A 72,089-nucleotide genomic window follows, 5' to 3' on the forward strand; every position below is an offset into this window, starting at 1 on the left:
AGGAGAGGAGCCCCAGTCTGGTCCAGGAGGAACCAGAGCCTCCACACATTAAAGAGGAGCAGGAGGAGCTACTTCAAAGACCAGAAGAGGTTAATAGGCCAATGCTGACATTACTAGCAGTGAAAAGTGAAGGTGATGATAGTGAAAACAGAGACACAGAGCCTGTAGCCAGCACCTCAACTGAACACATGAAAACACAAGCTGATGTAGAGGACTGTGGAACATCACATCCAATTAGTGATGGCCAGCTCCTCTCTTCACACTGTTCTGAATCTGACATCACTGAAGACAGTGATGAGTGGGAGCCCAGTGTAGATCAGTCACCTTTAAACACACTGAAGTCACACAAGACACAACATTTGGACGGATTGTCTTTGAGCAACAAGATGTCCCAGGACCTGAAATCATCGAAAGAAACTCACTCCATGCAGAGTCACACAGGGAAGAAAAGTTTTAGTTGTACAGTGTGTAGCAAAATGTTTAATCTTAAGGGAACTCTAAAGACCCACATGAGGACTCATACGGGGGAAATGCCCTTTACTTGTGCAGTTTGTAGCAAATACTTTAGACACTTGAGTAGTCTAAAAATACACATGAAGACCCATACAGGGGAAAAGCCATTTACTTGTATAGTTTGTGGCCATGGCTGTATTCATAAGGGTCATCTAAAAATACACATGAGGACTCATACAGGAGAAAAGCCCTTTACTTGTAATGTTTGTAGCAAAGGATTTATACAATTGAGTCATCTAAAAAGCCACATGATGATCCATACAGGGGAAAAGCCATTCACTTGTACAGTTTGTAACGAAGGCTTTCGTAAAAACTGTAATCTAAAAATACACATGAGGATTCATACAGGGGAAAGGCCATTCACTTGTACAGTTTGTAACAAAGGCTTTCGTAAAAACGGTAATCTAAAATTACACATGACTACTCATACAGGAGAAAAGCTGTTTACTTGTAATGTTTGTAGCAAAGGATTTATACAATTGAGTCCACTAAAAAGCCACATGATGATCCATACAGGGGAAAAGCCATTTACTTGTACAGTTTGTAGCAAAGGCTTTCGTCAAACCAGTGATCTAAAAACACATATGAGGACTCATACAGGGGAAAAGCCATTTACTTGTACACATTGTAACAAAAGCTTTTGCCACAACGGTAATCTAAAAGTACACATGAGGACTCATACAGGGAGGAAAACTCTTTAGTTGCAGTTTGTGACAAACACTTTGGTCCAAATGCACATAGATTCATACGCAGAGAAGCTAGCCTGGTTCCAGACAAATCTGCCTTTGCAAAATCGCATCGCACTTTAGCCGTCGGCAGATTAGGTCTGGCCCCCCTCCATAGAGATTCCATTTCTCTCCCTCCGCAGTAGTGCGGAACCAACCAGGGCCCAGTATCCAAATGTGGGCGGGCTTATCACCTTATTTGGAGCAATGACGTACAAGGAAGCACTGCTCTGATTGGTTCGTGAACAAGGAAGCACTGCTCTGATTGGTTTAGGTCTAACCAATAGAGTCCGTTTGGATCTTTTTGTAACCGCCCCTTGGAAAAAAATCTATCGTTGATAGGGACCAGACTAATATCCACGCAGTGTGTCGTGTGATATTGTCTGGCCACGCGAGGCTACAGAGAAGCTGTTAGCTAAACGAAATGTTTTTTTTCAAAGGATCAATCTGAGTTTATAAATGACATCAGACAAACGTATGATCTAGTGCTGGGCCATATGACTTCAAATCAATATAACCATTAATTATAGCTTTTTGCCTCGATTATTTACGTTTAATGAACAGTGTTTATGCATTGTATAATCATTATAATGTATTACAACTATGAGAATTATTATGAAACAAGATCCTGGCCAAAATAAAAAAGTCTGTGAGTGACCTGTAATTATGAAGCTGTGTGATACTTGACCTTATAACTTATAAATGGCTTTATAATGTATTGTGATTATTGTTATTAAGCATTATTATTTATGGGTTCTTATAATTATACAGTGTTATAAGCAGATTATAATGTATTATGAGTATATTTATAAAGCATTATAGACAAAGAATCATAACATTTCAGCTGAGCACAGCCGCTGACATTCACTGGTCTGGCACTGTTATTATGAAGCACCAACATCTCTGTTGTAATTCACATGTTCAGTTTTGATAATTAAATAACATTCTGCATTTATAACACATTCTCTAAGCACTTCAGCTTTTCAGAAACACCACCACGTTGCTACCTACATGTAGGCTATACAACATACTGTGATCACTACCTACATATAGGCTATACAACATACTGTGATCACTACCTACATATAGGCTATACAACATACTATGATCACTACCTACATGTAGGCTATACAACATACTATGATCACTACCTACATGTATGCTATACACCATACTATGATCACTACCTACATGTAGGCTATACAACATACTATGATCACTACCTACATGTAGGCTATACAACATACTATGATCACTACCTACATGTAGGCTATACAACATACTATGATCACTACCTACAAGTAGGCTATACAACATACTATGATTACTTACACTCAAAGGTGATGATGGACCAATACAAGGTTTGTTGTTTTTAACCACTAAAACACCTGTAGTCTTAGAGAACTGGATAGAGTTAGCGTCTACTCCAAATCTCTTTGTCACAAATAGCAGATCTACAATATCACAATGTGTCACAAACGTGAGGCATTGTTAACTTGTAGATCTGCTGTTTTGGCAAATCCCTCCCCCCCCCCCCCAGAATATGGACGCTAGGGTTCAAGTGGTTAAATATAGGGGCGGTCATAGCTGAGTGGTTAGTGAGCCCGCCTAGGGAGCCAGAGGCCCTGGTTGCCCCAGGTACGATTCCAGGCCACGCCAGCATATGTGTCGATGAAATTAAATTTGTCCCTGAGCAAGACTCTTAACCCCTCAAAGACGAGGGATTGCTCACAGGCCCTCATTGGAAACAAGCCCGCAAGGACTTTCATGAACGTCCTGTTAAAAGGAATTATCCTTAAATCAGTAAGTGTTAACAGGCTGTGTTAAAGGTGCTATTTGTTGTGGCAGCTCAGGGGGAATGGAGGCAGGCCTGACAATAAAGTAAGGCCTTTGTTGATTTTTTTCTCAAATCTGATCTTTAGGACTGACTGTTCACACTGTTATTTGCAAGTGAATCAGATCAGATTTGTGTATTCAAAAATAGCCGATCTACAAGTTCACAACACGTTGCATTGTGAACTTGTATATCGTCTTTTTTCGGCAAGGGACACCGTTGTACAACAAAGTATAAATTCTGCTTCAGTGTCAGAATGTCCAGACTGAGACACATCTTTAGAAATCACATTTGAATCACATTTCAAACTAGAATCAGTTTCCATGTGGTTTTATGCTGTTCAGACCTGATCAAATACATCTAGTTCCAATCTGGATAGGAAAACAATGTAATTTGGGCTGCCAGTCTGAACAGGGCCTTTTAGTGAGCAGAGAGACCAAGGATGGAGAAAACAGAACAGCTTCATTACGTTGAAGGAAGTGATGTTGTAGAAAGCTCACCTTCCAGATGGTTCCATGGTTCCTTGCCTCTACAACACATACAGGTTGTTGCCTCTGTTGTCCTTCTGAACAAAAATAACTGCCAATGGGGAGTTGGGAGCTTTTAAGGGTTCCTTAATTGATTTGCTGCCACAGGTGAGTCCTGGTTCAAAGTACCAATTGGCTGCAGCAATAAGTCTGGATGCGCCGTTGGTCTGGATGTCCTTAAGATAAATCACTGGACATAATTATTATGTAATAATACTAGTTTAATCTTAGACTGGAATAGACCTTTTCAATTATACAAATTAAGGCTGTGTGTCATTAAAGTCAAAGTAAACAGAGTGGGTGCTGCTATTGTGCATGTTTATTTAATTAGTATCATTGGTGACACCTGTACAGGGTGTAACATTACACAACTATTTATGTCAATATTCAGGCAGAAGAGAAATGCTGAGGACACATCTTTTAGTCAGACAGAGGAATGTCAGTCCTCAGAAATATGAAGACAGCTCTCCTACCGGATAATACCGTCAGGAGAAGGCGTGCTCTACTCAAGGGGAGTCTTGAGGAGTAGTCTCTTGGGATTAACAGGGTGCAAGGAACATCGCACTCTCTTCAGTTATATTCTTGGTTTATTCTTTAGAGGTGAACAGCCCCAGCAGACATGTCTATCTAGAGAAACGGACGCGTTTCGGCACGTCGGCCTTCCTCAGCGTTTCAAACTAGAATACATCAAACAGGAAATTACATAATAGCTATGCGATAGTGTACAGCTGATTCTCATTGGTGAATATAATTCACTTACAATTCATTGTACTATTAATGTTTACATTAAGCATTACACATAGTATTTGTTTAGTAAAAATATTCTTAAAGTTTCCACAAACTCCACAACCAGAACAAACAATTCATAGAAAACATTTCATAGAAAACAATTCAATAATAATTCTTCATTCAATCCCTTAGGGAACTCTGTATTTAATGTATGGATCCAGTAAGCCTCCCTTTGTAATGGTTACGTGGCACTGTTCCGACAGCCCACCAGTCCGACAGTCCCTGGTGGTACAAACGGCGAGGCGTGCCCCGGGAACTATTGGGGACTTAGCGCGTCGGACCCGGCTCACCGGACCCGGCTCACCGGACCCGGCTCACCGTCCGTGAACCCACACTTTAGCGCCCCTCCGCGGGCGATAAGTTGGGGGGGTCCCGCGGCCTACGGACCGCAGGTACCTGGTGGTACAAGCGCTGCCGCAAAAGTTATCACGCCCATTAGCAGGGTCTTGTTTCCTCGCTGAACATTGTCTTCTTCCCTCTATGGTTCGAGCCGATTTCATTTCTCTTGGCTATGGTTTCGCTAGGTAGCTGGTAGGGACAGTGGGAATCTCGTTTGATTAACTCGGGCGCAGCCACTGCTGAGTTGTGGGACAGCCGGGGCGCAGGGCACGACCCACATAGATACGTAGCTGCTCGCAGGTTCATGTCAAGTTCCCCCGCCCCCAACCCATCAAGGTAACTTGCCTTACAATCGGGAACTTTGGTTTACTCAACTCCTGCGTGCGCCACCTATGTTGTCTACACCCATATAAGTTACTGTCCCGGCGTGGTCACTTGGCAGTGCCTGCACGCCCAACTCAGACCAGTCCGCAGCGCCCTTTAAGACAAGCATATGCTACTGGCAGGATCAACCAGGTAGGCCTCCTGTTCCGCCGCGGACTGCGCGCCCAGCTGAGGCACGCGCCGTGGGGTTACCGGACCGCGGAGTCGCCAAGGCCCCCCGTGAGAGGGGCGGCAGAGCTCCCGGCGGCGTGCACTGCGACGGTCACCACATCCTCCTTTACCCTGTACCCAGGTCGACGGGATGTTACGGGGGATCGGCGCCCGTGGCCCGTTTCGCAGCTGTTTGGTCGGTCGCCGGAATATGCGACACAGGCAGGGTTTGAGAAACGAATCTCCGGAGTGCGCCCCCGCGGTAAACGGATCTCATCGCAGAGCCCCGTGAGGGGCTCGCGGCGAGGCCGACAGCGGGGGCCCTCGGGCGGTCCGTGGCAGGGCAACTAGGGCAGACGGGGCGTCTCGGTCTCGCTAGGCCGGGGTCGGCCGCGGAGGAGTGCGGAGAAGGCCGGGGCCTCTCCGCACGTGGTCGCTCCGTGCCTGGTCGCCCGTACGTCCGTGCCGTACGTCCCCAGCGTCCGCACGTTGGGTCAACATATCCGGGCTGGGAAAAATTGGCGATTGGCTCGGGAGAGAATTTCAAAGGAGGGGTCCATGGCGGACCCCAGATCCTCCTGGGCTCGCGAGGACCTCCAGGGTGCCCGGCCGCCCGGCCGTGCCCGACCGGAGGCCTCTCTCTTCCCATCAGCCCGATGGCCACCGTGGCCTCCGATTTCATGGTTCTTTCCCCCCTCGCTGGTGTACTTGTGCCCCCTCTTGTCAGACAGTCATTAACATGCCTAGTAACACACAACATAACAGTGCTGATGCGACCTCTTCTGTCTTCCTTCTGTCAGTGTGTAAAGAGGTTTCATCTGATCATGAGGAGGAGAGGAGCCCCAGTCTGGTCCAGGAGGAACCACAACCTCCACAGATTAAACAGGAACAGGAAGAGGAGGCTGATGTGTCAACATGGACATTACTACACAGGAAGAACAGGTGCAACACTCTCTCAGGTAAAAGAATGAATGAAAGATAATAATATCATTATAAATATTAATCTAACAATCGTTAAAAAAAGAACAACCTTACACTCAGCCCATAGAACTCTTCCGAACAGTGTATCAGGTAAATAAACTACTTGTTGACACTTGAGTTGTGCTCCTCAGACTGGTCCACTGGCGCCGATCCTGTGAGCACCTCTGAGAAATTCCGGTCTGAGCATCCGTTAGAAATGGACCCTTCGCTAAGCCCCACCAACTGCACTCTGTCAGACCAAGGTCTGGCAAGCTCTGCTTGTCACCCATTGACTTGCATGTTGAATGACGGCTTTTCCCCATAAATAATCGATCATTTCAGGAGCAAGAGCTTCAAACATAGAACAGTGCAAAGTATATGCAAACATAGAACAGTATATAAAGTAAATTAAATAGCACCAATATAGGCTTGCTATTTTAATATAGCAAAATATAAATATAAAAAGCTATATAAATAGTATATTTTTATAGTTTTATATACATACTATTTTCTGTTGCCCTGCAGCAGGCTTCAGTATCTTTTTGGTGGCATGTTACACCACTAACAACATTAATCAGAGTTTATTTTTAATTCACATTTGTTAAATGTGTTACCCATAGAATCAGGTCTGCTCACATCACGGCACAGAGATGTCACGTTTCAACTCCGCGGACGGCCCTTGTTGTGTTATACGCAAAAGTGTTACCCAAAATAATTCGGTCTGAGCATGCGCAAAATGGCGGCCTCCGTGGAGTATTATTATTTCTATCGTCTTTCTAAGACGATTTCTACGTGGATTTTATTGTTTATAAAGTAGGATGCGGCCATGCAAAATGGTGGATTTGTAAAATATTTGCGGTAAAAAAAATATTTTACCAAGAATAATTTTTATAATTTTTTCTGTTGTTGGTGAAAAAACTGTAGTGCGTCCCATGGATGCCACGACGGTGTCATGAATGCGTCCTTTCTCAATAATGTGCGTCAGCGACGCAGGACGCAGGCCTATGAGCATCTCTGACTCTATGAGAAAATGGCCACCGATCGGATTAAAATGCTTTTTATTGAACAATGCGGAATATACAGGTACTTCTGAGAGGCCTGTACATAATTGTAATATCCGTGGCCATGGAGTTGAAGTTTATCCATGACTGTAACAGGAGTTTTCATGTACCGAACTGTAAGACTACAGTAGCAGTTAATAAATAGACAAACAAATGAATTAATATACTTCAACGTGCGGAATCCGAAACAGGCAGCGCTGTGATTCTGAATTTTGTTACAATTATGGTGATTAGTATAATTTACACCACCTGGGCGGATGGGTGAGTCGTGTAACTTTCCCGACGTTAAGCTGTGTATGTGTATGTGTTCAACATTTCAAAAAGAATATTTCATGATTACTTTCACTTGATCTTTAACCCAAACGTCCTGCAACTCCCTGTGTGTAAAGAGGAGCTTTCCACTGAAAAGGAGAGGAGCCCCAGTCTGGTCCAGGAGGAACCAGAGCCTCCACACATTAAAGAGGAGCAGGAAGAGCTACTTCAAAGACCAGAAGAGGTTGATAGGCCAATGCTGACGTTACTAGCAGTGAAAAGTGAAGATGATGATGGTGAAAACAGAGAGACAGAGCCTGTAGCCAGCACCTCAACTGAACACATGAAAACACAAGTTGATGTAGAGGACTGTGGAACATCACATCCAACTAGTGATGACCAGCTCCTCTCTTCACACTGTTCTGAATCAGACATCACTGAAGATAGTGATGAGTGGGAGCCCAGTGTAGATCAGTCACCTTTAAACACACTGAAGTCACACAAGACACAACATGTGGAAGGACAGAGATTGTCTTTGAGCAACAAGATGTCCCAGGACCTGAAATCATCGAAAGAAACTCACTCAATGCAGAGTCACAGAGGGAAGAAAAGTTTTAATTGTACAGTGTGTTGCAAAATGTTTAATCATAAGGGAAATCTGAAGAGACACATGATAACTCATACAGAGGAAATGCCCTTTACTTGTGAAGTTTGTAAAAAAGGCTTTAATCTAATGGGTAATCTAAAAAGACACATGAAGACCCATACAGGGGAAAAGTCCTCTACTTGTACAGTTAGTGGCTACGGCTGTATTCAAAAGGGTAATCTAAAAAGTCACATGAGGACTCACACAGGAGAAAGGCCATTTACTTGTACAGTTTGTGGCCACGGCTGTATTCAAAAGGGTGATCTAAAAAGACACATGAGGACTCACACAGGAGAAAGGCCATTTACTTGTACAGTTTGTGGCCACGGCTGTATTCAAAAGTGTGATCTAAAAAGACACATGACGACTCATACAGGGGAAAAGTCCTTTACTTGTAAAGTGTGCAGCAAAGGCTTTAGTCAATTGGATCATCTAAAAACACACACGAAGACTCATACAGGGGAAAAGTCCTTTACTTGTAAAGTGTGCAGCAAAGGCTTTAGTCAATTGGGTCATCTAAAAACACACATGACGACTCATACAGGGGAAAAGTCCTTTACTTGTAAAGTGTGCAGCAAAGGCTTTAGTCAATTGGGTCATCTAAAAACACACACGAAGACCCATACAGGGGAAAAGCCGTTTACTTGCACAGTTTGTAGCAAAAGCTTTAGTGACAACAGTAATCTAAAACAACACATGAGGACTCATACAGGGGGGGAAACCCTTTAGCTGCAGTTTGTAACTTAACGCTTTGTTCCAAATGCACATAGATTCATATGCAGAGAAGCTATTAGTTGAATGGAAACAGATGCTTTTTTCAAAGGAGCCATCACTCACTCTTTGTCTCAGAGGAGGGCTGTGGACAATTGAGAAACCTGCATAACAGTGACATCGGTAGAAATGTTTGGTCACTTCTAACAAGATCTCAACCTTTATTTTATTTTGTAATAACGCAAGAAACTGCTTTTTCCTGATGTACGTTTTGTAATACTGTTGTCCCAAAGACGAATAAACAAATACATAATACAAATGGTAACTGGTAAAAGATCATCTGGAATCACATCTGTTGTCTCTTTCAAATGTGAAATGAAATGGATAAAAGTTTGGGAACTGGAGCAGTTGAATGTAATCAGTTCCTTCAGGCTCATTAGGGCATAGCAGTGGCGGCCATTTTGTGGTGCCACAAATCGAAAGCCCATTAATTTTTTTCACAGAGATTAATGAAAATCTTTATATTAATTAGTTTAAGCCTGGAACCAAGCCATCCAGGCTCCTGGTGAATCATGACTATGAAACATTTGATTCCGTAAAATTAAATACCTGTATTTAAATATATAATGTACTATATTCAATAAATACCTTTTGTTTCATAGAACATCTGTTGTGGTTCTTTTTACATGGAAATATTTTTGGGATATTTACATTACAGTAAGTGATAGTAAGTTACTGAGTAATACACTAGCTGTAAATACACTGTGTGTGTGTGTGTGTGTGTGTGTGTGTGTGTGTGTGTGTGTGTGTGTGTGTGTGTGTGTGTGTGTGTGTGTGTGTGAAGCAGAGAGCTGCCATAAGCCAGCAGATTAAATAAAACATTCAAACCGAAATGTCAAACTTTGTAACACAGACAGACAGAATATTCTCCTGTCTGTCTGTCCGTCTGTCCATCTTGTCTTCTTTCATAGCTGGATCATTATTCCTAGCATCATGAGTAATACTGAGTTATTAAGTTGCAATGAACGTGATTGTTTTTTGACCCAGATAGACATAAGTACAAGTGAGAACACTTGCTGGGCATTGCTGCCTGACGCACCTCCGACGGTTTCATGGTGCTGGCTGCAGGATCATCAGCCGGGAGCCACCCTTCACAGATGTTTCGCTCCTTTCATCCCGTAACATCTCTGGGTGGTGGAGCAGCGACAGGGACGCCTCCCTGCAGCCAGCTGAAGGATCCTTATTCTACCCCCACTCTGTCCCCTGTGTTATTGCTTTTGTGTCCCTGGAGTGAGTCCCAAGGGACTATGCATGGCAGGGACGTCCATCTCCCTGAGTCAAGCGTGGGCCTGACCGCATACCAGAGCATCTTAGGGTGATGGAGTAACAGCAGGAAAGGTTCCCTACTGACCCCTGTCTAAGCTCCTTGCTTTCCCCACGCCTTGTCGTTTCTCCTGAGCCACAGCCAGAAGCTCCCTTGCTCTGCCTCCTCTGCCAGGACTTTGAGGGCCTTCTTCAGCTTGGAGCTTTTGATCCCAACGGACTTTAGGAGCCGCTGGGTGGATATCCCAGTGTAGCCTCTACACCCGACTTCCACTGGGTAAGGGAAGGCCCTCCTCCACCTCGCTTGTGAGCACTCGCACCCTTTGAGAGGAAGAGGGAAACATACTCAGAGCTGGCATGCGCGTCTTATGCCAGCTCTGAGTATGTTTCCCTCTTCCTCTCAAGGGCAGGCTGTATATTAAGCCTATAATTTATACTCCATCGTAGGACGTTTTCACATGCGAGAAAAACAAACCAAAAAAAAAACGTGGGATGTTAGATCTGTAGATAGTGCAGTGAGGGCAGGTTTCATTATATAAATGTGCTTTATAAATAATAAAACATAAATAAGAGAAAACGATGAGTAAATAAATATATACACACTGTACACTTACTGTATGTGTGTTTCAATCAATCAATCAATCAATCATTGTTTCTCCCGTTCCATTGTCTCTGTTGCTGCTCTGACTCCTTCACCTCAGAGTATCAATAAAGGGTTCAGGTTTATCTTTATTACCTGAAGCTCCTTGGTGGTTGATGTCAAGTCAACGTCATGTAGGCTACATGTGCAAATTCATGGTGCGGCAATTTTGAGAGACGAAGACTGGCCATGGTGTTTGGGGAGGAACTTCTGGGGTGTGTGAACTCCCACATGCAGGCCTACTGTCATCTCTCTCTCTGTCTTCGTAGGACATTGTGGAAATGTAGGTTTTGGACCAGTGCTACATGCAACAAGGCTCTGGTCGTGTTACTGAAATAACACGACCAGATTTGCTATTATTTACTACCTTTGTTTATCACACAGTTGTCCAACCTTTTGTATAAACCGGACACAAAAATCAGTCATGACTCTTTTTTTAACCGTTTACTTTTCCACCTTTACATGTCTCCATTTCTAATAATCACTAAATGTTTGACATTTTTCCCTCGACCTCTTTCTCTCTACTCCCCCCCCCCCCCCCCCCTTTCTCTCTCTCTGTAGCAGTAGTAGATCAGCCGGCAGCTGGCCACTGATTTATTACTTACGGACACAGACACACACACGCATGCGGACACACACGCATGCGCGCGCGCGCACACACACACACACACACACACACACACACACACACACACACACACACACACACACACACACACACACACACACACACACACACACACACACACACACACACACACACACATTTGAAATATTTATTTATGCCCACTTAAACAGAAGTACAAGAAATGCCTTGTACAAAGGACATAAACACTGCCAGTGCAGTCAGATAATGGGAAAACAGCCAGTTACAAAGTGCATATAAGGCAGAACATTGTTACATACAATAATGTTGGCATACTTGTCAAACACAGCAGACAACAATCATGGGTAAAGGAAACAACGCCTCCTCCAAATTTAGCGGCTTCCTATAATAGCTGATATTGAGCAGTACCTTGCTAATTGTTTAGCCCTCCTTTTGGAGAGGCCGGCCATTTGAAGGCCCCTCACAACCAACTTGTGCACGTGCCCTATAGGCTACCAAAGATAAAAAACAGTTTACATCTGTAGCCTAGCTGAGAGATGGTCTGCTCTAGCTGATGATATTTTAGCATTTTGGTTAGGAAGGCTTCCTCTAAACTGTAATCTTAAAGTACAGCCGACCTCGAGAATGAACACCTCCCTATGGTTTTCATTAACAACAATGACATCAGGGGTGTTAGCTGAAATGTTAGAGAACACATAATCATCATTACACAGGCTAAACATGCTTGGCTTCACAGTAGAATGCTTATACAGCGTGATGGAGGACCTGAAAATAGAAGAGATATCTTTTGATATCAAATCCACTATTCTGTCATGCTTACTTATGTAAAGTCCCCTGTATACATGGCACCCATTTAAGATGTGGGACATGGTTTCAGCTATTTGTTCATGACCATGAACACACACACACACACACACACACACACACACACACACACACACACACACACACACACACACACACACTGTCTGTCTCGGGGAAGAGTACTACAGACTACAGAATTAGGCAAAGCAAACAAAAAGAAGGAAAAACTCTGTTCATTGATTGATTGATTGAATACTTAATATTGCAAAATAGACAGAATTACAATTATACAATAATGCTAAAAAAGGATGACACAAAAAGTCCTAAGGGCTTGTTTCCATTGTGGTCCTATGTAATTCTATAGACGCCTTAACAGACAACGTCACACTGATAAGAACCAGTATGCGCCCGCAGGACGGCACCAAATGAACCCCACCACTCATAGGATGCAATGTTAAAGTGGTCACAGCCTCACGTGTAAAAATGCATCCCATCAAACTTTCAGATGCTGTTTTTCTCCCAGTGTGGAGGAAGAATGCTTAGGATGTTTACTGTGATCTCTCGCTCTTGAAATATATAATCCTTGGTTTCTGTTGAGTGTAAACAACAATAACAATTCAAAGCAGTTGTCCCCCAAACCCCTCCTCCAGTGGCTGTCATAAGAACGTAGGGAGTGCTCTATGATCATGGCACCAGAACCTGCTCTTGCTCGCGCAGCTGCAGAGAACGGCCGAGAATAGCAGACCTCCAAGCTCACAATGGTCTCATCCGCGACGCGGTTATGAGCGTGTTTGTCAGCTGTTCTCGGCGCGCAATACCGTTGCGGGGTGAAGTATATGTCTCGCTAGGGCGCACCAGACTACTAGCGAACACACAAGAGGGGGTTGAATGAACTGAAACCAGTACACCCTAAAACAACAGGTTTGGGGATCATAAATACATGATACATAAATGAGTCTATAAACAATCATGGTATCTTTAAGGATCCTGTCAACTCGAGTCCAGGAATGCTTCGACTCTAGTCAGCCCAGGAAGGAAACTGTTTGGAAACACATTCCACACAAAGTCCAACTACAGATGCACTGAAGCTTAAGAAACTAAGAGACGGAATGATGTCAAAATGATTATGAAAGGTATTATTTAATATATCATCACTGATTACCTTGTATGTCCCTATCTATCTATCTATCTATCTATCTATCTATCTATTTATTTATCCATCTATCCATCTCCACCCATCCTTTATTCAGTTACACACCTCCTCCACCAGGCGGCGAAAGGCAACGGTGCCTGGATCCTTTGCTGCTCATACTTGTGACACATTGAGCCGGAAGTAAACGCCTGTCGTTTATTTTCAGCGTATAATGCAAATGGTGAAATTGGTATTCTCAAAGTAACACCAGAGAGCTTTACACATTATATAAGTATATTACAGTAGGAACAGAGAGCTTTACATTATATAAGTGTATTACATCAGATCCTCCTCTCCACCCTTGAGGGGATGGGTGTCTCAGGCTCTGCACTCTCCCTGTTTGCATCCTACCTGACGGGTCGCTCCTACCAGGTGATACTGAGAGGGTCTGTGTCAGAACCACACAGGCTCACTACTGGGACTCCCCAAGGCTCGGTTCTGGGTCCTCTTCTTTTCTCTCTCTACACTACATCTCTTGGTGCTGTCATCCACTCCTTTTCCTACCACTGCTATGCCGATGACACCCAGCTGATCCTCTCATTCCCCCCCTCTGACACACAAGTGGAGGCACGCATTGCTGCTTGTTTGGCTGATATCTCGGAGTGGATGTCGACGCACCACCTGAAGCTGAACCTGGACAAGACCGAGCTGATGTTCCTCCCGGGGAAGGGCTGTCCTCACCGAGACATGGCCATCACCATTGTTAATGCTGTGGTAGTCTGGGAGACTTCGGCTCACAGCCTGGACAGCAGGGGCGCAGCCACTGCGTTTTGATTCAAATCAATAGCCAATGAAGAAAAGGGGGCGGGATCCACATGCAGTGGGTGTTGCATTTAAATAGGAGCGACGGGAAGCAATTTCTCCTTGAGAAATTGCGGCCGCCATTGTTGTGTACTGCTGTTTGCCTCTCGTCGGACTGTTTAGACGAGTTGCACAGCTCTCAGACCGGTAAGAGGCATGTCCGCTCAGATTCTGAGCGTAAGTTACATCCCTGCCCACAAATACAGGGGTTTTGGCCCAGAAGTTCCTCGCCCCTCCCGTTTGTATGCGAGAGCTGGCGAAAACTTCTGGGAACTCAGATTAATGCTGTGGTGACGTCAACTCAGACTGCGAAGAATCTGGGTGTGACCCTGGACGATCAACTGTCGTTCTCGGCAAACATCGCATCAGTGACACGGTCCTGCAGATTCCTCCTCTACAACATCAGGAGGATTCGCCCCTTCCTCACGGAGAAGGCAGCCCAGGTGCTCATCCAGGCTCTTGTCATCTCCCGCCTGGACTACTGCAACTCCCTCCTTGCTGGTGCTCCGGCATCTGCCATCAGACCTCTGGAGCTTGTTCAGAAAGCTGCGGCTCGTCTGTTGTTCAACCGCCCCAAGTTCTCCCACACAACTATCCTTCTCCGTTCTCTACACTGGCTCCCCGTAGCGGCTCCCATCCAGTAAAACCCTGGTGCTAGCCTATAAGGCAGTGAAAGGAACAGCTCCTTCTTACCTCCGGGCTATGGTCGATGCTTACACCCCTGCCCGACCACTTCGGTCGGCCACCTCGGGGCGACTGATTGCCTCGTCGCTCAAGGGTCCTTCTGGCCGATCTACACGGTCACAACTTTTTTCTGTTCTGGCCCCACAGTGGTGGAATAAACTCCCCACTGATGTCAGGACAGCAGAGTCACTGCCCATCTTTCGCCGCAGGCTGAAAACCCACCTCTTCAGGAAACACTACCCTTCCTATTCGCCTTGCAGCTCCGTTCCGTGAGCAGAAATTGGACTTCCGGTTTTCGAGCTAGCAGAAATAAGGTTTCCGGTTGCCTTCAAAATAAGATCTACATTTTTTAATATTTTTTAAAAGACACAAATCTATTTTAAAAATACATTTATGATGTATGCCTTTTAAAATAATCATACTAAAACACTTCCAAGTGGCAAGTTTAAAAAAAGGACACAATCGTATATAAAAAATACATTTATGATGTACAGTATGTCTTTTTAAATGGCTTAGATCACTTCTAATTGCCAGGTTGTTCCAGATTGAGGCTATTGACCCCCATCAAATGTGCACTTCACACCTAAATATGGGCCATTTGTAACAGGAATTTATTCAAAGGTTTGAAAACCACTGCATTTAGGTTAGAAACACTTTGAATGGTTAAAGGTAGGGTAAGTGATTTGCTTTGGTTAAAATTAGTGTTAAATAGCTCTATATTCTGATAGTACTCATTGATATAGAGTGTTTGTTCAGTATTAGGAGTCTCCTTGTCTCTCCACCTCTTTATTAAACAGGAAATGCATTTTCGTTTCAGTTTCAGTTTCATTTCCAATTTTATCCAACCAGGACAGAGAACTCAATCAGGATACAGATTAAACAAGTGAAATTGGAAGTGATGACACTAAGAAATGAGCAGATAAAATTTGAACTGGAACACTATACAAATTAAGCTTAAAAATTGGTACTTTCTCCTGATTGGCTGAGACTTTGACACCTACCGAAAAATGTATTTTCTGTTTATTAAAGAGCTGGAGAGACAGGGAGACATCTGTTACTGAAAAAACACTATATAGCAATGATTACTATCAGAATATAGTATTTTAACCTTTTAACAAAATACTTTTTGTTTTAACCAAAAAATATCACTTACCCTACCTTTAAGCATGCATTCTCTAATTAATGTTTGTCCTGCAAGTGTAAAGTGTAACCTGAAAACCTTATATTATTGCTTTCGTTTTTCCCTGCTAAATGTCTCTCCTTTCATTCTGCTGTAGTTAGGTAATAATTATGTTATCAGTCCAACCCTGATTTTAAAGCAGACGCCTAGAATTACATAATTACAAGACGGTGCTTAGTGCCGGACCTTCTGAGGTACGCACGCGTTCGGGGAGACCCTCTCTACACCGCCACACTCTCCGCTAAGCGGCACTAAGGTGTAGACAAAAGTGGCGGGCCGTCCAGTGAGGTCAGGGGTCAGAAAAGGGCTGTTTTCAGTGCATAGCCTATACAAATTGGACACTGGACAGGAGACGGAGCTTAGTGCCGGAACTTCTGAGGTACGCACGCGTTCGGGGAGACCCCCTCTACACCGCCACACTCTCCGCTAAGCGGCACTAAGGTGTAGACAAAAGTGGCGGGCCGTCCAGTGATGTCAGGGGTCAGAAAAGGGCCGTTTTCAGTGCATAGCCTATACAAATTGGACACTGGACAGGAGACGGAGCTTAGTGCCGGAACTTCTGAGGTACGCACGCATTCGGGGAGACCCCCTCTACACCGCCACACTCTCCGCTAAGCGGCACTAAGGTGTAGACAAAAGTGGCGGGCCGTCCAGTGAGGTCAGGGGTCAGAAAAGGGCCGTTTTCAGTGCATAGCCTATACAAATTGGACACTGGACAGGAGACGGAGCTTAGTGCCGGAACTTCTGAGGTACGCACGCGTTCGGGGAGACCCCCTCTACACCGCCACACTCTCCGCTAAGCGGCACTAAGGTGGAGACAAAAGTGGCGGGCCGTCCAGTGAGGTCAGGGGTCAGAAAAGGGCCTTTTTCAGTGCATAGCCTATACAAATTGCACACTGGACAGGAGACGGTGCTTAGTGCCGGAACTTCCGAGGTACGCACGCGTTCGGGGAGACCCCCTCTACACCGCCACACTCTCTGCTAAGCGGCACTAAGGTGTAGACAAAAGTGGCGGGCCGTCCAGTGAGGTCAGGGGTCAGAAACGCAAACACATTTGATGCTAAAACAATCCATGGTGTCACTCAAGAATTAGTCAAGAGCATCCCAGCGTTGTCCTTGTCAATGCACAATGACCCACTAGATTTGATACACAAATTATTAATCTGGTTGCATGATTGTAGTGTCCAAACAACTGCTATGGCAAAACATACAGACATCTGTAAAAAATGTGCATCGAAAGTTGAAAGCATTTCATGCGCGCCTACTGTTTTTGCATTACCGCTGACACAGAAATGTGAGTCCCTCAATTCTCTTTTCGAACACACAATCATGGAAGGTGAAGGTCAACAGAGATGTACAGCATGTGGTTCAGCAATGAAGAGACAAATATGTTGGATTGATGCTCCTGATGTCATTACTCTTTCTGTGTCCCGTGTTGATAATGGTGGGACGGTGCTCCACACGCCTGTAGTCCCATCTGATATAATCGAAATTCCCATTCGTGACAGCAGTAAAATTAAGTATAAGTTGGGCTCAATCATTTGTCATGTAGGCTCAGTGGCCAAAGCCGGACACTTCTGGGCACATTTGCTTTATGACAATGTTGTAATTAGAGCAGATGATACAAATATAAACATCCTTCAACCAGCAAATGCATTGCAATTGGCAAAACCACATGGGTACATTTATTTCTATGTGAAATGTAATGATGCATCACTTGCCGCTTAGTGGAGCGTGTGGCGGTGTAGAGGGGGTCTCCCCGAACGCGTGCGTACCTTGCAAGTTCCGGCACTAAGCTCCGTCTCCTGTCCAGTGTCCAATTTGTATAGGCTATGCACTGAAAAAGGCCCTTTTCTGACCCCTGACCTCACTGGACGGCCCGCCACTTTTCAAAATGCACCTGTGCCGCTTAGCGGAGCGTGTGGCGGTGTAGAGGGGGTCCCCCCGAACACGTGCGTACCTTGCAAGTTCCGGCACCAAGCTCCGTCTCCTGTCCAGTGTCCAATTTGTATAGGCTATGCACTGAAAAAGGCCCTTTTCTGACCCCTGACCTCACTGGACGGCCCGCCACTTTTCAAAATACACCTGTGCCGCTTAGCGGAGCGTGTGGCGGTGTAGAGGGGGTCTCCCCGAATGCGTGCGTACCTCAGAAGTTCCGGCACTAAGCTCCGTCTCCTGTCCAGTGTCCAATTTCTATAGGCTATGCACTGAAAAAGGCCCTTTTCTGACCCTTGACCTCACTGGACGGCCCGCCACTTTTTTCTACACCTTAGTGCCGCTTAGCGGAGAGTGTGGCGGTGTAGAGGGGGTCTCCCCGAACGCGTGCGTACCTTGCAAGTTCCGGCACTAAGCTCCGTCTCCTGTCCAGTGTCCAATTTGTATAGGCTATGCACTGAAAAAGGCCCTTTTCTGACCCCTGACCTCACTGGACGGCCCGCCACTTTTCAAAATACACCTGTGCCGCTTAGCGGAGCGTGTGGCGGTGTAGAGGGGGTCTCCCCGAATGCGTGCGTACCTCAGAAGTTCCGGCACTAAGCTCCGTCTCCTGTCCAGTGTCCAATTTGTATAGGCTATGCACTGAAAAAGGCCCTTTTCTGACCCTTGACCTCACTGGACGGCCCGCCACTTTTTTCTACACCTTAGTGCCGCTTAGCGGAGAGTGTGGCGGTGTAGAGGGGGTCTCCCCGAACGCGTGCGTACCTTGCAAGTTCCGGCACTAAGCTCCGTCTCCTGTCCAGTGTCCAATTTGTATAGGCTATGCACTCCTTTGAACAGCATTTATCCATTTAGATAAATTATTAATGTTTTAAATCCGTTTTTGTTACACAGTAACATAATATGTGTTATATAGCTTCGTTTAAATGCTTAATTTATAGTTTTAATGTGCAAATGAACCGTTTTTCAATGGTTTTCAATGGTTTCTTTTTACTCTAGAGGGTACTCTTATTCTGAAGAGATCGTCAACCGGAAGTCTTATTTCTGCTCCGTTATTTCTGCTCACGGAACACAGATTCGCCTTGCCTACTTGTTGTTAACTAGTTGTACGAACTCTTGTTTTATTGTTTTATTGGATCTTGTTTATTCGATACACTTATTTGTTTTAGCTCTTGCTCATTTGATTTTCCTATTTTGTCTCATATGTTTATGAAAGTAGGTAGCTGATATATTGCACTTTTACTTTAGCGCTAGGTATACTCTTGGTTGCTTTTTTGCCAGACCCAAGGGGTCGGGCTTACATGAGGCTTTGTATCTGTTTTCTCCATACATGGGCATGGTCACTTTGTCCCCCGGCCCCAGCCAAAAAAGTCTGTCCCCCTTTCGTCCCCTTTCGTCACGAACTATTCATGACATCATGAACTTCAGTTATAAAGTGGTTTGTAGGTGTGTTACATACTAGGACTTCATTCTGGGTCTGGCAGAACCAGGTCTCCTGGTCTTGTTTTAGAAGAGAATGCACGTAATGCTTCTGGTGATTAGTAGTTTCGTTCCCTACCTATGTTAAATGCACTTATTGTAAGTCGCTTTGGATAAAAGCGTCTGCTAAATGACTGTAATGTAATGTAATGTATTACAGCAGGAACAGAGAGCTTGGTGAAAATGTCTCATAAAGGAGGTAAAATGTGTCAAATGGAGTCTGCACGGCTGAAGATAAATGAACACATGACGTCGGTGGGAGAGGAGATATTGTGTGTTTTGGAAAAACAGCGTGGTGTTGATGTTTGTAGTGTGAAGCTTAATGTCAGAGTGTTTGTGTTGGAGCGCCTCAGTGCGGCTGCAGAGTTCATGTGCAACCTCTTCCAGAGAGAGATAGAGACACTAGAAACTCTGCTGGAGACACAAAACAAACTGCTGGACGTGATGCTACAGCCACACATCAAACTACACAGAGCAGGTTGGTGGGGGGCTTTGACTGTTTACAGGGGCCAGTTTCGAATTGCAGCCACCTGTAAATGCTCTCTTAGAGTGGTTTTGAAGGAGAGCAGGGATTTAAACTCCTTTATGACTGTTGGTAGGGCGTTCCACATTTTTGTGGCATAGCAGGAGAACACATTTATTCCCTTGTTTGCGCCAAATCTGGGTTGAATGTGATTAGTGGACCTCCCTCTGGTGTTGTGATTGTGGACGTCATTGACCTTTGTGAAGTAGTTTGACAGGTACATGGGTGTCTTTGTGGTGTAGTGTATCTTGTAGACCAGGCCCTTTGCAAGTTGCTGTACTCTGTCCTCTACCCTGAGCCATCCCACCCTAGCAAAATGAGCAGGGGTTAAATGAGTTGTAGATGTGAGGCCAAGAAGTAGCCTTACCAGTTTGTTTTAGGATGTCTGGAGCCTTGTTTTTAAGGCCTTTGTTACCATGAGGTGCATGCATAGTCGAAGAGACTTTGAATGAGTGCTCCTGTCAAGAGTCCTCAATGTATTCTTACTGACCAGTTGTTAGTTGCCATTTTATCACTGGAAAGATTTGCCTCTAAAATGGATGCTGTGGTGCTGATTCTACCTCTTCTGTCTTCCTTCTGTCTGTGTGTAAAGAGGTTTCATCTGAACATGAGGAGAAGAGGAGCCCCAGTCTGGTCCAGGAGGAACCACAACCACCACATATTAAACAGGAACAGGAAGAGGCTGATGTGTCAACATGGACATTACTACATAGGAAGACCAGGTGCAACACTCTCTCAGGTATATACAAAAACAAGCTTTATAAGTGCTAATCTAATAAGGCGAAGAGCCCTACAATCAGCCCATAGAGGCTGCTAGATCAGATGAAGTTTCAAGATGTTTTTTGGACGCATACATACTGTATGCTAGTGCCTACTTAAATAACAGGTACCTAATTTAAGGAGATTTTAATGAATGTCTGTATGAACTCCGAACTCCTCTGAACCGTGCATTTAAAGGAGCATTTCACCCCTGGAAGAAACTGCAATCACTCAATGGTAATAGTATTTGTAGTAGATAATAGTAGCACAATTTAAAATGTGCACCCTATGGCCAGAAAAATAATGAAATCTGTGTGTTTGACTAGGGTTTGACTGGACTGCTGCATTACTACAATGACCATAATGCTTTGGTGCATGTGGGTGTGATCTCCAACAACAACAACATACAAACAGCATGTTAGTGTTGCCATGTCTGCTTATTATAAGCGGCTTCTTTCTAAAATGTAGTTGATATTTGGGCTTGTTTCCAAATGTTTTGATTGTTGTTTAAACCAGTGGTTCTCAAACATGTTCATGTATTTTTCCACAGACCCCCATCTGAAATTATAATTTGTGCCTGGGAGCCCCTAACAAATATGTGTCAAAAATATTCCACATTTTGCACTTTTTCCCCCTCACGATTTTTTTGTAAATAGCAGATCTACAAGCTCACAATGGGTCGCGAAGCGCTGTGAGCTTGTAGTTCGGCAATTTTCAAATATATAATATCCCATGTCTAGGTAAAGTGCTCTTGGCCTAGTTATCTTCTTTTGGGCTTGTTTTCATAGACCTGGTTGCTTATTTCTCTCACAATATCTGGCAACACTGGAAGTTAGAAGAGCTGAAGAACGTGTACCTCGCACACGTTCATCTAGTTACATATATGTCCAAGGATTCGTTAGTGATGTCACATCACTGACAAATCCTTGGTATCTTTATGCAGTTCTACTTCCGTGTCGCATAGTAGTGACATCACTGTTGAATCCTTGGTATTGTGATCCTAGCCTTTCGCGACGGTGTTCGTTTACCAGCGCCGCCACTCCACGCTGTATTTTTTTTTGTTCAGCTTGCGCTTATGAAACACTAAACAGGATTATTATTTCATGTCAACATTCAAGTACAACTATCAGAAGATAACTCAGGTAAAGTAATGCCTCACTCTGCAAGGGGGGTTGCCCGCTGGCCGCAGCTAATGGGAGTGGCCGAGTGGGGAATGAAGGTTGAACAAAGTGTTACGGACACCCCTTGGGGCTGTCTTTGGACCTGGTCTGACTGAGACGCGATGTAGTGCGGAAAGGAATGAGACCAATATCTCGTGACGTAAATAACGTCACGAAATCTTCGAAGATTACTAGATATCTAAAAACACAGATTGTGAGTCCTAAACTTCATTAAAAGAAGATCTAGTTGCAAAATCGGCGAAATGTCCCTTGCATTTAATGAAACCTACTTGTTGACACTTGAGTTGTGCTCATATTTTCTTATGTTGCCGAGCCAAGTTCAGCCACCTGGTGGCGCTCTGTTCATTCAGTCAGACAGACAGGTGGTGGCTGGTCTCACATATGATCAGAGATCTCTGCCTACTAGGACTGGACAATTAATCAAAAATACATTAAAACCAACATTTATGCTCTGTTCACACTGGCAGATACAAAGCTACAGTCCACCATTCATTTCAATAGAATCCAGCGACATGAAGTTACAAAGTAATCCAGCGACATGAAGTTACAAAGTAACACCTGATGTTTGTTGCTGCTACAAAATCTACGAAGCTACAATCCAAGCTGAGCTGAGCTTCAACTGAATACAAAACGACAAAAGCTACATAAATGTTGTGTAACCATTTCCACTCACCTTCGCTCACAAGTTGTACAATGGTGGTGTGCAAAAATTGTGAAAATAGCTGATCTACAAGCTCAGCTTATAGATCTGCTAATTTTCACTATAAATGTTTCTGGGGAATTATTGAAAGTAATTGAGCGAAACGTTTTAAATATTCTTGATATTGATTAGAAGTCATATGCCCCAGCCCTTTAGCTGAAATGTGGTGGGAATCACTTAACACACAAACAGACAAAACAAGGAAAACATTAATAAATGGTGATTTTTGCAAAGATAGATATGTCGATAGGTGGCCGTCAATCCGCCCGGCCCTACTGATCATCTATTATGATAGACAGCTGTATTGTACACATAGATTCAAACATTTCATTACAGTACATATCTGTTCAATTTCTGCAAAGAATGGTTGCAGCCGATATACAAATATCTTAGATACATGAGGATAGATATATGGTTTAGGAGCATTTATTTACAGCGGAAGTTACTCCAACTATCACACCTATGAAACAGAGGTAACACTTAATTAAAAAAGAAAAGAACAAAATGTGTTCATTGTATCTTTTCCCCAGACGTCCTGCACCTCCCTGTGTGTAAAGAGGAGGTTTCCCCTGATGAGGAGAGGAGCCCCAGTCTGGTCCAGGAGGAACCAGAGCCTCCACACGTTAAAGAGGAGCAGGAGGAGCTACTTCAAAGACCAGAAGAGGTTAATAGGCCAATGCTGACATTACTAGCAGTGAAAAGTGATGGTGATGATGGTGAAGACAGAGACACAGAGCCTGTAGCCAACACCTCAACTGAACACATGAAAACACAAGCTGATGTAGAGGACTGTGGAACATCACATCCAACTAGTGATGACCAGCTCCTCTCTTCACACTGTTCTGAATCTGACATCACTGAAGACAGTGATGAGTGGGAGCCCAGTGTAGATCAGTCACCTTTAAACACACTGAAGTCACACAAGACACACAAGACACAACATGTGGAAGGACAGAGATTGTCTTTGAGCAACAAGATGTCCCAGGACCTGAAATCATCCAAAGAAACTCACTCCTTGCAGAGTCACACAGGGAAGAAAGGTTTTAGTTGTACAGTGTGTTGCAAAATGTTTAATCGTAAGGGACAACTAAAAATACACATGATCACTCATACAGGGGAAAGGCCATTTACTTGTACCGTTTGTGGCCATGGCTGTATACATAAGAGTAATCTAAAAATACACATGAGGACTCATACAGGAGAAAAGCCCTTTAATTGTACAGTTTGTGGCCAAGGCTGTATTCAAAAGGGTTATCTAAAAAGACACATGAGGACCCATACAGGAGAAAAGCCCTTTACTTGTAATGTTTGTAGCAAAGGATTTATTCAATCGAGTCATCTAAAACAACACATGATGATCCATACAGGGGAAAAGCCATTCACTTGTACAGTTTGTAACAAAGGCTTTCGTCACAACTGTGATTTAAAAAGACATATGAGGACTAATACAGGGGAAAAGCCATTCACTTGTACAGTTTGTAACAAAGGCTTTTGTGCCAACATTGATCTAAAAAGACATATGAGGACTCATACAGGAGAAAAGCCATTCACTTGTACAGTTTGTAACAAAGGCTTTTGTGCCAACATTGATCTAAAAAGACATATGAGGACTCATACAGGGGAAAAGCCATTTACTTGTACAGTTTGTAACAAAGGCTTTTGTCTCAACTGTAATCTAAAAACACCAGTGTTGGGACTAACGCGTTACTAACGTAACGCGTTACGTAACGCAACTACTTTTTGCGGTAACTAATAACGTAACGTGTTACCTTTTCCAATTCAGTAACAGCGTTATAGTTACTGTGATTTAAAAAGGTGCGTTACTGCGTTACATTATGTGATCCAACTGAACTGTCTCCCGCGCGGAGCAGCTTGCCTGTCATCTAAACAGGACAGGCAGGCTTGGATGGATACAGGCTAATTCAAGCGCTCCCTCTCACTCTAACTTGAGAAAGTGAAAGTGGCCATAGAGAGAGGAGTGATGATTGGTTAACAGGGGGTAAAATGTCAGCCTAAGCCAATCAGAGACAGAGTTGGGCGGGTTTGCCATACACAGACCCTCCCTTGCTAACACACACACACACACACACACACACACACACACACACACACACACACACACACACACACACACACACACACACACACACACACACACACGGCAACACACCCACCACCACAACCGCACACACACAGTCTCAGCTGAGTGACAGCGCAGCGTTAGTTTGCAGCTTGGAAATATAACCATTATTTAGAATTTGTGGGGATAAAGGGCGCTAAAGACATTGCAGTGACAGAAAACATTGTCCACATCGAGTAACAGCAATGCTAATCTCCTGAAGCACCTAACTAAAGTACATGGGGTTATAAAACTAGTCGCCAAAGAAGACTCCACCGGCAGTGATCTAGATGGAGCTACAGCTACTCCATCCATCTAAACAGCCAAAAAACTATTTTTTTTTAAATCGCCACAGCATGTCACCCAGACTCAACTAAACAGATTGATTGCCAGGTATGTTGTAGAGGAGGACATGCTTCCCATCGCAACGGTTGAGTTTGTTGCCTTCAGAGAACTAGTCAGCAAAATAGCAGTGAAAGCAGCAGGGCCACTACAGTGCAGAAAGACGTTTAATTGTTCCACTACATTTCATAATGACTGCAATGGTCTTTTCTCTCACTGTGCCACAGAGCAACACTAAAACTGTGTGTGTGTGTGTGTGTGTGTATAGTACACTGGCATAAGCGTGAGAGGTTTTTTATTTTAAAATAAAAAAAAGGTTTTGTCAGTTAAATTAAGGCCACTCACATCTATATGCAAATGACATCAAATTCATTCAAACTGATAACTGACTTGGGAGGGAGTGTGGGAGATAGGTGGGTTATTGTATTGCTCTGAGTATAATGATCATTACATCCTGATGTGAAAGAAAATATTTCTAAAGAAGAAGAAACAAATAAACGTTTTTATGTATAGCCTATCAAAATCATTTGGAAATAATATATATATTTTTTATTTTATTTTATACATTTTTTTACTAGTTACTTTCATAATTTAGTAACTAGTAAAGTAACTAATTACGTTTTTGGAGCAGTAACTAATAACTATAACTAGTTACTTTTTAAAAGTAACTTGCCAACACTGAAAAACACACATGAGGACTCATACAGGGGAAAAGCCATTCACTTGTACTGTTTGTAACAAAGGCTTTTGTGCCAACATTGATCTAAATAGACATAGGAGGACTCATACAGGGGGGAAAAACCTTTAGCTGCAGTTTGTGACAAACGCTTTGGTCCAAATGCACATAGATTCATACACAGAGAAGCTGTTCATTAAACAGAAACAAATGTTTTTTTTCAAAGGATCAATCTGAGTTGATAAATGACATCAGACAAACGTATGATCTGGGGCTAGGCCTTATGACTTCAAATCAATATCATCATTATTTATAGATTTTGTTTCGGATTATTTACGTTTAATGAACAGTGATAATGCATTGTATAATTATTATAATGTATTACAACTATGAAAATTATTATGAAACAAGATCCTGGCCAAAATAACATTCTGTGAGTGACCTGTAATTATGATTGTCATTAAGCATAGCTATTTATGGGTTATTTTAATCATACACTGTTATAAGCAGATTATAATGTATTATAAGTATATTTATAAAACATTATAGACTGAGCACAGCTGCTGTCAGCTCAGCCATTCACTGGTCTGGCACCATTATTATGAAGCACCAACATCTCTGTTGTATTTCACATGTTCAGTTATGATAATTAAATAACATTCTGCATTCATAAAAAATTCTCTAAGCACTTCAGCTTTTCAGAAACAACACCACGTTGCTACCTACATGTGGGCTATACAACATACTATGATCAATTACACTCAAAGCTGATGATGGGCCTATACAAGGTTTGTTGTTTTTAACCACTTAAACACCTGTAGTGAACTGGATTGAGTTAGCGTCTACTCCAAATCTCTTCGCCACAAAGAGCAGATCTACAAGTTCACAATGTGTCTTGAGGCATTGTTAACTTGTAGATCTGCTATTTTGGCTAATGTTTCCCCCTAGAATATGGAGAAGAAGAGCAGCCACAGTCGGTCCAGGAGGAACCACAACCTCCACATATTAGGGCCTAAATGCCCTACAATCAGCCCATAGAGGCTGCTAGGTCAGATGGGTGTAGATTCAGAAACAAAGTAAAGTTGACATTTCAAGATGGTTATTGAATGCATACATATGCCCGTGCCTACTTAAATATCAGGTACCTAATTTAAGGACATTTATTTGAATGTCGGGAATCGTGTGCTTCCATTTTGCTAAGCGATACGTTGTATGGTTTAATTCAGGGGTCTTCAACCTTTTCAGGCCAGGGACCCCCAAACTGATGGGGAGATGGAGCAGGGACCCCTGCTACCACATATACTGTATATTTATGTATACGATTGTGTTTTATATTGCCTGCTACTATACGCACCTGCCCCAGTAGGTGTGCAAAATAAAAATTCTCTACAAAATATGTATAAACATACCATGTTATTGTGCATTGTGCCTCCATTTATCTGTTTGCTATGGATTCATGTTATGTTTAAAGACAATTTGACATTTTTGGGGAAAAAAATAATATTTTTTTTCAAACAAAAATATTGTTTACCCCCTAGGGGTCGCGGACCCCCTGTTGAAGACCTCTGTTTAATTTATTTAGTGAATTAATTCTCCCCATTGTCTTGAATCGGAAAATGCGAAAACTCCCACTGCCAAAAACGTTTAAAAACGTCTTTGGGAATTCAGCTATTGCCTGCCAAAGAAGTTTAAAAACGTCCTTTTAATTTTTTCGTTATTCACAACGAATTAGGAGATAACAATTTTCAAAGATTTGCTGCTCCATTCACTTCAATGTTAAAATTCAAACGGACAAACAATTCACTTTGTTTTTTGGTTTAAAACTACTGGTTTTGAGCTATTTTCAAACATCAAACAACACATGTCAACAAGGTCACAATGACCTCGTTGACATTTGTGAAACCACACCTGAATCTCATCTGTGATTAGAAACCATCTGGGGATCAATCATACTGGAGGAAAATATTCTGCGGTACCAAAATCGTTCAAAACCCTGGCAGAGGCTACAGACTGTTCTTCCAAAAACCCAGCCTGCCGAGGACGTAATTGATGTAATTTTTGTGTTTTTAGAAAAGATCGCGCCGAGTGATCACTTTCACTTTCTACTCACATGGATCCGGAAATAACGTCATCCCAATACTTTTTTTGTACTTTTTTGTACTTTTGTACAATACTTTATTTCGCGAGACATGCTATTTTCAACATACTGTTACAAGCCAAGGGGCGGTCGCGGTTGGAATGTTTCTTCTCTGGGCGACGCACACTGATACCGTGTATGCTTACAAATGGCCGGACGAGCGATCATAATGGATATAACATTTCTGTGACCAGTTGAAAAGGTAAAAAAAATAAATAATCAAAAATGGCAGTGGGCAAACACAGACAGAAATAAGTCAGTGAATGAGTTACAGTTTGCAAAAAGTGCAGAGGTACAGTTATGCAATAATGCTAAAAAGATAGCACAAAAAGCCCTGAGGGCTTGTTGTCATTGTGGTCCTTTGAATTCAATTAATCAAGACATATAAAGACAATATTATACAATAAATCATCAATACAGAAAAACTGTGGGGGGTGATTTCTTATGACAAGCTAGAAGACTTTTTGGTGTTATCCTTTTAGACCAAGTGTTTGACTATACTCGTGCTGTTTGCATTTCTTCTAATAAAGTATTCAATCAATATTGTCTAGGCCAGTTGCAAATTGCAGACAGGTGCTCTTTTATGGCGGTTTTGGGAGGGTAGGGAGTGGCACCTGTCGATGGCAGGGCATTCCACATTTTGGTGGCATAATAGTAGAATTAGTGCATCCCCATGCTTGTGCCGGGGAATGAGATCAGTGGAGCTCCCTCTGGTGTTGTGCCCGTGGGCGTTTCACACTCTTTTGAAGTACTGTAGTTTGACAGGAACATGGGCACTGGTCCCTTGAAAACCAGGCCCATTGCAAATTGCTGCACTCTGTCCTCTACCCTGAGCCGTCCCACCCAAGCATAATGAGCAGGGGTTAGGTCCTAGAGTCCTAGGTGTGAGGCCTAGTAGAAGTCTGACTAGTTTGTTTTGAGAGGTCTGTAGTTCAGATTTTAGTGTCTTAGAGGTGCTGGAGTACCATGAGGTGCATGCATAGTCAAAATGACATTGGATGAGTGCTTCAGCAAGTGTCCTCAGTGCATTTCTACTGACCAACGAGGAGATCCTGCCCAAAAATCGTATTCCTTTGGTTGACTTTCTTGATTACTTTTGTTTCCATTTTATCGCCGGAAAGGTTATCTAAAATACAACCCAAATATGTAACGTCTTCTGTCCTTGTGATAACATTGCCACGGACTGACATCATAGACTGTCCTAGACTCCATATTTGTCCCTGTCTGACTCAGAACTCCATATATGGGCATACAAAAGACATAGAGATACAGAAATCTCTATATGGAGTACCCTAATGTCATGGATATGACGTCATAGTGCTGACATCATAGGCTGGCCTAGACTCCATATTTGGGCATGCCTCAATGGGCAAAGGCCACTAGACTAGGAACCTCCCCTCCAAGTGTGAGAGAGAAAACACTTTAATAATAAAGTATTCAATCAATCAATCAGTCAATCAGTCAATCAATACTATGATGTCATATTGATGACATCAGGGTACTCCATATGGACATCTGCGGTTGTATAGATATTTCTGTACCCATCTGTCTGTCAGTCTGTGTCCCTTTTATGCCCATATAGGGAGATCTCTGTATGTATCTGTCTGTCTGCCTGTTTCCCTTTTCTGCTCATATATGGAGTTCCCTGACACTTCCGCACGCACACACCCTCTAGGCAATTTTAATATAGGATTATTGCAAAACATACATTACCCATTTAAGACCTACTTTATCCTACAGCTGTTCAAACGTAGCAGATGTACAAGCTACTTGTATTGAATATTAAAACGGTAGCACGGCAAGATGGCGGCACTCATGGACACGAGATTACTCCTCAGGAAAATCTAAGATTTACGTTGTTTAGCTCCTAGACCAAACCGTGTAAAAGCCAAATGGGCTGGAACTCGACCCAGGTATCCTGCCAGCAATCTGGCCCTGCAGAACCTGCTGGGAAAACAACAGTGGCCCTCAGTCCGGGTCAGCTTGCTCTCCGAGCGCAAGTACGGAACCTTGTTCAAGAGCTTCTCTGCCGACGAGGCTGTCGTTGCTGAGCTACAGGCCCAGGGCTGCAGGGACTTCATCATAAACACAGATCAGGATGGTGGAGCAAAGTCAGAGGGCAGGACGGAGGAGGAGTACACTGCGTTGGTCAAGAACTGCCACAGCTCAGCCCCAATATCAAGTGTTTAGTGTTTCCAAGAGCAGATATCACAAGATTCAAGCCTGCTAGACCAGGGGCCAGTTGCATCACCTCACACTAAGTTCAAACTTAGCCTAGTTATAGCTTAAACACATTCAATCCGGGAAAGTGTCTGTGTCATTTTAGATTTCTTTGGCTATTCAAAAATAGCAGATATACAAGCTCATAGCGCGGCACCGAGTGCCGCGCTATGAGCTTGTAGATCTGCAATTTTTTTTTAAATCGTGAAAATTAATGCAAATCTTTGAATATATATTTTACAAAAATATATATATTTAAAGATTTGCAAAAAAAATCACATAAAAAAACAAAAAATAGCAGATCTACAAGCTCATAGCGTGGCACTCGGTGCCGCGCTATGAGCTTGTATATCTGCTATTTTTGAATAGCCAAAGAAATCTAAAAATGACACATACTTTCCCGGCTAAATGGGTTAAATGGCTTTTTTAAAAGCCATTTAAGCAATAACTAGGCTAAGTTTAAACTTAGTGTGAGGTGGTGCAACTGACCCCAGATGTGTATGGCTTATGGTCATACTACCTGATGGATGCCGCCTCCATCTTGCCTTGCCTGGCGCTGAATGTCCAGGAGGGTCACAGCGTGTTGGACCTGTGTGCTGCCCCAGGTGGAAAGACCCTGGCTCTGCTTCAGACACAGGCCATACGGTTTCTATGTGTGAATGATACATCGGTGTCTCGAACCTCACATCTCAGAAAGGTCATCGACAGCCACATTCCGAAGGAGCTTGACTATGTATCACCTCCCACGATGGCACAAAATGGGGTGAAATGGAGAAGGACGTCTTTGACAGGGTCCTCGTTGATGTCCCCTCCACCACGGATAGACATTCAATCATGGAGGACGACAACTGTGAAGTCAACTTGGAAAATCCTCACTGGATATCAAAGGGTTAAAAAGTCCGGCTGATTGACAGAGTGGCAGCTGTCTGAAATCATTCCCCAATCACTAATCAGCGTCACTACACTATAAAGCACTGCACCTGAAAGAAGCTGTAAATCAAATCACAGAGGAGGAGAAGGGAGAAGGAGGAGAATCCTCCACAATCCTCCATTATTGCAAACAAACAAGCGTGCGTCCAGCAGCAGCAACGTCGCGCAGAACACATCAAAGCAGCACTGGTGCAGCCATAAAAAGATGGAGAGGCAGCCGGTGACAGACGAACTGTTTGTTTGTTTAACCCTTGCATTGTGGATAGAAAACTGCATCCACTTGTGGTGTTAGCGGGTCAAATTTGAGTCAAATTATTTGACCCGTGATTTAAATCAGCCCAAAATACTCAAAAAAATTGTATTTTCATTATATTTTTTCTCCCACCTCATAGTTGACTTGTAATGCATTCATATCCATGTAAACACTTTTTAAAATATTATGTTGGGTTAGGGCTACGGTTTCATCTTTCAATATATCTTGCTTTCTATTATTAAAATGTTAAAATTCACTCATTACATTTCCTATAATGAAGGCAATGGATAATTATGTTATCTAGCTATAATAGAATAATTAAGAAGAAGAATTAGAACACACTTCCAATTTTTTTTTAAAATAAAATACTTTTTTTCGTTTTTTAACTTTAAAAAATGTTAAAATTATTAAAAATAGTGACACTAGTGGTGTTAGCGTCCGAAATGACCCGTATAGGGCATAACAGTGGTGGCCATTTTCTGGTTCCACTTCAAAATACTCAATGCATTTTTCCCATTGACATTTCCAAAAATATTTATATCAATTCATTTAAGCCTAGAATCAAGCCATCCAGGGTCCTGGTGAATCATGACCAAAAAACTTTTTTTTCTGTGATTTTTATTTATTTTATGTTTAATTATATGATATACTATATTTAATAAATACCCTTTGTTTTGCCGTTTTCAAAAAAGTTTTTCCACATAATCAAACGTTTTATGGTCATGATTCACCAGGACCCTGGATGGCTTGATTCTAGGCTTAAATTAATTGATATAAATATTTTTGGAAATGTCAATGGGAAAAATGCATTGAGTATTTTGAAGTGGAACCAGAAAATGGCCGCCACTTCTATGCCCTATACCATAGAAGGTAAAAAGTCATTTATTTTTCATAAACTCAAACTTTATTTTACTCCTGATAGCAAATGCTAATTGAGGACAAGTCTCTCTCACTCTCAAACATGTAAACATTGAATATTGACTATTTGGGGGGGAATTGAGCCACACTTCTTTGCCGGGTCATTTCGGACCCTAACACCACAAGTGTCATTTTTTTTTAGACCATCAGAATGAATGAAAATGATGATAAATAATTTAGTTGCGTTAAAATGGCTATTTCTGAGGATATCATGAAGCCTCGTTCCAATAAAGAAATGTAAAGGGTACTTTTTACCTATTCAAACTTGAAAACGGGTCAAAAAAGACCCAAACACAATGGAAGGGTTAAGAGTCATAAAACTTACCGTTTGTGGCGCACGTTAGAACGTGCGTTGTAGTTCAATGTCATTTGTTTGTTTGATGTCCTCAAGTTAAAGCAACATGATTGTTGATTTAAAAACGATTGTTTATTGAGATATAGATTGATAAAAACGGTTGGAACGCTGCTAAAATTCAGTATTATATTTGCATTTCATATGAGACTGCATTTGTTGTTGTTTAAAAAACCCAATTCATAAAAAAACAATATCAAACAATATAAGTGTTAAAAAATATATGTAAAGCATGAATATTTGCATTATTTCATGTGCATTGTATTTACAGTAATTATGTTTTATTTTTCATTTAAGGTTTTTCACCTTACAACTTACAACAACCATACACTACCTACATAAGCTGTACTGCAACAACAAAAACTAAAGCAAAGAACTAAAAGGAAAACCAAAGTTGTGGTCATTGTATGAGTGAACCCAGTTAAAACCTCCTATGGACTGTACCATGTACTATGGACTCAGACTGTACCATCCCTTTCAAGCGGGGAAACTGCAAATATACTACATAGCTTGACAACAACTATATATTCAACAGGAGCAGAACCAAGGAGAGACCGCATGCTGCCCCAGCTGCAGATGGAGTGGTTGCTGGCTGGTATCGAGGCAGCGCGTCCTGGAGGAGAGATCGTCTACTCCACTTGCACCCTCTCCCAGCTTCAGAACCAGTATGTGGTGGAGCAGGCCATCCACCTGGCCAGAGAGAACCTCGGCATCCACCTTCAGGTACTCGACCTCCGACCCCTCACAGCAACACTGGGAGAGATGGTCCTTCCACACCTAGCAGCCAACTTTGGACCCATCTGCATGTGCAAGCTGAAGAAGCTGATTTAGACGACTGTAGACTGGATCTCATTTACAGAAAAAATGACAAAAAGTTTCATCTGATTACTATACCACCTAGAGGGTGCTAATAATGCGTCCCTTTAGGTACCGTGGTTGAGGTAAATAGAACTCAGCTGTTTCGTGGTGCTTCTGTGTACCCTATCACATACGATTTTTTATTTATTTTTGTTTACATTTTGACATACGGATACAGTGATGTCAATACATTAACATGACAAAGACAGTTCTACAGTATTAGTCCATCGGCCCAGGGCAGAATTTTCACTAATCAGGGACACTCAAGGTGGCAAATTCTAGTTTGGTATTTTGAAAAGATCTGTATCCCTAGATAATATTCCAACATGATAGCCCTTCCCAAGTAGTAGCTTAGTCCCAGTTATCAGCCTTCAATGACAAGATTGACATTGATCCAAAGAATGAAAAAAATGTCTAACCTTTTTTGAATAGAACATGCCATACAGAGGGAAAATAACATTATTCAATCTCTTTCATTCACTTATTTAACCACATGAACCCTAGCATGCCTATTCTGGGGCAAACATTCAGCAAATGGCATGTCTACAAGCTCACAACACCTCACGTTGTGATACGATGTGAACAGCATTTTCACTAATCGGGGTCACTCAAGTGCAGTCAATCAATCTGTGTAAACACGACGGATTTAGCTAGAAGCTCATTTCCATCCGTAATCCCCAAACTATTTGGCTTTTGTGGACTCTGAACTGCACCCATTTTAAATGTGCTTCACAAATAGAGGAGGCTTGACTTCAATAAATGATTCGTGAATTTGTGATCCGTGTTCTGTAGAGCTTGAGCAGACACAGGAGCAGACAGTGGCTGAAGGTATCTGTAGAGCTTCAGACACAGAGCAGACAGTGGCTGAAGGTATCTGTAGAGCTTCAGACACAGAGCAGACAGTGGCTGAAGGTATCTGTGAAGCTTCAGACACAGGAGCAGACAGCAGGATGAAGATGGTACTGTGGCTGAGTGTGACCACTCTGCTCCTTTCTTCTCTAACCATGGAGCTGCATTGTAAGTAGATCTAATCCACCACCTGCTGATACCATGTGAGCAGATTATCATTATTATTATTATTAAGTATACCACAATGCAGAAATACTCAGTTTACAAGTAAAAGTCATGTTTTAAAGGCATAGTTTGTAACTTTGCCCTGTATTTAAATAACAAAACAATACCTACATGTTTTTTTTCAATCATGTCCCTCCATATCAGCATGTTTTCAGCCACAGGAGTAGTGTGGTGGTGTTTACCTGCAGAAACACACTGTCCTCTCGCTGTATTTTGGTGTTTTCAATGTTTGTCTTGGTAGATGGGGACGTTTATGTCACGTATGCCTTTAAGAACAAAAGCGTTGGCATCAAAATACACTTGGCATGCTAGCATTTTCGGTGGTCACCCTGTCACCTAAAAGGTGGATTTGACATCCATTGTTACATCTGTTACACCTAAAAGGTGTTAGGGTGACCTCCTCATTTGGTAGCATGCAGGGGCCTTTACAGTACCAACACTAAAAGTATTGAAATGTGTTTAAATTTGTCAAACATTGCAGATGAAAATAGTAGATGAAAAAAGTTCATAATGTGTCACATTGTGTTTGTGAGCTTGTAGATCTGCTATTTTCAAATAGTCAAAGTAAAACAAATGGGATTAATGGGTTAATGATTTGCAATAGTAATCTAGATCTACAAATCACTGTAGCAGAGTAAAAAAAAGTACTAATTTGCCTCTTTGAGATGTAGTGTAGTGAAGTAGAAGTATGAAGTATTGAAACATGGAAATACAAGTACAGTAAAGAGTAAAGTAATAGTATCTAAAATTATACTTAAGTACAGTACTTGAGTAAATGTATGTGTCACATACTGTAGTGCAGTGGTTCTCAAAGTGGGGTCCGGGGACCCCCAGGAGTCCTTGAGGGGTTTCCAGGGGGTCCTCAGCAAAATTGGTTAATATAGCATCAATATCAGTTTAACCACTCTAAACTACAGTAGATATGAGCTCATGCGATTCAGGCTTGTAGATCTGCTATTTTCAGAGAAATCTTGTGGAACAAGATAATGTGCAACATTTTATATATTTTTGAAACATTTTAACAAAACAAATCTTGTATAGGGGTCCCTGACACAAAATATTTTCAGATGGAGGGGTCCGTGGCCAAATCTCTCTCTAGGTCGTCTTCAGATTAACCCAATACATGTTAATTTGGGGGGGGCCTTGACTTGAAAAAGTTTGAGAACGACTGACGTCCGTGAACTGTTCACCAGGGGTGATGTGTTGTTGCCTCGTATTTGTTCAGTTCTGTTTGTTATTTGCTGAGTTTACTGTCAACATTGTGTCAGAAGCAAAGCACAAAGTCAGCAGTGATGATGACATGTTATTGATCTGGTTCAGGTCCTGGATTCATCATTGAGTCACTTAAGCAAGAGAGAAGTCCCGGTCATATTTAGTGTTAACTCATTCTGTGCCACATGACGTCAAAGACGTCACGAGGCCTGACGCCCCGTGTGCCACATGACGTCAAAGACGTCATGAAAAAAAAAAAAAGTTCCTTTTCTTTTTTTTTCTTTTTTTTGGGAAAAACATGTTCAGAACCCAAGATATGATGATTTGAAGATTTGCTGCTCCATTCACTTCTTGTTTCACTTTTTACTGAAAAAGGCTGTATCTCGGCTCCTAAGCACTTTTCTTTTTACAATTAATTTTGGTTGTGGCACTCGGAACCAAAATTCCATAAATAAGCACTGAAAGAGTTGGAGTGTTTGGGTCAAAGGTCAAATTGATTGATTGATTGATTGAATACTTTATTAGCATTTTGCAAACAAAGCACAGGAAAGTACAGTTCAATACAAGGTCAGCTAAGAGGATTTTAAACCCAAGAAAGCTTTGTACTCAATTCATAGAGATACAGTATGACCTTGAGTCATGAGTTGACCTTTTACTTGTCCTGATGCACCCCCTCTCCCTCTCTCTCTTTCTTTCTTTCTTTCTTTCTCTCTCTCTCTCTCTCTCTCTCTCTCTCTCTCTCTCTCTCTCTCTCTCTCTCTCTCTCTCTCTCTCTCTCTCTCTCTCTCTCTATCTCTCTCTCTCCCCCCAATATCTCTCTTCCTGCTACAGAGGATCCATGTATTCTGTCACACTCATATACAGTATATATATTTATCATTTTTCTCCTCAGCTCTCCAGGTTCAGCCAACACCAAAACCAACACCAGGTAAACAAATATGAACTAACAACTAAGCATTATACATTGTAGCCTAAAATGTTTTCTTCTTATCAAAGTCATATGCCCTTTTCTTCCTTTTCCTTCTTCTTTCTACTATTTATTTTCTTGTATTCTTATGTTGTATTTTGTTGTTATTTATCTCTGTACAGATTGTACAGGTTGGTGGGAGGAACCAGTCACTGTGCTGGTATACTGCACACAATGGAGAAACACAATGGAGGGTGGGTTACAGTTAAGGATCGTGAATTTAAGCTGAAAGCAGCACATGAAGTGTGTCGACAGCTGGACTGTGGTACTGCTGCTTCAGCCAAAACCATTAGTAAACCATGGGTGGATGTGATCACGGAGGTGATCTGCTCAGGTAACAAACAATGACTTCAACAAATGCTTTTCTTAATCTGTATCTGTAACTATGTAAATCCTGCTGTGCTGCCTCTTGGCGACTGATTTTCCCCTATAGGATGATCTATCTACCGTATCTATCAAGAAAAGTACATTTTAAATTATTTTGAAAACTCTCTCTCTCTCTCTCTCTCTCTCTCCCCCTCTCTTCAGAGTCTGTGAGGTTGGTGAATGGGACTGGTTCGTGTTCAGGCAGAGTGGAGGTGAAGTCTGATCAGTCGTGGGTCTCAGTGTGTGAAGGTGACTTTGACCAGCAGGATGCAGAGGTGGCCTGTAGGCAGCTTGGCTGTAGAACTCATCCAATCCTCCTGGAGGGGCTCTATGGAAAAGCCAACGTTCCAATGTGGACCAAAGAGTTCCAGTGTGAAGGCAACGAGTCTGTTCTCCTCGACTGTAGAGCCTCAGACTCAACTAGAAACACCTGCTCACCCGACAAGGCTGTTGGACTCTCCTGCTCAGGTAAAAGACAAACTACACTGTAGGTTTGGTTTGTTATTTATAATTACAGTTTAGGCATTTAGCAGATGCTCTTATCCAGAGTGACTTACAATAAGCAATGGTAATACTATTGAAATAATAAACTGTACATTGAAACTATAGGATAAAGAGTAAACAATTAATCTAGCATTTTTAAAGCTGTATTATGAAATTCTTTGTGAACAAAATTGTATTTTGTCTAATCTGTATAGTACAGTTTGTTGATACAATATAACTTATATAACTGGGGTGGTAGTATTTGGTCTCCCTGCTCTTCTATTGAGACATTTAGATCTTGTGTCGAGGGGTCTTTTAACGGGGGATTTTTGGGGTTAATTTAACGTCCATTCAGGCTTTTGTGAGCACTTTTTAAGTCGCTTGATTCAGTATATAGATATTTGATTTTCATTTTATCAGACACGCCCCCTTCCTGTAACTTTGTAACTTCAAACTCCATTTTAACCCTTTGACTGCCTCATATTTTGCAATGGCTCACACCGCGAATGACGAGATTTGTGTTTTCAGTGGTTTTTACGATAGAGGGCGCTCTTCCGCATCCTGTGAATGATCCCAGGATCACCCAAGAAGAGTACACCCAGAAATTACGTGATCACAACGAAATGAAGCTGGTTTCGTTCAGTGTTATAAGATTTATGAAAGTCTCTGCGTTCTGTTGTTTTTGGCGAAAACAAGCCACTTTCAACCGCCCATAACTATGGAACGGATTATCCCGACGGCACGTTCCCCCCCGCCCCCCCCATTCTCCGAGACCCCCGTACTTGTAATGAGGTGATCGCCGGGTGGATCGCTGTGAAAAATATCATTCTATGATTTTTCAAAGGTTAGTAAAAATGCTCGGAATCGTTGGCAGTGGCTTGACAAAAAAAATGGTCAGTTAAAGACACTCATACTGCCCTCCTAATACGTGCAGGGCCATGTTTTTATTTGAACTATTTACTTTTTCATTTTTTTCTTTAAAAAAAAATATTATTAAAAACATTTATGAAGTAAAAGTAATCGAAAAAAACACGGTCCCCTCACGTATTAGGAAGGCAGTATGAGTCACCATAACCAAGGACGTTTTTCGATCGATATGGTCAAAATAGAGTTTGAAGGGATGTTCCCCAGGTTCTATGTTCCCCGCTTTCCTAGGAGAGCGGGGAGTATAGGACCTAACCTAAACCTAACCCTAACCATAACCTTAGTGTGGGAACATAGGTCCGGGGAACATAGGTATGACCCCGTTTGGGGTTACAATGGGTATAGGTCTCATAAAATGAATATCAAATATCTAAATACTGAATCAAACAACTTAAAAACCATCTGTGGTGAAACACAAAATCCTGGGTAGACGTTAAAATTAACCCAAACATGTTTGAAAGTGAATTATCCCTTTAAGCTGGCAGGTACAATTAGCTCAGTGGTAAACAAATACAGCCCTTGCGCAGGAGACCCGGGTTCAAGTCCAGGTTAGAAAAGGACAGTTACATAGTGCATCTTTAATATTGTGATCAAGAAAACTAAAACATGACATCAAGTGACCAGGATAGCAAGGGTCTGCATGGCAGCCATACAGTATCTTAGTCAATCGCTAATCCCATTCATATTTGCTTAACCCTGTCTTCTACCCCAAGCCATCCCAGACAAGCAAAGTGTGTTGGAATTAGGTGGGTCATGGGCTTTAGGACGAGTAGTAGTCGTATCAGTTTGTTTTGGGAGGTCTGAAGCTTAGTTTCTAGTGGCATTGAGGTGTTTGGAGAACCAAGAGGTGCAAAAGAGCTAACAGCTAAAATATTATAGATTGTGGCCTAAAAGCTTTTCCTCTAATCAAAGTAGTATTTTTTCCATTCTGTTGTCTCTATATAGGTGTCAGGTTGGTGGGAGGAACCAGTAAATGTATTGGTACACTAGAGGAGAAACCCGATGGAGAGTGGACAAGAGTGAATCCGAAAGATATATGGAAGCTGATGGCAACACATCAAGTGTGTAGACAGCTGGATTGTGGCTTTAGTACTTCAACAGGAACGAGTGATTTCTTTGGGTTCTGGCGTAATGATTATTATTATGGCCAAGTGGAGGTGATCTGTGCAGGTAACAAATAATAACAAAAACATAAAGAGTGTCTTATCACCAAACTGTGGTTCAAATCTTCAGAAAGGTCAGTCTCTACTCAACAAAATGTTCATGTCCATAGATGTCAGGTTGGTGGGAGGAGCCAATGACTGTACCGGTACACTGGAGAAGAAACACGATGGAGAGTGGAGCCTAGTGCATGATGATAATAATAAGTTTGAAATGAATATCATACATGAAGTGTGTCGACAGTTGGACTGCGGCACTGCTGTTTCATTAAAATACAGTTTTGTGCCTGGCAGTGTTCGCATCAAAATGGAGGTGATCTGTTCAGGTAACAAACAATGACTAATCCATTTATCTAGTAGATCTGCTATTTTTGCTTATTATTGCAGCAGCAGATAGTCTCTTACTATCTCCATCTTTTAAAAGAAAATGGTTAACAGCCCCCACTTAACATTATGACAGTATGAATGACCATGACATTAAATTAATTCATTTAACCATGACCCCCAAAAAATCTAAATGACGACACAACAAGGCTTTCATTTCAAAATCCAAACCATCTATTAATCAGATCACTTGAATGTGTGAATGATTAGGCGTTTATCTTTTGTCTGTGTGGATTGCTATGGGAGACGGAGAGGTTGACAGGTCCCTGAATTTGATTGATTGAATACTATTCAATTCATCAAGACATAATTATAGAGACATACAATACAATACTATACAAGAAATAATCAATATTAGGAGGAGCAGTAAAAGTATATTTACAGAAAACAGTTGAGGGTCATTTCTTTTGGCAAGCTAGAAGACCTGTCTAGGGCAACTAGGCAACTAGTTGCTCGGCACACACCCTCTGCACCCGGCAGTTGACGATAGCATCATTGTATTGAAAATGTACATAAAAATGTTTTTCAAATATCTCTCTCTTTCTCTCTCTCTCTCTCTCTCTCTCTCTCTCTCTCTCTCTTTCTCTTTTCAGAGTCTGTGAGGTTGGTGAATGGGCCTAGTGAGTGTTCAGGCAGAGTGGAGGTGAAGTCTAATCAGTCATGGGTCTCAGTGTGTGAAAGTGACTTTGACCAGCAGGTTGCAGAGGTGGTCTGTAGGCAGCTTGGCTGCGGAACTCGTCCAGTCCTCCAGGGGGCGCTCTATGGAGAAGTGAATGTTCCAATGTGGACCAAAGAGTTCCAGTGTGAAGGCAACGAGTCTGTTCTCCTGGACTGTAGAACCTCAAACTCGACTAGAAACACCTGCTCACCTGACAAGGCTGTTGGACTCACCTGCTCAGGTAAAATATCAACCATACTTTAGGGAGTCCTACTCCTCCCACCCAACACTCCCTGCTGACAGGCTCCGCCCCCAGCCAGTGTAGGAGTACGTGCATTGACAAATACCACCCTCCCTGCCTGGATTCCCTCCCCCTGAAAATGGTGTTCTTATAGACGCTCGACAAACACTCGACCGGATGCACCGCTGTGGATTCGAACCCCCAGACTCCTCAGTGGTGGGCTACCACTGCGCCACCCAAGCGCCATTAATATGACTTTATGTTTTTACAGTTTATTCTGTATTCTCTGTCCAGATATCAGGATGTTGAAAGGAGACGGTAAATGTGTCGGTATACTGGAAGAGAGACGCGATGGAGGGTGGAGAGGTGTGTATGACCATGATCACACATGGAATCTGATGAAGGAAAACAAACTGTGTAGACAGCTGGGCTGTGGTTCTGCTTCCTCTGGGATATGGTTCGGGTATAAGGATCATGAAAGGACTCCTCACAATATTTTGACCAAGTTGATCTGTTCAGGTAACAAACAATTACAGGCAAGTACAAGTGTCTTATCACCAAACTGTGGTTTAAATATGCAGGAAAGTCAATCTCTACTCAACAAAATGCTCATGTCTATACGACAGATGTCAGGTTGGTGGGAGGAGCCAGTCACTGTAGTGGTACACTGGAGAAGAAAGACGGCGGAGAGTGGGTTACAGTACGGGATAAGGAGCATTACTTTAAGCTGAGGACAGCACATGAAGTTTGTCGACAGCTGGACTGTGGCACTGCTGTTTCAACACGAACCATTGATGTTCGTGGGAGATGGACACATGACACATTTGTGGAGGTGATCTGTTCAGGTAACTTGATAACTTCAACAATGACAGGAATCTATACAGTCTCTTATTGCATCTATCTATCTATCTATCTATCTATCTATCTATCTATCTATCTATCTATCTATCTATCTATCTATCTATCTATCTATCTATCTATCTATCTATCTATCTATCTGTCAACAGACAGTTTTTCCTTAAGCAGTTTTGGCTGGATGGTGTTGAAGGCATTAGAGAAGACAAAAAAAAAATCTCACGGTGTTGCCCTGGGTGTCAAGGTGTGTGAAGGCCCTGTTTAACATGTAGATCATGCCATCCTCAACCCCAATGTCCGCCTGGTACGCAGACTGAAGTGGGTCGAGGTGGTCACTCATCAGCGGTCTCAGATGACACAGTACCAGCTGCTCAAAGGTCTTCATGACCTGTAATGTCAGAGCAAGTGGCCTGGAGTCGTTGGGGACTGAGGGGAGGTTTTATTTGGGCACCAGAACCAAGCTGATAGACTTCTACAGTTGCACTTCAATCTCCCTCCGTCTTCAGGGAGAGGTTGTTCTTTGTTTTTGATTCATTGAATACTTTATTAGTCAGAAATGTAAACGGCACGTGGTACAGTAAGACATTAAAGCTAAAAGGAACACAAAACAGTCTTGAGGACTTGTTTCCATTGCGGTCCTATGTATTCAATTCATCAACATGGCATACAAAGATTAACACAATAATACATGTCATCGACTACAAATACAAACACTAAATGTAGAAAAGAAATGGAAAAATTACATTGACCTCCCCTTTGTTCTCCTGATAGATGTTTTTTCAGGCCAATCTTGACAGAGACCAGTGTTTACTGGATGGTGTCAGGGCATTCCACATTGTGGTGGCACACCGTGGCAGAGCAGTAGAATGAGAACTTTCCCATGTTTGTTCTAAATGTGGGTGTTACCAGATCATGGTCACTCCCTCTGGTGTTGTGGCTGTGGGTGTCACTCACTTTGGAGAAATTGTTAATCAGGTATGAGGGTATTGAGGGCTCTGTCTCTTTGACTATCTGGAATACAAATCACAGTCATATTTTCTTAACCCTGTCTTCTACCCTGAGCCATCCCAAACTAGCAAAGTGTGTCTATATAAATGCACCATTTACCATTTATCAGTTGGTTTTGGGAGGTCAGAAGCTGAAGTTTTTAGTGAACAGGTCCCTGAACGGGGCAGCTAGTTGCTCTGCACACATCTTTTACACCTGGGAGTTGATGTTGTCCTCTGCACCCGGGAGTTGATGTTGTCCTCTGCACCCGGGAGTTGATGTTGTCCTCTGCACCCGGGTGCTTTGCTGTTGTCCGGTCTCGCTGCTTTCCTGTTGTTGGTCCGGGTGAGCTGAGGCCTCACTTGGTCGGTGGTTAGGATCAGGGGTGGAGGAGCTTCCTACTCCACTGCTATGGGGCAATGAAAGTAGATGCTGTGTGGATGGTGTAAATATGACCTTGTTTATGAACTAATGTGAGCTACATTGATATGTACCTGTTCATTTAATCACTTATTTACATGTTTTTACTTACATTTTTTAAAAGGTAAAAAAATATACCATCATTGTATAGAAAAGTAAAATTAAAATGGTTTTGAAAACTCTCTCTCTCTCTCTCTCTCTCTCTCCAGAGTCTGTGAGGTTGGTGAATGGGCCTAGTGAGTGTTCAGGCAGAGTGGAGGTGAAGTCTAATCAGTCGTGGGTCTCAGTGTGTGAAGGTGACTTTGACCAGCAGGATGCAGAGGTGGTCTGCAGGCAGCTTGGCTGTGGAAGTCATGCAATCCTCTTGGAGGGGCTCCATGGAGAAGTGAATGTTCCGATGTGGACCCAGGAGTTCCAGTGTGAAGGCAACGAGTCTGTTCTCCTGGACTGTAGAACTTCAAACTCGAGTAGAAACATCTGCTCACCTGACAAGGCTGTTGGACTCACCTGCTCAGGTAAAATATCAATCACACTTTAGGTTTAGATTAGTTTTGTGTGTGTGTGTGTGTGTGTGTGTGTGTGTGTGTGTGTGTGTGTGTGTGTGTGTGTGTGTGTGTGTGTGTGTGTGTGTGTGTGCGCGCGCGCATAATACACATTGTAATCATAAAGTTACAAATTCCGACCCTGTGAATGTCAAATAAATAGCAGCAAACAGGAGAAACAAAGCTTTAAAAAGCTCCTGTATTTCAACAGATAGACTAACTTGTTGCACTGCTAGAGAGGATCCATGTTCTCTGTTCACTGTACACTCAAACTAATGTATTTTTAATTACTTTTTCTCTTCAGCTCTCCAGGTTCAACTAACACACCACACAACATGTAGACATATTTGAACCAACAACTTGATTATAGATTGTAGCCTAAAAAGTGTTCTTCTAATCAAAGTGATATTACTTATTCTTCTTTTTCTTCTGTTGTCTCTGTATAGAGCTCAGGTTGGTGGGAGGAACCAGTAACTGTGCTGGTGTACTGGAGATGGAACTCTGGAGAGCGTGGAAACCAACGTTTGATCGGTATAGTGACTGGGACATGAAGGCTTCACATGTAGCGTGTAGACAGCTGGGCTGTGGCCAAGCTCTTTCCACAAACCGGAGACATGGTTCTAAAAGCCAAGCTGTATGGCACACCATATCTACCTGTAAAGGAGATGAGTCTCCAGCGAAGGACTGTATTACAAAGGAATACACTCACTCTGGTCACACAAACGACTTACGGGAGATAACATGTTCAGGTGACAAACAATGACAGTAATGCAGTCTCTTATTTGATCTATATATCTATCTATCTATATACTGTATCTATCTCAGCTATTGTAGAAAGACTTAAAATTTGTTTTTGTAATGGGGCATTCTGCACATTTTTAATGTTGGTAAGTCATCACAAAATATTTGTAATCAATAAAAAAATCTGTAGTGTTAATAAAACCTCAACACTGTAAAATCCTCAGTTTGAATTGAACTCTGAGAGTTTCAGACCAGTAAGGATTCATTTGGCCCCTTGGTGGTCCCTGGACCCAATGTTGAGAACCAGTGTCCTAAATGGTGGTGAAGGTCAACGTGTGACCAAATCGCCGTGACAACCAACCTGTTTGTTTACAACAAACCATTGGTTGGCCTCTTTTTACCCCCTTTTCACCCTGATTTAGTCGTTATGCCAATTAATTGTGTGTTTTCACTGCTGTTTCCTACTGGTATCCTACTGCCTACTGGTATCCTACCTGCCATTGAGGAGCCCCCACCGGGAGGAGGGGGCTCCTCCCGCCCCAACACTCCCTGCTGACAGACTCCGCCCCCAACCCATAGAAGTATGTGACAATTATCACCCTCTCGGACCGGCTTCCCTCCCTCGAACACGAGCCAATTTTGTTTGGTTACAAACCATCGACAAAGCTGCATGCACCGTGAGACTTTGTGTTGGTGGGCAGGCACCTCACCACTGTGCCACCTGTCTTACATTCATGCATTCTGCAAACCTTTTTATTAGTATGTGTTCTGATAGAAATCACTACTCATCCCCACCCTGTGAACGTCAAATAAACAGCAGCAAACAGGAGAATCAAAGGACATCATCTCCTGTATGTCAACAGATAAACCAACCGGTTGCACTGCTGCAGAGGATCCATGCACTCTGTAACAACACTCAAACTCATTTATTTTATCATCTGTCTCTTCAGTTCCCCAGGTTCAACCAACACCAAACACCAGGTAAACAAAGATGAACCAACAACTAAAAATGATAGATTTGAGCCTAAAAGGTTTTCTTCTAATCAAAGTAATGTTAATTTGTTTTTCTTTACTGTTTATTCTGTGGAGGAACCAGTAACTGCACTGGTATACTGGAGATTAAGCACAATTAACAAACTAGACTGATTAGAGTTGGAAATGCATGCCCCACCTTTATGCAATACCCGTTGCACTCGTTGTCGCTGAGTATATCCATTGTACCTGTCTGTCTGTGACCCTTTTATGCCCATACATGGACATATCTGTACCTGTCTGTCTGGAGACATTTGATAATTTAACATTAAAAACACACAATGTCTTCAAAGCGTTTGATCAAGTCTCATTATATTTGATGTTTTTTCACACTGACTCCTGTATCTCCTTCATAACTAGAGCTTTAAACTTTAAATGTGATCATAGCAGAGGCATATTAGTGGTGGGCGTGGCCAGACAGTGACATCATGAGGTTCACTGTCAGTTTTGGTGTAACTCCAAAGAAGAGTATAGCCTGCAAATGTAACCAAATGGACTCCTCTGAATTTAATTAACTAAGCAGGGCTGCCAACACTCCTGGATCCCGCATGAGTCTCCTGGTTTTTGACCACGTCTCCTGACACTCTTCTGGATCGTCATTTCTTCTGGTTTTCTTCTGGATTTGGTATCAAACTACCAAAATTCACCAGAACACAGGAAATTACATCTACTATGTTAATAAGTTTCTGGGAGAGGACCCCCAGACCCCCCGGTTTGGGGGTGTGGTCAGTGCATGCCATCATACAGAGATATTAACTTTTAAGTAATGAATGGTTATTATTAAAGATGGGTCTTACATTGCTTCAGTCATCAGATCAATTTCTGTAGGCCTTTTTTAATGGATGAAATTGTACCCTTTATTTTCTATGCTAGTAAAGCAAGCCTGATAAAAGTATCAAAATTCACCAAAACACAGGAAATTACATCTACTCTGTTAAAAAAATTCGGGGGGAGGACCCCCAGACCCCCCACTAGCCACGTCCCTAACCAATCTCCTGGATTCTGACAGTCCAATGTTGGCAGCCCTGACTATAAGCACTTGAATGTGTTTTAGGTGACAATTATAGCATGGATAAAGACCATATTGTAAATGTTAAAGTCATTTTTCTGACTTTCTATTTAAGGGAAATTCAAAATGTGAGAATGTTTTATTGCCATCACCAGGAGCTTGGATGGCTGGATTCCAGGCTTAAAATAATTGATATATATTTTTTTGGAAATCTCTATGGGAAAAGTATGTGCTCTGGATCGATGGAACCACAAAATGGCCACCACTGCTATGCCCTATACATTAGACATCTTCACAGGTCCAAAATCACGGACCCCAACCCCAATGCAGTGGTTCTCAACCTTTTCAGGCCGCGACCACCCCAAAATAATCATATTTGAACTGTGGACCACTCCAAATGATCATATTTGAACTGGGGACCCCCCCAGAATCAGATTTGAACTGGGGACCCCCCAAAATAGTCAGATTTGAACTGGGGACCCCCCACCCTGACATGCACTTAGAATGTGGGAGTTGAGGCATTACATTTAGTTTGACTCTGTTCCTCAGATTAATATTGTGAAAATAGCAGCTCTACAAGCTCACCATGCCTCGCAAGATCGGCTATTTTCACAATGTATGCCTCTTTTTTATATTATTTGACAATTTGGCCAATGTTTGACCAGTTTTTGTAGTGTAGTTTGTTGATTACTTTTGATGCAGTAATGATTGTATGCCTTTTTTATTTACTTATTTGTGAGGAAAAAAAAACGCTTTCAATCTGTGTGGCCATATGATTATTGACAGAATTTTTTATTTTCACATGATCAATTCAATTCAATTGTATTAAAGTGTCAAATCACAACAAGTTGTCTCAAGACACTTTACATGTAGAGCAGAGACCCAGCATGATCAGTGGTTGTTGCAATTGCCTGCACTACAAAACGTCACTATATTTTGCCCTATGATGAAAAAAAGAAACATAACATGTAACAATGTGTACGTTCCGTAATGTAGTTCCGATGGGGAATGCTGTGTTGTTTCACCCGGTGAAGGAATGGTGGATTCGGCCAAGCTCCGAAATACCCATATGTGTGTCTCAAAGAATCCATCCATCCATCCCTCCATCTATCTAACCTTTATTCAGTTACACACCTCCTCCACCAGGTGGCGAAAAACAACAGTGCCTGGATCTTTTGCTGCTCATGCTTGTAACACGTTGAAAATGTATGTTGTTTATTTTCAGCATAACAATGGTGATCCTCAACGACATGTAGGAACAGAGAGCTCTACACATTCTTTAAGTATATTACACATTATTTAAGTATATTACAGTAGGAACAGAGAGCTTTACACATTCTATAAGTTTACAGTAGGAACAGCTATACACATTCTATAAGTATGTTACAGTAGGAACAGAGAGCTTTACACATTATATAAGTATGTTACAGTAGGAACAGAGAGCTTTACACATTATATAAGTATATTACAATAGGAACAGAGAACTTTACACATTCTATAAGTATATTACAGTAGGAACAGAGAGGTTTACACATTATATAAGTATGTTACAGTAGGAGCTTTGCACATTATATAAGTATATGTAGGAGAGAGGTTTACACATTACATAAGTATATTACAGTAGGAACAGAGAGCTTTACACATTATATAAGTATGTTACAGTAGGAACAGAGAGGTTTACACATTATACAAAAGTATGTTACAGTAGGAACAGAGAGGTTTACACATTATATAAATATATTACAGTAGGAACAGTGAGCTTTACACATTATATAAGTCCTCTTTTGTATTGAAACAATCTCCTAAAATGTATATTAGTATCAACTCTTCATTCTCTCACTAAGGAAATTACATTTCCACAACAATAACTAGCAACTAAAGCTGTCAAAATATGTAGACACATAGATATGTCTGGTACTAATTTTTGATAATATCAACGATATGTGAAATGTATTACTATTAATTATTTTGTAAAACATCATGTTATTCAAAAGAAAGTGGAAGGCAGTCCATCCATCCATCCGTCCTTTATTCAGTTACACACCTCCTCCACCAGGTGGCGAAAGACAATAGTGCCTGGATCCTTTGCTGCTAATGCATGTAACACGTTGACCCGGCCGGAAGTAAATAAGTATTGTTTATTTTCTGAGCTGGTGATCCGCAACGACGCAAACGGCGTTTTCTAAGCGACGCCGACTTGCAGGCGAGGGGGCTGAGATGCATGTAGATACACGTAGGAATAGAGAGCTTTACACATTATATAAGTATTACAGTAGGAACAGAGAGCTTAAATGTCTCATAAAGGAGGTAAAATGAGTCAAATGGAGTCTGTACGGCTGAAGATAAATGAACACATGACGTCGGTGGGAGAGGAGATATTGTGTGTTTTGGAGAAACAGCGTGGTGTTGATGTTTGTAGTGTGAAGCTTAAGGTCAGAGTGTTTGTGTTGGAGCGCCTCAGTGCGGCTGCAGAGTTCATGTGCAACCTCTTCCAGAGAGAGATAGAGACACTAGAAACTCTGCTGGAGACACAAAACAAACTGCTGGACGTGATGCTACAGCCACACATCAAACTACACAGAGCAGGTTGGTTCATGCTTCATATCAAACACATTATCACTACCTCAGGGCTGCCAAGTTTCAGGAAAATCTAGGAGTGAGACTTTAGTGTCATCACATGCACGAGCGCCGCACACGCTTGCGTGCATGTGCGGCCAGTGCGTGCGCGCCCTTTTATTTCCGTTTTTTATTACTTTATTTCGGTTAATTCGGTACAAAAAAATACTTCATGAAGTGTAGATGTGTGGCAAAAGGGAAACGTCGCAGGGGGGGGGCTTATTTAATTTTTGAAATATATATATATATATTTTGTTCAACATTGGCCCTCATCTTAAGTTTCAAAGTGGTTTATTTATAAAGCAGCCTAAGTAAGTTCTCACATCTCACTATAAACCCCTTTGTTTCAGAGGACATATAGACACTAATAACAAATAGCAGCTGAGAAACTTCATTATGTACTTCACTAAAACAACTAGTCTACTTTGGATCTGATGGATAGGGTTCTGTGCAGACTGCAGTCCATTTGGAAACACTTAAAGAGGTGGTGCCATGGTTTTGCACTTTTTCTGTTTTTCATGTGTGTATGAGGTTGATAGAACTCCATTAAGCCCCCTGGTGGTGTTTTTATGGTGTTTTATGTCTTCTCTGACTATTTTGAGTTTCTACCTGGAGGCTGAAACCTTGAGGGTCAAACGTGCCAATAGAGAAACAGCGCTTTAGTGACATAGTAAAAACATACCCTCCCCCTCATTATCATAACACAACAGGTGTGGGCATGAGGAGGAGGAGGGACTAGGACAGGTGGGTGGTGCTAAGGTGGTGGAGGAGGTGCTAAGGTGAGAAGCAGGTATACTTAATGAACTGGAGGCGTGTCCACAAAAACATAATTTTAACAATTTTTGTACACTTTTTTTGAAAAAATCTTCCTCCTAGTATAACCATAATACCTGATGATTATGTTTTGGGGGGGATCACTGAAAATCACGGCACCCCGTCTTTAATGGACCTAGCCCTGGTCCAAAGCGTTAGTGAGTCCTTCTCTGTATAATACACTTTTTGGCCAGAAAAGAAAATGTTACACCGGAAAGAAAAATCTGGTCAATAGAAAAATAGCCTCGAGCTCCAGGCTTTTGTTTAGTTTTGCTAAAAAATAAAAGCCTGGCCCAGCGCGTCGGTGTACTCGTATGAGGAAGTGTTTCATTTCCCAACCAACCAGAGTGCAGTGGGCGTCGCTCGTAATGTTATGTTAACGGGGCGGGGGTTGACGGACAGATCGGTGAACCAATGGGATCAGGCGCAATCTCTCGCCGGCTCTATACACCCGCCCCTCTATACACGAAATCAGGAGCGTTGGGGCAGCCTAATAGAAAAATGCCATTGACCAGATCTGTAGAGGGCACTGTGGAGCAACCAAAAACATTTTTTCCTTCCTGTGAAATATTTTCTTTTCTGGCCAAAAAGTGTATTTTACAGAGAAGGTGGGGTGCTGAGAGGCTTCCCACCTCTGAGAACAGACTTTCAACAACACAAAACAGCCTTTGTTTAGGTGTGTAGCGAAATGGTTTTGTTTATTTTCACTACTGTTGGAGCCCTCGCAGGGCAGTGGAATTCCTTGTACAAGCGCAGAGCCCAGCGCCTGGCAGGGCGTAGAGAGAACTCATTAACGCTCTGGACCAGGGCTATTAATGGACCCTACCTGGTCGTAGTGTTGTCTGGTTGCTCCTGACATTATCAGAATGGCAGCAGCTAAATCCTTTGCTCTCTGATGACCGCAACATTCTCTGTGTCCTCCTCTTCAATACCTTCGGTTTTGGTCAAACTACCCCCCAACTTGGAAGCAACAGAAGGTTGCTTGTTTATAATTATTCACAACAAATCTTTGGATCTGATGATAAGTAACTCTGTGGTCGCTAGTTTGAGTCGTCTAAAAATGTTCTGTTTCTTTTTCCTTGGTAGCTTTCACTGTTTTAAAATACTTGCTTAAATCTGCACACTTTGCAGCTTTTGCACAGATAGCTCTTGTATCCTCTCATTACGTTTTTGAGCTCCTGATTATTTTATTTCCCCAAATTTGACTTGTAAACAAGCCAGTGAATGAAATCACATGTTGGCTGGTGGGCGTGATAGAATACAAGTACGCCTCGTCCCAAAACACGCTTGCCCCGGGTATATCTGGCGAGCTCGGTCGGCGAAAAAAATGGGGGTGAGTGTGTTTTGGGGCTGCGTTTCACGTCAATGCGAGGGTGCTTAAAGGCCCGTTCAAAGTCCCTAGATGGGTCTAAAACGTGCGTCAGGGGGTGAGGGATTCCGTCCGTTCTTTACGGACGCATGCGCAGCTGGCATCAGCGCAGCTAACAACATGAAGCTACCATTGTAGCATCTAGCCAAAACAATGCAATAAAAGACACAAACTAGTCCACAAACTAGACAAAAACAATGGTTGTCTACAAAACGTGAGTTTCGACCCCTACTGCACTGTGCTATATATGCTATATATTGTCACAGACCGTGGAACGACGGGTCTAAGTAATTAAGTACATTTACTCAAGTACTTCCACCAACCAACGTGGGTCTTTTTTTGGAGAAAGAGGGAACTTTTTTTCCTTATACTGCCAACGGGCACCACTGGTACTACAGGCAACGTAGTTGAATGTACACGTCGGCCTGACGGTGAATGTCGACTACACGGAAGGAAATCCTGGAGCCGCAAGTGACGGAGGGGGAGACAAAACCAACAACGTAAGGAGCGTTGGCGCTCGTTACGTCTCCTTACGTCCGACTATGAATGATACTTAAGGACGACGGTTCAACCGCCGTCCTAAAACACCCTCACCCCGGGTCTAATCCGGCGGCCACGGTCCACGGAAAAAATGGGGCGGTGTGTTTAAGGACGAGCGTTCAGTTTTCCACCCGTTTTTTTTTTTTTTTTTTTTGCTGTGAGAGGGGGAAAAAAGCGTGAGAAATGGCAAGTGTGGCGTGAGGCGTGAGAACAGGTTAAATTCCGTGACTCTCACTCTCAAAGGGTGAGACTTGGCAGCTCTGCTACCTTCAGTCAAAAACCAAGACCGTAGTTATTTCTCCCTGGTGGATTTATTATGCACTCTTTCAGGAAAAACAAATTAACATCTAACTGGTGAACATGAAGCATAAATGAACAAACGTTCACATTAGACATAACAGAAACATAACGTAAATATTGTACAACAAATACTATGTAACAAATGAAGAACATGTATCACAAACACACCTCACTGGCCTCTGCACATAACCAAAGGGAATGAAATCAACAAAGTGCCAATGAACAAGCTCAAACAGCAACAGAAGTGTATTAAATCAATACATTATTGAAACATTCAAATACAGACATTAATAATATCAATAATAAATTTTATTTGTATTGCACATTTAATTCACAGGGAATCCCAGAGTGCTACATGGTTAAAACACAATCAATCATAGAAGGTTAAAACACGGTTTAAAAATGTTAAGGACAAAAGGATATTGCTGACAGTGGTTACACAACAATTTAACACGAAAAGCCCTTAAGAGTCTTTAGGCCTGTTTTAAAAGAGCCCAGGGTCTGCAGTGCTCTCAAATCGATAGGCAGGCTGTTCCTCAGGCACGGTGCTGCAGAGCAGAAGGCCCGGCCCCCCATGGTGTGTAGATTGGTACTAGGGACATCGAGGAGGAATCTGTTCGCAGATCTGAGGGTGCGGGTGGAAGTTTATGGAGGCTTAATTAGTTTCTGTAGGAAGGGAGGTGCATATCCGTTTATGCAGTTATGAGTGATTAGCAGGACCTTGTTCTCGTATTCGATTGACTTAGATTGGAAACCCTGGTCCTGCGTCTCGCTGTCAAACCAACGGAAGTGTAAACACTTAAGGGGTCTATCTGATACCATATATAGTGTTCCAGCTTTACTGAAACTGTTAATACTTCCGGCACAACGTTAACTTAAACAACCAAGTATAATTGGGCAAATATAAATAATAAGCAATAAAGACACTAAAAATAAAATAAAATGAAGAAATATAAGAAATTAGAAAAAGTGCTCCTCTGAGCACAGGTCTCCGCCAGGTCAGGAAACTTACTGTGGCCTCCTGGAGGCGCTATATTAGGCCAATGTGAAAATGGTGCCATTTCTTTTTAGGCAATTCACGGCAATCGGATGCTGCGTTCATGATTTAAGACATTTTGTTCCAAAAATGTGTTTTGCAAAAATGGACCTGCTGGTGGCGCTATAACAGGCCAATGTGAAAAGGGTGGCATTTCTTCCATGGCCTAGTGGGAATCTGTGTGCAAAACTTCATGGAAATTGCACGCTGCGTTCATTATTTGAGGCATTGTTTTCAAAACAGACCAATCCTGAAAACTGTGGAGGCCAATATTAGCCAATCAGGATGAAACATGAAAAATCTGAAATATCCGTACGTCTTGATCACATGACTATAGAAATACTGTGTACCGATTTGCATGATTTTTGGACAAAATCTGAAGTAAAATGTGTTTTACCAAAGTCGGCCTCCTGATGGCGCAATGAAAGGCAGATGAGGGGCGGCCATAGCTGAGTGGTTAGTGAGCCCGCCTAGGGAACCAGCTGGCCCTGGTTGCCCCAGGTTCGATTCCAGGCTATCCCAGCATATGTGCCGATGATATGAAATTTGTCCCTGAGCAAGACTCTTAACCCCAATTGCTCACAGGTTCTCATTGGAAACAAGACCGCAAGGACTTTCATGAACGACCTGTTAAAAGGAATTATCCTTTATGTGAAAAATGTAAGGCAGAGTTTCCTTGGCCTCTAGGGAGTGTGCGCGCAAAGTTTCACGCAGATCGGTGCAGTTATAGGTAAGAACACGAATCGGCCTGTTATAGCGCCACAATGACGCTGATTTTAACATTTTAAAGTGTCGTTTCCTCCTCGGCCTAGTGGTGCTTTCATGTTTGAGGCATTTGGTTCAAATCAGACCAATCCAAGACGGATCTATCTTGATCACATAATTATAGAGATACTGTGTACCGATTTGAGTGACGTTTGGACAACATCTGTAAGAGTAATATAAAAACATGTCTTTTGCAAATATAGGCCTCCTGTTGGCGCTATAACAGGCCTATCTGAGATTCTCGTGTGGTATCCAGGGAGTGTGTATGCACAGATTCACTGCGATCGGTTTCACTCGTGGACGGACGGACGGACGGACACGCACGGATGGACGGACAGGGTGCAAGACTTCGGCCTGGCAGAGACAACTAAATAATTACAAATAATAAATAATTATGACAGCTAAACACATGTTTACATATGGTCAACACGAGCTTAGCTACAAGTAGCTAAGCTGCTAGCTGAACTACACTTTGAGTTGTTGTGCTGATTCTACCTCTTCTGTCCTCCTTCTGTCTGTGTGTAAAGAGGTTTCATCTGAACATGAGGAGAAGAGGAACCCCAGTCTGGTCCAGGAGGAACCACAACCGATTAAACAGGAACAGGAAGAGGCTGATGTGTCAACATGGACATTACTACATAGGAAGACCAGGTGTGACACTCACTCAGGTAAAACGTTTTAAGTATTCAACTAACAAGGCTAAATGCCATACAATCAGCCCATATATTTTTCTGTGAAAAAATGTATTTGAATATTTAATACAATTTTATGATATAGCCTACTATATTTAATAAATATCCTTTGTTTAGCAAAGGATATTTTCTTCACAGAATCAAATGTTTTATGGTCATGATTCACCAGGAGCCTGGATGGCTTGGTTCCAGGCTTAAAATAATTCATATAAATATTTTCGGAAATCACTATGGGAAAAATGAATGGGCTTTTGATCGGTGGCACCACAATATGGCCGCCACTGCTATGCCCCCTGGTATGTCAGATGGGTGTTGGTTCAGAAACAGTAAAGTTTAAATTTCAAGATGGTTGTATTGGACGCAGACGAATACCCGTACCTACTTAAATAGCAGGTACCTAATTTAAGGACATTTTAATGAATGTCTGTATGAACTCCTCTGAACTGCATTTAAAGAAACTACTTGTTGACACTTGAGTTGTGCTCATATTTTCTTATCTTGCCAAGCCAAGTTCAGCCACCTGGTGGCGCTCGGTTCATTCAGTCACACAGACAGGTGGTGGCTGGTCTCACATATGATCAGAGATCTCTGCCTACTAGAACTGACAATTAACCGAAAATATATCGAAACCAACATTTATGCTGTGTTCACTCTGTCAAATACAAAGTGACATGAAGTTACAAAGCTACACCTGATGTTTGTAGCTGCTACAACATCTACAAAGCTACGATCCAAGCTGAGCTGAGCTTCAACTGCAGATACAAAGCTATAAAACGACAAACGCTACATAAATGTTGTGTAACCATTTCCACTCACCTTCGCTCAGCACACAATTCCTGCTTGTAACGGAGGGAAAACTAATCATTTCTGTCCGCTAGTTCCGTGTTCTTTTTAACCCCAGGCTTTATATCCTATATTAAGGGTGCATTCGGAAATTGCGCACCGGAGCACACTCGCCTATTAGTTTGTATTGGCCAGTGTGCTCAGTGCTGTATTTCGGAACGCACCCTAAAATTGGCTTAAGGGATGACCGCAATCACTCAGCTCCATATATGGGTACTAAAGGGGGCATGTAGACAGGTAGATATCAACGTCCATAGTAACCATGACCATGAAGTCCCAAACTGTGTCCTCATCAATATGACTCAATTTAAGACATCTGTAGTGTCCCGCACATATGAAGGTACATTGTGAACACAAGGTTTTAGAAAATAGTCAATGAACTGCGATGCGGGTTCTGTGAGGATCCCATTAGCGGCCACAATTGGCCTACCTGGGGGATTGTCTTTGGGCTCCTTATGCACTTTCGGCAACAAATAAAATGTTTCCAATCTAGGATGTTCGCATGAAAGGAATCCGTGTTCACTGGTGGTGATCCATCCACTGTCTTTAGCTCTCTCTCTACGTCGTCCTCAGACGAGCCCTCCATCGGAGTCTCCAGTCATCTCGGTTCTCCATACATCTGGCCAGCTCCTTTGTGCTTTCTGCACCAGCATCTTTCCTTTGTACATCCACGTAGGTAGGTGTGGGACGTCCTCTTGATCGATGCCCGTGTGTTGGTTCCCACAGTACAAGCTTTTTGACCGGGAATTCTCGGTGCCGGTGGCAGTGGCCGGCTAGTCTCATCCTCCTGACTGCTATCTTTTCTGATACACTTGGTAGTGCCCCGTACAGACGCTTGTTGGAAATGTGCTCGTCGTGGTTGATGTTCAGTACCACACGTAACATTCTGGTGTAGCACCCGTCCAGGGACTTCTGTAGGGCTTGCTTTAGCTCGGTCCACTACAGCAGTGAGTTCCTCCTGCATGCGGAGAAGAGGATTACTATGGAGTTCAGTGTAATACTCAGTGTTTTCTAGCTGACGATGAGCCTCTTGAACATACTTGGTCATAATCCCACACAACAACTGCCCCTCCTATTATCTGCTCTTTTTATCACAATGTCTTTATTGCGTTGCAGCTCATTTAAGGCTGTACGTTCAGCGTGGGTTAAAGGACGACTTCACCCATTTCCAACCTGTCTTCATATAATTGGTCCTCACTAATGCTCATTATAACATGGCACCATTTTTGTCTACTCAGTCTGTGGCTCAGAGGAGGGCTGTGGACAGTTCAGAAACCTGTCTACCAGTGACATCATCGATGGGGAATCCAAGCTAATAGAAACTGCAGGCTTTCTATTCCTGGAAAGTTAGCAATGCTATAATGGAAGCCATTGTTCTTGTGTCAAAAAAAAAAAAATGAATAAAATAAATGCTGTGCGTCTTAGCCCATAGCCCCGTCCTGCGTGTCGGCCTGTCCTGTTGCGGTTTTCTTCTTTCGTCCCCTGCGTCTTTTGCGGGTGAAGATTGCTTGCAGGGCAGGCCAGAAGCCCTAGAAGGTTGAGAAGGTGGTGACTGGTGGTTAAGCTCATCCTCGCTGCCGGTCAAGTTGAATGACACCCGTCTTGTCCCTGGGTTGGCTTTGAGAGCGTTGGTGAGAAAGTCCACATCTAGGTCGTTTCCCCCAGAAGTACATCTTGTCCTTGACCTTGTAGTCGTTCTGGTCTCTGTTGAAGTTGCCCAGTTTGGTTTGTTTGATAGTAGTCTCCAGTTTGTTCAGGTCAACAGTGAGTTTCTCTTCGAAGGGAAGTTGTTGAGTGTCATTTGTCTGACCCAGTTGAGCTCCGATCTCATGGAATTGTTCTTTCAGAGTGGTTCTCTCTGCTTTAGCCTCTTCAATGAGCAGCAGAATGAGGTCCAACGATCACTTATTTAAAATCGATTCCCACTTCTTTTTGAAGGTTGTATTGTCGCTCCCAAACGAGGGGAATTTGTCAATACGAAGTCCTCTGGGGATTAGGCCTTGTCGCCAGTAGTCAGATAGAGCGACTATTTGCCAGTGTAGCTTAAGGTCTCTTTCCACACTTTTTCTCAAGTCGTGATACAGTTGATTCACGTCTGTATTAGGTGTAATCGTGTCGTTGCATACCGATTCCGACACCATAATGCTGTTCCTTTGCTCACTGGAGCATGAGATTGTGTCTGAATGCATGTTTCTTGTGTATAGTCTCTAGCAGGCCTGGTTGGCGGAGCTACTCGGTAAAGAACAAAGAGTTCAATTGATCAAACAACACATGTTTAACCACTTGAACCCTAGCATCCCTTTTCTTTTTTGAGATCTTTTTCATGGGGAATTAGAGTTTCAGCTTCACCCAGCTGAGTGCTGCCTACAAAGGAGTGCGGAGGGGGGAGCAGTTAGGGGCTAAGTGTCTTGCTCAGGGACACTTCGACACATTGCTGAGGGCTGGAATCAAACTTGGGACCTCCGGCTTCCCAGATAGGCTCAGATGGTGCCGGCCTTGTTGTGAAGTTATTTAAAAAGCCATGCATTTATTAAACCTTGTACATAGCAGGGTGTTGAGTGAACCAAAACGTGAGCTTGGGAGAATTTTTAGCTGAACTGTGATGGGAATCGCTTAACACACAAACATTAAAAGCAAAACATTGATAAATGGTGATTATGACAGAGTTTTTGTAATGATACACATGTCGATAGCTGGCTGACGCATGATTATGAAATAACCGGCCCGGCCCTACTGATCATCTATTATGATAGACAGCTGTAGTGTACACAAACATTCAAACATTTGATTACAGTACAAAACTGAGACGGCGTTCAATTTCCACCACAAAGTGTATTGGTAAAGTGGAATGGTTGCAGCCAATAACAAATATCTTAGATAAATGAGGCTGGATCTATGGTTTAGCAATAGACCATTTATTAACAGAGGAAGTTACTCCAACTAGCACACCTATGAAACAGAGGTAACACTTAGGGTGCGTTCGGATATATAGCACTGGCCAATGCAAACTAATACGTGAGTGCGCTCCCGGTGCGCATTTCCAAACAAACCCTTAATGAAAAAAGAAGAGAACAATTTAAAGGTAAAATATGTCATGGTTGCTTTCATTGTATCTTTTCCCTAGACTCCCTGCACCTCCCTGTGTGTAAAGAGGAGGTTTCCCCTGAAGAGGAGAGGAGTCCCAGTCTGGTCCAGGAGGAACCAGAGCCTCCACACATTAAAGAGGAGCAGGAGGAGCTACTTCAAAGACCAGAAGAGGTTGATAGGCCAATGCTGACATTACTAGCAGTGAAAAGTGAAGATGATGATGGTGAAAACAGAGAGACCGAGCCTGTAGCCAGCACCTCAACTGAACACATGAAAACACAAGAAACTCAGTCCATGCAGAGTCACACAGGGAAGAAAAGAGCCAAGCCATTTACTTGTACAGTTTGTTGCAAAATGTTTCATCGTAAGGGAAAGCTAAAGACACACATGAGTACCCATACAGAGGAAATACCCTTTACTTGTGAAGTTTGTAGCAAAGGCTTTAGATACGGGCATCATCTAAAAGCACACATGATGACCCATACAGGGGAAAAGCCATTTACTTGTACAGTTTGTGGCCACGGCTGTATTCAAAAGGGTCATCTGAAAAGACACATGATGATCCATACAGGAGAAAAGCCCTTTACTTGTAAGGTTTGTAGCAAAGGCTTTAGTCAATTGAGTCATCTAAAACAACACATGGTGACCCATACAGAGGAAAAGCTATTCGCTTGTACAGTTTGCAACAAAGGCTTTGGTGACATGAGTTATGTAAAACAACACATGATGACCCATAAAAGGGGGGGAAACCTTTAGCTGCAGTTTGTGACAAACGCTTTGGTCCAAATGCACATAGATTCATACGTAGAGAAGCTGTTAGTTAAATGGAAACGAATGCTTTTTTCAAAGGATCAATGTGAGTTGATAAATTATATCAGACACATGTATGATCTAGGGCTGGGCCTTTATGACTTCAAATCATATTTATAACTTTTGCCTCGATTATGTACGGTTAATGAATGATTATTTAAAAAACAAAACTAAATAATGAGAGTAGCATGATTCCCTTGTTTAATACAAGCTCACAACGCGTCGTGATGCATTTTCTACACAACCATTGTACTACGAAGTATAAAGGCGGTTACACACCGGCGAATATGCGAATATACGCAAAATTCGGACTCGTTCCGAATAATTAAAAGACGCTTTTTTCACTCCGCGAAACTGGTGTGGAAGCTTGCATTGGATTTTATAAGGTTTTTTTAAAAAACGTATTATTCGCATGAAAAAAATCGCCCCGGTGTGTAAGGACCTAAATACTGAACATATCTTCATATAATTGGTCCTCACTAATGCTCATTATAAGATGGCACCATTTCTGTTTACTCACTCTGTGTCTCAGAGGAGGGCTGTGGACAGTTCAGAAACCTGCATAAATGTGACCTCATTGGTAGAAATGTTTGGTCTTTTATTTATATTTTTTCTTTATTACCCCTTTTCTCCCCAATGTAGTCGTTATGCCAATTGACACACGTGTGTTGTCACTGCTGTTGTATCCTACTGACTCGCCTGCCAGTGAGGAGCCCCCGCAGGGAGGACATTGAGCCTTCGTCCTACTCCTCCCGCCCAACACTCCCTGCTGACAGGTGCCCTCCCCAGCCCGTAGGATTACGTGCAAACCCCTTCCGCCCGTCTTCCCTCCCCCGAACGCGGGCCAAATGTGTTCGTATAGACGCTCCACAAAGCCGGATGCACCGCGGTGGATTTAAACCCACAACCTCTGCGTGGTGGGCAGGCAATGTTTGGTCACTTCAAACAAGATTTCAACCTTTTATTTTACATTTTTATTAATGCAAGAAAATGTTTTTACCTGGTGTACGTTTTGTAATACTGCTGTCCCAAAGATGCATCATAATACAAATGGTAACTGGATCTGTTATGGTTCTTTCAAATGGGAAATGAAATGGAGAAATGTATGGCATCAGGAGCAGTTGAATGCAATTCGTTCCTTTGGGCTCAATAAAGTATCTATCTAAGTTATCTGGGAATGTATCTGAATCCTCTTGCCCAACTCAAAAAGGCAACTTCTTTCTTCTTTTGTTAGGTTTATTTGACTAGATAATTGAGTAGCCCTTTTCTAGTAGTAGTTAGGTTGAAAGCCTTCACAAAGAACAAAAAAGACTTCATCAGACATGTACAAACAATAAAATCCAATCACTCCACTAAGGCATGAGTTTCAGTTTTCCCTGCTCCAATCGGGGAAAACTATTGTTTGATGACCGGCAGAGCATTCACTATTTTTATTGAAATAAAAATAGTGAATCATGAGTTTGTATTATTTGTATTATATTTATTGGGTATCAAAGTACATTTATTTGAGTACTCAACTAGAGTATTTTTTGGATACTTTCACTCCATTACATTTCTAGGAAGGGATAAAAAGTACATTATGAATGTACCATTAAAAGCCCTGTTCCAAAAATCTACTATTTTCTCTATTCTTGAGAACTTTTGAAAATGTATTTAAAAAAAGGAAAATGTGCTTTTTTGTAAAAAAAAGTATTTTTTAAATACCACTACTTGAGTACTTTGACTCAAGTTTTAATCTGACTAACTTTCACATGGTCTGTCAGGTGTAAACCTCACATGTTCAAAACTGTTACTATTCAGGAGTCAAATTTAAAAGCATCAAAAATAGCAGTTCTACAAGCTCAAAACGCAGCGCGAAGCGTCGCGTTTCGAGCTTGTAGATCTGCTATTTTTGATGCTTTTGTGTGACGCCGTAGTATGATCAAGTAGGGCGTTAATGTATGAAATAACACAGAAAGTTATAATGTGGAGATGAGAGGTTTCTGGGGACAGACATGATTGCTGGACTGAACAAATGAAAGCTTCCTTTGGGGAACACATACGTACGGGACACACAATAGACAGGTGTGATGTATTATGTGTATAAATATAAATATATATATATAGCTTGTTTTCAAGGCTTGCAACACGGCGTTGTATTGGATGAAAATGTGATATTTCACCGGCGAATGATTGAATATTCGACTACTTTTAGGTCGAATACATTTGTGACACTGCCACATAAATGTGTGAAATAATGTATTTCCTGTCCAGGTATGATGAGTATTGAAAGAAAAAGATACACAAGAAACATAACATACTTGGTGATTACAGGGGAATATATTGGTTAAAATATGGTTGAATATTTAACACCTAAATGTAGTGTACAGAAAAAAAAAGAAGTTTTGTGTAAGATGATTATGGCCATTATGATTCATTTTCTGTTGACATGGTTCACACATAGGGGGCGCTGTGGGGAAAAAGCAGCAAAAGTTCCACAGGAAGTGAGGTATCAGGAACAGCTATAAAAGTACAGGAAGTGAGGCGGCCTGGGGTTCCATTTTAGGTATTGAAAAAGATGTTTGGTGGTGTTTGAGAAAGAGACTCTTGTAAGCCTGTACTAAACCAAAATCAGGAATTGATAAACCAGTGAGTAGTGTGGCCGGAGAACGTATGGATCTGGAAGGAGAGAAGTTTGGTCGAGGAACATTTCTGAGGGTTTAGCTCTGAATCAATTCAGAGCTTTTGGACAAAGCATGTGGCCTCCTGACTTGAAGGTTGGGTGAGGATTATATTTTTCCTTTTTATGCAATGCATTGCCTTTGTGAAAACAATTTGGGTCACAAATAAGCAACTTGGTAACAAACATTCTGCACAGTGGCTGTCTCTCTCTCCCTTGAGCAGCGTGCGCGTGCAGGCTACAAACACTAAAGCCAGATTCCAAACCCGAAAATCTCGGCCACTCGCTCACTCCCACTCGGTCACTCCGACTCCAAACCGGATGTGCTAAATTCCAATTACTCAGTTGCTTCTTGGAGGAGGCGAGTGGAGTCGAGTGGAGGAGCCGAGGAGGCTCTCTACTTCCGCATTTAGCGAGTGTACATCAAGTGTAGGCTCGACCACTCTCGTCAGCTCCTCCGCGGCAGACTTCCGCATCACGTGTACACGTTTTTTTTGTTTTTTCCCTTCTCCCGTGACGTATAAATTCTCCTCCTCCACATGTGTCCGTTCCCCAAACAAACAGAAGCAGTTATGCCTCCGAAAAAGAGCGACGATCCCATTCACATTTGTAAGTTACCAACGATGTTAATTATAAAGATAGTATACAATGTGGCCATCTAAATTGATGCACAATAACAGTGGTTTTGTTGTTTGTTCTGTTTATTTGTTAGGATCCACATACAATACAACAAAACATATAGAAAATAAACTGTAGATTACACTACGAAATGCTTATATACGGATATGGACTGTAGTGACTCCAGTCCATATCCGTAAATAACCATTTTATGAATCTCATGTGCATATCGTCAGTGTCTCATCAACGAAAGACACATGAATTTGTGATCTGACTAGCAATGGTTCACATGACGCTCGTCTATCACAAGCGTCATGGAACCGATAGGTCCTGGGTTGCGATTTTTTTACATTGACAACTCTCACATGTACATAAACGTTCAGATTTCAAATATAAAGTGCTTGCCCACGAGCCACGGATGTTACAAGTTGATCCGATCCGGGATAAGTACCCGTATCTCCCGTATTGTTCAATAAAAAGAGCATTTTAATTCAATCGCCGGCCATTTTCTCCGATGCTTTCAACTATGCGACACTAATGGTTGGGAGGTGTATTGCACTCTGATACATTACAAAACAATTAAAAATAAAATCGAAAATGGCCGGCGATCGTATTTAAATGCTTTTTATAGAACAATACGGGTCGGATCAACTTGTAACATCTGTGGCACGTGGGTCAGCACTTTATATTTGAAATCTGAACGTTGTGTAGTACATGTGAGAGTTTGTAAATCTAAAAAAATCGCAAACCAGGAACTTTCGGTTCCATGGTATGACAGTCATGTTTCAGGGCTACGATCATCTGACATATGTTGAGCTTCACACAAATATAATTCTTTACAGGGACAGATGAGGAGACACAGAGCCTCATCTCCATCCGGAGCACCAGGGACCATCTTTTTGATGGAAGGAGAAATTCTTCCAAAAAAGCTTGGACGTGAGTTTGATTAATTATCATTTCATTTGTCATTTCATTTGCAGGATAACATATTCTGCATATACACATACTTGTCTTGGAGCTTTCAATGAAATACATGTTCATCTTTGTTAGTCTATCAATGTTTGAGTTGGCTGGACTGCAATTCATATTTTAGTGTATGTAGAGTTGACAACTGTACGAATGTGTGTATCTCCTGACATCCAAGAAGCATTACCTTCACATTCCCAACACATAAATATGTCATTGATGTAATTAGTAGGATCTGTGCATGTAACATGTTTTGTATTCCTCAGGATGATAATGAAAGAGATGGGGGTCACCACCATCACCACCACCCAGCTGGGTAAAAAATGGGACAATCTGAAAAGGAAATATAAGGTATGGTTGCAATGTGCAATTTCAAGTGCTTAGTACTGTTTATCCTTTGCTGTGTGCATTTAGATACTCTCACAGTGTGAAAGTCATGTAAGACTGTTCCAAATAGGCTCACAACTCAACTACAATGTTGCTTCTATTCTTGTAGGAGATCAAATGTCCCCCTACTGGGACGGGGACAGACAAGGGGGAGGACACACCCAACACCTGGCCGTGGTTCGACGATATGCATGATGCAATCGGGGGCACCCCCTCTATGGTGCCCCCGGTTCTGATTGACTCATCAAGTGAGACGACCCAGACGGCCAGTGAGGGTGGGTCCTCCCAAGGGCCAACTGCTGGCTCATGTCCTCCGGCCACTTTGAGCCAGGAGGTGGCCCAACCTGGCTCAAGTGGCCGGGAGGAAGGTGAGCCAGCCACCTCTGTCTGTACCCCCCACTGCTCTTCCTCCTCCACCACCACCACCACCTCATCATCATCATCATCATCTTCCTCTGCCAGGCCCGGTCCATCATCCCCCTCCACCTCAGCTGATCCCCCACCACAGAACCCCAAAAAAAGGAGAACAATTGCCCATTTCCTGGAGGAAGAGCAGAGGAGGGAGGAAGAGCGGCGAGAGGTCGAGGAGCAGCGTCACGCTGCTCAGCAGCGTGACAGCAGCAGATTCCTCGACCTCTTCGAGGAGCTGGTGAAATCCAAAAGAAAGAAATAATGTTTAACATTATTTCTTTCTTTTGGATTTCACCAGCTCTCTCTAAAATTTAGAGACATTTTTTTAAAGTGGTCCAGATGTTTTTTTTTAATAGCTTTTATTGATTTCATTTTCCAGAGGCATTTTTTCTTAGAGGCATTCTTTTATTTGTATTTCTTTCAGAGGCATTTTTTCTTTCCATGTACATTACATTACAGTCATTTAGCAGACGCTTTTATCCAAAGCGACTTACAATAAGTGTATTCAACATAGGTAGGGAACGAAAACTACTAATCACCAGAAGTCTTTAGTGCATTATCTGCAAAAACAAGCAACCAAGAGTATACCTAGCGCTAAGGTAAAAGTGCAATATATCAGCTACCTATTTCCTTAAACAGATGAGACAAAATAGCTAAATCAAATGAGCATGAGCTAAAACAAATAAGTGAATCGACTAAACAAGATCCAATAAACAATCCAATAATCCAATAAACAATACAGCAATAGAAAACAAGCGTTCGTACAACTAGTTAACAACAAGTAGGTCAGGCAGAGAGGAAGGGTAGTGTTTCCTGAAGAGGTGAGTTTTCAGCCTGCGGCGAAATATGGGCAGTGACTCTGCTGTCCTAACATCAGTGGGAAGTTCATTCCACCACTGTGGGGCCAGAACAGAAAAGAGTCGTGACCGTGTGGATCGGCCAGAAGGACCCTTGAGTGACGAGGCAATCAGTCGCCCCGAGGTGGCAGACCGAAGTGGTCGGGCAGGGGTGTAGGCATCGACCATAGCCCGGAGGTAGGAAGGAGCTGTTCCTTTCACTGCCCTATAGGCTAGCACCAGGGTTTTGAACTGGATGCGAGCCGCTACGGGGAGCCAGTGTAGAGAGCGGAGAAGGATGGTTGTGTGGGAGAACTTGGGGCGGTTGAACACCAGACGAGCCGCAGCTTTCTGAACAAGCTCCAGGGGTTTGATGGCAGATGCCGGAGCACCAGCAAGGAGGGAGTTGCAGTAGTCCAGGCGGGAGATGACGAGAGCCTGGATGAGCACCTGGGCTGCCTTCTCCGTGAGGAAGGGGCGAATCCTCCTGATGTTGTAGAGCAGGAATCTGCAGGACCTCGTCACTGATGCGATGTTTGCCGAGAACGTCAGTTGATCGTCCAGGGTCACACCCAGATTCTTCGCAGTCCGAGTTGAGGTCACCACAGCATTATCAATGGTGATGGCCATGTCTCGGTGCGGACAGCCCTTCCCCGGGAGGAACATCAGCTTGGTCTTGTCCAGGTTGAGCTTCAGGTGGTTTGTCGACATCCACTCCGAGATGTCAGCCAGACAAGCAGCAATGCGTGTCTCCACCTGGGTATCAGAGGGGGGGAATGAGAGGATTAGCTGGGTGTCATCGGCATAGCAGTGGTAGGAAAAGCCATGGGAGTGGATGACAGCCATGTTTTCCATTCACAGACATGGCACATCTTTGTTCAACAGCATTTCAGTCATTTATTGAAATCAGGGCAGCAGCACAAGTAGTGGTAAGGCAGTTTTATCTTGTACAAGGACCGCATTTTCACATGCTGGGCAAGGAAAGCAAGGAAAAGTTTTAAAACACACAAAATTAACACAGGCATCAGAGGTGGACTGAACATCAGTTGAGTATTAGAACAAGAATGTATCCGTTCAGTTGGTATCAACAGTTCTACATGTGAAATATCTGCACATCTAGGATCATGTGTATGACTCACTGAACACACGTATGATCAACTTTAAACCAAATTGCCAATTCCATCACATACTCTTCTACTTAAATAGAAGAAACACACTAGACATACTAGGCATGTAGGACAATTAAATGAAAGTCTAGTGTTTCAACGCCCAGACGTTTAATTCTACAATAAATAAAGTGTAACCAAATAATGCCTCAATAACTAACCAAATAATGCCTCAATAACTAACCAAATAATGCCTCAATAACCAAACTACAAATAATGCCTCAATAACTAAAACTACAAAAACTACAAATAGTCATGCTCATTCAAGTGCTGAGGTAAAGCCCGAGGAGCCGACAGTTCGGCTGCCATTCTGTCCCGCAGATCATCCCCACACTGTTCCCCCCTCTGTGGACCAGCTGGCTCCATGGGCATGGGCATCTCCTCCTCCTCATCCTCATCCATAATGTCCCCGGCATCGATACAAATGTTGTGCAGGACACAGCATGCCGTGATCACCGCTGGAGCAAATTTGTTGTGGACCTCCAGGGCCTTGAAGAGCAGGCATCTCCAGCGGACCTTCATCCTGCCAAAGGCCCGCTCAATGATGGAGCGAGCCTTGGCATGATGGTGGTTGTAGCGTAGTTTCACAGGTTGCACAGGATCCCGAAAGGGGGCGATAAGTGTGATGGGAGCACTGATACAGGGGTAGCCACCGTCACCCAGAATGAAGTACCCTGGAGGAGGGTACAGCGCATCCCTGTACATACCACTGTTAGGAGAAAATAATTATTTAGTGTGCTGCAAGGGGAATATGTCTGGGCCTCCCACACCAATATACATGTAATGTAGATAATTCACACACACACACACACACACACACACACACACACACACACACACACACACACATTAAAATGATGGCAACTACAGGCATTTGGACCATGATTCAGCCACATAGTGAAATAATGACACAATATCTTAGTCCCATCATGTAGCACCACTATTTATTGCTATTTGATATATTTATGGAAGATGGAATGATACAATTATCGTACCTGTTTCTTAGGATTCTGGCGTCGTCAACACGGCCAGGATAACCCACGAAGGTGTTGAGGAACCTGGCCTTCGCGTCACATAAGCCTTGCAGCTGTAGAATCAGAATCAACTTTATTGTGACAAAACAGGTTACAGGTGTAAAACAGTGGGTGAAATGCGTTTTGGAAGGCCCATAGTTTTGATTCTTTCCATAAAAAATAAAGGGAACAAGGAGAAGGGGGGAAAGGGGGAAGAGAGATAAATAAAGTTTACAAAATCCACATATTTAGATTTCCACATAAGGTGCGGTAAGTACCTGTATGGAATAGAACAGTTTCCTGTTCAGATACTCCTGGCTGTGGGGTCCAGCGGGGATCTTAATCCGGATATGGCACCCGTCGATGGCACCCACACATCTGGCAAACACCGGGCTGTTGCCCATGGTTGCAAACCCACGGCCAACCTCTGCCAGATCATCATGAGCAGGGAACCGGATGACCTGCATATAGTTGTTAAAAACATTCTGATTATTTTCTGCATTGCATCTGTATTTTAGAGTTGTTGTGTCTTTATGTGTGGTGTTTCAATTACTGTTGTTGTTGTTTGTATGTTGAAGTATGTGTATTTGGAATGAGCTGTTGAAAGGTTACTATTGAAGTATATCTTCCAGCCATAATCATACCTAAAATGAGCCAGAACTCCACTTATTTAATTAGTACACAGAATTAGTTAAAAATATAGAAGTCTGCCCAATGTTCCCCAAAATGCAGGACAGGTGAAGAGTGGGGGATACCTGGCCATTTACAGTGGAGAGACAGCCTCTGTGACAAAGACAACACCTCACTTTGGATAACAAAAGAAGCATGTGTTTTCACCTGGACTAGAAAGCTTTTGTCTCATTGTATTCACTTCGTTTGAAGCCCGGCACCATGTGGATCTATTTAGCATGGCTGTGGAAGCCATTGTCTCCCACAGCCCCGTTTTAAGAACAGAGCTACAGACTCAGTTAAAATACTGGGTTGAAATGTGAAAATATATACTGAAGTTAAAATGAACAAAAGTATTTAACTATGGCCTGTGTAGGTTTAATATAGGTAAAAGCCAGGAGAAGTAAAACGTATTCACATGAATGGATGCTGTGTCATTAAAGCTTTTAAAGTTAACTATTGTTTACAGATGAATAAGAATGTAATTCCTGGTATCATTCTGAAGTGTATATTGTGCAAAGTATTAATCTAATAACAAAACTTCATTGTGAAACATGGTTCTGTACTGAAAGTAGATATTGCTAAATTGACTCCCCTGTACTGTGTGGCCTAATTTATTATGCGTAGTAGCGGTCCGTCTGCTCGGCCGCGACGGATGAGCTCCTGATTGGTTGAGAAAAGAGGCCGAGGAGGAGCCTTGGTTAAGGAGCGTGTCTTTGAATCTACTGTATATAAACCTGTTGTTTGGAGAGTAGCGGGGTGCTGCGTTTCTGGACCCTTGCAGTCACCATTCTGGATTCTCCTTGTCGACAAATAAAGAAAGGAGAAGAAACCTTATCACCTTGGATTTGATGTCTCCTTTGTCCTAACATTCTCACTAAAGGCTTGCGTTGCTCCACGGTTTTAATCCACGGTGTTCCACACAAATTATACATCAATTGGCGTATGTCGGCAGACGGTTTTAACTATCCGCTGGAGAGGACTATTTGTGGGTCTGTGGAGTTTGAATTCTTCTCAAAACGGTGAGTTGCTTAGCCACATCTTACGATGTTTTTTTCTAAGGGGATATTCGTTAAAGAACCTTGTATTTTGTGTGCACGCTCGTGGATACGCTGCCTTTGGGGGGGGTGTATGGATTTAGGGGGATCCGTGGTGGTAAAGGAGTACTTTTGGAGTACAATAGACAAGTTGGGTGGGTCTTCTTAGAGGATTCATGCGGCTTGTTTTTGTTTGTTTGTTTTGTTTTTACATTGGTAAGGCGGTCAATATATCTGGTAACAGGATACGCTCGTTATGCGCATAAATAGGACGCAGGGACTTTTATATTATATGACTTCAGCGTAACATGATACTGCAGATTGAAACCGGGGGATCTCAAGTCGGACCTTGCTTGGCTGCTCTTCCCTCATCCAATGAGTTGTTATAATGGTATGGAGTGTTTAGTGGCAAATTGTGTGTACTCGAAATGCGTTCGGGAACTGCGACGCACTGACGTATGAGTCGGACAATCAATGATATTAGTTTTGAGCGTGAGAGTATAAGCCAACACTCAGTGCTTATGTGTGGCGTCTGGGATGCCATGTTTATTTTTTTACGTAGACCCTGTTATAAGCTCTGAGCGCGGTGCACTGCGTTCAGAGACATAGGCGCGCGGTATACTTCGTGTGATACTTAGCCCGTAAAATGTCTATGATAGATGTGTAAGGAGTGCCACTGTATGTAGGTGCGGTTGGCTTAAGAGGCATGATTTTTGGTTCAGTGGCAGGTATATACTTTCTTTGAAGTCATTGTTCGAGTTGCGAAGAGTGGGAGTTATTCAACGTCCCATCATACTCGGACCTTTCCCTTGGAAAAAGTGTGATCGTGTCGCTGTATGGTTATATTTGAAAAGTATGTAGGTAATGGTTTTGGCGAATTGATGTTTTGTTTCTGTCTAGGAATACTTGCGAAATACGTTGCGTTTATGGTTGGGGCTTGTACAGTGACTCTGCAAACACTTTGTGTTTTTCTACTAAAAACATGCTCTTATTGTTAGGTGTGACTAAGGTTACACAGTTCTCTGCATGAAAATTTGGCTAGCTATTTCTCATTTTTCTTCCATTGTGCTCTCTTTGTCAAAACACAGCTCATGTCTGTGTTTCTTCTGACTCCTTTCTTTTTTCTTTTCTTGCTGGCTTTTGCTAGTTCTTAGTGCTTATTTGAAATGTCTTTGTGCATTTACAAGAGCACGGAATCTTTCGTTTATAGTTCTACATCTCCCATTCATAATTACACTGTGTGCTGCTTATAACCGTTATTATCTTGTGGGCAGTGTTGGAAAGTAACTAAAGTAATATGTAACTTAAAGTAATATTATTACTTTTTCCCAGTAACTAGTAAAGTAACTAATTACTTTCACGTTTTGAGTAATATTATTACCTTTACTTTTTTTCCAAAAGTAATTTATTACTTTTTTTCACGAGCCTTTCACGAGCCTTCTACTCTGGGTTTGAGTGTGTTTATTTGATCCTGTGTTGTTTTTGGTCAATTGATATAATGGTAGACTGGTTGGGATCCAGTTGCTATGCAGGCTGCTTGCTGATCCGGTCTAGAGCGGATACGGAAACGTTGCGCACTTGTCTGTGTGAGAATTATCAGCTGCGGAAGGGCGGGCCTTAAACTGGATCAAACAGTGTTGCCATGTCTGCTTATTATAAGCGACTTGTTAACCAATGAAGACGCGCCGTAAGCTTGTAGGTTGGCTATTTTATTTATTTATATATATATATATATATATATATATATATATATATATATATATATATATATATATATATATATATGTCACTGACTGTGGCATATATATATATATACATACTATGGGAGCCTTTTTATTTTTGTATTTTATTAGAATACATTTTGTTTAATAAACAACAGAAGTTGTTCAAAGATTGTGTCTCATGATGAGTCATTATCTGTTTGAGCCCAGGGTGTTTGAATTTGAATATTATTTTAGGCAAAAAATACATGAAATACATTTAAATTACTTCCAAAAAAGTCCTTGCGGTCTTGTTTCCATTGAGGTCCTTAGTATTCAATTCATAGTCAAATGGTTTTCATTTAGTCTGTAAGTTATGAATTCATACACAGTAAAAGTCTTAGTGTTAATATAATTGAAATGAGTGTACAAATAGAACCAAATGGACCCGTCATGTGTACAGAACACTTTTCAGAGTTAAATCAACAATGAGGATTTTACAATGTAGGCTGCAGAAAAGAGAAAAAAAACAACTGCTAATGTTGAAAATGCAAAGTCAGACTTTTGGGGAGAAAGGATGCAATTACTGGGGGCGAGAAAAAAGAAAGTAACTAAGTAATAAGTAACTAGTTACTTTTGGCAGGGAGTAATAAGTAAAGTAACTACATTACTTTTTAAACAAGTAATATGTAATAAGTAACATATTACTATGTTGTAGTAACTATTCCAACACTGCTTGTGGGTAATGGCGATTGGATTTGTAGTAGGCCCAAATCTTTTCCATCTCTCTTAGACACACGGGTGAAGCATATTTTGTTGGGCTTCGGCGTGTAATAATTGTCCTTTGGTGATTACGTTTGGAGCTGAGATCAGATTTTAAAAAGCTATTGTCTAGCGGTTTTTCGGCCATCTTGCTTTGTAGTTTTTGAGATTTTTTTTTGTAGGCTTGTTTTGCGTCTGTTTTATTTCCCATATTCTCTTTTCTTTTCACAAGTCTTTGTGTAGTTTCTTTATTTTGATTGGCTTTTCATGATTTATTTCACAGCTTGTAGGCTACAAATATTGTGAGCTTTTTCGCAAGGCGTTTGCCACAGGAAACCTAATCTTCATATTGGGTGAATTGTGCCTTAAGCCATTTACATGCGTGTGATATTTTAGGATAGCTTGGTTAATATAATTCTCTCCTTCTAATCGACT

General features: G+C 42.3%; 2 protein-coding genes and 1 pseudogene across 3 annotated transcripts; all 3 read left to right on the plus strand.

Moving 5' to 3' along the window:
• Positions 1–19,719: 19,719 nt before the first annotated feature.
• Positions 19,720–25,019, plus strand: LOC308097428 (uncharacterized protein; the record flags this gene model as incomplete). The annotated part of the gene is made up of 4 exons (XM_080445188.1): positions 19,720–20,014; positions 20,652–20,798; positions 23,230–23,363; positions 24,972–25,019. The coding sequence occupies 4 exons, from the start codon at positions 19,720–19,722 to the stop codon at positions 25,017–25,019; spliced, it is 624 nt and encodes a 207-aa protein (XP_080301314.1).
• Positions 25,020–29,776: 4,757 nt separating this feature from the next.
• LOC308097429 (5-cytosine rRNA methyltransferase NSUN4-like) lies at positions 29,777–33,477 on the plus strand (annotated as a pseudogene). The gene is made up of 3 exons: positions 29,777–30,214; positions 30,688–31,043; positions 33,169–33,477. The product of its transcript is annotated as a 5-cytosine rRNA methyltransferase NSUN4-like (transcript).
• A 15,340-nt stretch (positions 33,478–48,817) lies between these two features.
• Positions 48,818–60,510, plus strand: LOC308096813 (uncharacterized protein). The gene is made up of 3 exons (XM_080444279.1): positions 48,818–49,145; positions 54,526–54,666; positions 58,658–60,510. The coding sequence occupies exons 1-3, from the start codon at positions 48,851–48,853 to the stop codon at positions 59,374–59,376; spliced, it is 1,155 nt and encodes a 384-aa protein (XP_080300405.1). The 5' UTR covers positions 48,818–48,850; the 3' UTR covers positions 59,377–60,510.
• Positions 60,511–72,089: the final 11,579 nt, after the last annotated feature.

Source organism: Gymnoscopelus braueri (assembly GCF_963280865.1).
Source record: "Gymnoscopelus braueri genome assembly, chromosome: 12".
Lineage (NCBI taxonomy): Eukaryota > Metazoa > Chordata > Actinopteri > Myctophiformes > Myctophidae > Gymnoscopelus > Gymnoscopelus braueri.

Bases quoted from the DNA above. Each gene is read 5' to 3' on its own strand.
- LOC308096813 (XM_080444279.1), top strand. From the start codon at position 48,851: ATGTCTCATAAAGGAGGTAAAATGAGTCAAATGGAGTCTGTACGGCTG. The intron at 49,146-54,525 runs GTTGGTTCATGC...CTGTGTGTAAAG, and splicing joins CATCAAACTACACAGAGCAG to AGGTTTCATCTGAACATGAG. The intron at 54,667-58,657 runs GTAAAACGTTTT...TCTTTTCCCTAG, and splicing joins CAGGTGTGACACTCACTCAG to ACTCCCTGCACCTCCCTGTG.